Below are 72,089 nucleotides of genomic sequence, written 5' to 3' on the forward strand. Positions count from 1 at the left end.
CTTTCATCATCAAATTGTGTAACAGAAATCATATTGTACATTAAAATTAGAAATATGTCTCACCTTATTAATCTTTCAACCAAAATTATTTGTCATCTTCAATTTGATGTCCTCCATGCCTATAATATCTAGTGTCTCATCATGTGCGAGTTAAACTTTCTCACATTTTCTAATCACATAGTTTTTGTTGGGTTTTGCAACAGCAAAACTATGGATCTTCTTAGAAATCAAACCTATAATAAATCGGTTTCCAAATCGTCTATGACGACAAACAGATTACCAAGAAATGAAATAGCACAAAGCAATAACAACGCAATATACGTGGTTTGGTCAAAATCGACCTACGTCCACGGGAGGGATAAGTTTCACTAAATCAAAAAATGTCAATAGTAGAAACTTACATGCTCTGCTCTCAAATGAAAAAAGTGATTACACTAGGAATGATTGGACTACTCCGCAATCAAAAGTTCCCCCAATCTTTCTCTCTAGATCAGCCAAAGAACAAGAAGGAAACCAGAAAACCCTAGATCTGTAATTCACTCTCTCTCAACCTTACTGTGTTATGAGAAAAAATACCCAAAAAAAAGTATTTATACTCTAACCCGTTTTTATAACAGAAAACTCTAACCCGTTTACCCGGAATTTAAAAACCCGCCCGCAATGGCAAGGAACACCTCAACAATTCTCCCCCTTCCGAGCCATGGGAGAATGTTGCTATAAACATTCTTCACCGTGACGCTTCTGCTAGAACCATTCCGTCTTTGGCACAACATATCTCATGCTTGCCTCTTGGCAATCCCTTTGTCATCATATCTAACCCGTTCTCATCTATATGCACTTTCTGCAAGTATAACTCCTTCTTCTCGAGCACTTCACGGATCCAATGGTACCTTCTTAGGATGTGTTTTGAACGTGAATGGAAACTTAAATTTTTGCTCACATGTATAGCACTTTGTGAGTCACTAAACACCACAAACCTGTCTTGTGCAATGCCTATTTCTTTCAACAATTCTTTCATCCATCTCATTTTCTTACAACATTCAGTAATGGCAATATATTCAGCTTCTGTAGAAGACAAAGCAACACATTTCTATAGACAAGACTGCCATGATACAGCTTCTCCTCCAAAAGTAAACAAATACCCTGAAGTTGATCTCATTGTGTCAATATCACCACTCATATCTGAATTAGAAAACCCTTCAACACGTGGCTTTCAAGTACCATAACACAAAGTGTATTTGGAGATCCCTCGAAGATATCTCATTAGCCACTTAACTGCTTCCCAGTGTGTCTTACCAGGATTTGAAAGGAAACGACTAACTACTCCAACCACATGAGATATATCCGGTCTTGTACATACCATCGCATACATCAGACTGCCTATTGCTGAAGCATATGGAACACTGTACATTTCTTGTCTTTTCTCTTCATCCTTGGGAGACATTGTCTTGTTTATTTTCAAGTGTGTAGCCAATGGACAAACAACTGGCTTTTCCTTGTCCATACAGAATCGTTTTAGAATCTTCTCAATATATCTCTCTTGAGACAACCATAACCTTTTCTTCACCCGATCACGAATGACCTGCATTCCAAGAATTTGTCTTGCTTGACCCAAGTCTTTCATCTCAAAAGACTTAGCCAAATCCTTTTTCAACTTGGCAATCTTGAGTTTGTCTCTCCCAACAATCAACATGTCATCAACATATAGGAGAAGTATAATAAAATCATTAAAAACGAACTTTTGTACAAAGACACAGTGATCTGTAGACGTCTTTATGTACCCATGGATGATCATGAACGACTCAAACTTAAGATACCACTGCATTGGTGCTTGCTTCAAATCGTACAGACTTTTGACAAGTTTGCACACATTGCTTTCCTCATCTTTCTTATTGTAACCTTCAGGTTGCTCCATATAAACATCTTCATCCAAATCACCATGGAGAAATGCAGTCTTGACATCAAGCTGTTCAACCTCAAGATCCATACAAGAAGCTAGACTTAACATCACACGGATAGAAGTCATCTTCACTACCGGTGAGAAAATCTCATCATAATCGATTCCATGTCTTTGACCAAAACCTTTGACAACCAGCCTAGCCTTGTATCTTGTCTTCCTATCATCACCTTCTTGCTTCATCTAGTACATCCATTTATTTTGTAATACTTTTCTGTTCTTTGGTCTTTCAACTAGATCATATGTGCCATTTTCAGCAATGACTTCATCTCTTCATCCATGACAGCTAGCCATTCTTTCTTATGAGCATCCTCAAGAGCCTCCTTATAGCATATAGACTCCCCACAATCAGTTAGAAGGACATACTCTGTAGAAGGGTACTTAGAACTTGATCTTTTCTCCCCAGTAGACCTCTTAAGTACTTCTGTTTGTTGATTCTGTTGATTTCATCTTCTTGTTGAACTTCAAAATCAACCTCAACAATATCACCAAAATCAGTTTCAGTATTAGTATCATTTCCATGGCCTACAACTTGATACTAAGGAACATCATCATCACTATCTGAGTCTAAAGCTACATGTGACATTGTCTCCTCAACATCATGAGACAACTCAAGACCAGAAAGATCACGTATGTATGCATCAAGTTTTTCACCATCTTCAAAATTCTCAATAGTGTGATCTTTAAGGAATATCACATCTCGACTTCTCAAAACCTTCTTGTCAATTGGGTCATAACACCTGTATCCCCACTTTTCATCACCATACCTCAAAAATATGCATTGCCTGGTTTTTGCATCTAACTTAGACCTCTCATCTTTTGGAACATGCACAAAAGTTCTACAACCAAAAACACGTAAATAGTCATAATTAACATCTTTACCTGACCAGACGCTTTCTGCACACTTATTATTCAATGGCTTGGAGGGAGAACGATTGATCACATACACTGTAGTGCTCATGGCTTCATCCCAGAAATGCTTAGCCAACTTGGCATGGGAGAGCATACTCCTCATCTGTTCCAACATTGTTCTGTTCATCCTCTCTGCCACACCATTTTGTTGTGGAGTCTTGGACACAATCTGTTAATGTCGAATACCATGCTTTTTGTAATAATCAACAAATGAGCTTATGTACTCTCCTCCGTTATCTGACCGCACCCTCATCAGTTTTCTTCCTGTCTCTCTTTCAACCAACTTGTGAAATACCTTAAACCTTGATGCAACCTCATCCTTGAACTTTATAGCATAGGTCCAAACCTTCCTAGATGCATCGTCTATGAAGGTTACAAAATAGGAAGCACCACCTATGGATTTAATCTTCATAGGACCACAAACATCTGTATGGACCAGTTCAAGGACATTCTTTTTCAGTTCCACTTTGAACTTACTGAAGGAGACTCTGTTTTGCTTACCCTTCAAGCAATTATCACAACTTTCAAGATGAGCATTCTTGAGATTCAGCAGCTCATTCCTCTTGATCAAAACATTCAACCCTTTTTCACTAATGTGACCTAGTCTATTGTGCCACAACTCAGAGGATGACTCTATCAAAACAGAATATGCTGCATCATAGACAATTTTCAAATTTGTCTTGTATAAGGAACAACATTTCTTACCTCGTGCAACAACCAATGAACCCTTGCTTAGCTTCCATGCTCCACCACTAAAAACATTATGGTAGCCTCCATCATCGAGCTTACCTGTTGAAATCAAATTCATTCTCAAATCAGGAACATGTCTTACATCTCTCAATGTCAGGAAACAGCCCATGTTTGTCTCGATTCTAAAATCAGCAAGACCAACTATCTTGGACACACCACTGTTACCCATGCGAACCTCACCATAATCACCAGATTTGTAGGACTATAAGTAACCTTTGTGTGGAGTAATATGAAATGAGGCACCTGTGTCAACAATCCATGCTGTTTCATTTGAAGATGTACTAAGACATGAGTCTTGATAGTTAGAAGTATATGTTAGTTCATCATCTGAAGCATAAGTAGATGTATCTGCACTTTGTTCTTTCTTTTCTCTAGGCTTCACCGTACCCTTCGCTTTATCATTTTTAAATTTCCAGCACTCGTTTTTCCAGTGACCCATTTTGTCATAGTAATGGCAAGCACCATCCTTCTTTGGAGCTCTAGACTTGCTTCTAGACTTGCCCATACTCAAACCACTTCTATTATCCTTTGATCTTCCTCTATCAGTCACCAACATATCAGACTTAGAGGGTTTATCCCCCTTTCGATTCTCCTCATCAAGTAAGGAACTAGTGACAAATGCCATGTTGACTTTACCATTTGGTGCTGAGTTACTGAGAGTGATAATAAGTGTCTCACAACTTGTAGGCAAAGATCCAAGGACTAAAAGTGCTTGCACCTCATCATCAAAATTTATCTTCATACTATTCACATGATTCAAAATATTTTGAAATTCATTTAAGTGCTCAGCAATTGATTTATTATCAATATACTTCAGATTCACCAGCCTTCGTACCAGTGCTGCTTTATTCCCTGCTGACTTCCCAGCATAGAGAGCTTCAAGTTCTCTCCACACACCATACGCCGTAGTCTCGTTCTCAACATGGTGCACAACATTTACACCAACCCAGGAACGAATAAAACTGTAGGCCTTTCTATATATGTCTTTTTCCAATCAACCTCTTTTGTAGTCTCAGGTCTAACACCCTCATTTTCAATTGCTTCATTCAAATCATCTTAAACTAACAGATCACTAATCATCAGTTTCCATTGTCTGTAGTTTGTACCATTCAGACTCACCATATCATGTCTAGATTTCTCCATTATTACTGCCTTAACAACTGACAAAAACCCCAGCAAAAAACCAGTTGATCTCTTCTATGAATTTCGCCAAATAACCAGAAGAGCACTCTGCTCCAATGTTAAAACAAATAACCAATCAATATTGCTCTAATACCACTATTGGGTTTTGCAACAACAAAACTACGGATCTTCTTAGAAATCAAACCTGTAATAAATTGGTTTCCAAATCGTCTATGACGACAAACAAATGACCAAGAAATGAAATAGCACAAAGCAATAACAACACAATATACGTGGTTCGGTCAAAATCGACATACGTCCACGAGAGGGATAAGTTTCACTAAATCAAAGAAATGTCAATAATATAAACTTATATGTTCTGCTCTCAAATGAAAGAAGTGATTACACTAGGAATGATTGGACTACTCCACAATCAAAAGCTCCCCCAATCTTTCTCTCTAGATCAACCAAAGAACAAGAAGAAGAAGGAAACCAGAAAACCCTCGATCTGTAATTCACTCTCTCTCAACCTTACTGTATTATGAGAAAAAATATCCAAAAAAAAGTATTTATACTCTAACCTGTTTTCATAACAAAAAACTCCGACCCGTTTACCTGGAATTTAAAAACCCGCCCGCAATGGCAAGGAACACCTCAATAAGTTCTCTATTAATGTTTGTGACAGTGGTGTGGAAAAGACGCTCCCAAGTTCAAAACCCATGAGTCTACTAGGCTATCAACTAATAGAAACAACATTTTAGTGATAGTTTATGTAACTGCATTGATTGAATCATTTTTATCACCACTGTTCTTCTTTAATATTTTGTAGTTCATCTTCAATTGACTCTTCTTACCACAATTCCATCAATCAAATGGTCGCTCACATTTGGACTGACTCCTCATGTTCCTCGACATATAAATGCTTTACCTTAGTTGAAATTTCTATCATTACTTCTGCCCATGTTTTTAACATTAATGGTAGAATATTTGAACGTTTCCTTATAATCAATTTTACGAATCTCTTTAGCAAAAGTAAGATCTCTAACTTTAATAAATTTCAACAGAGTTAATAATGTTGCCCTCATAGGTTCCCAACTATTTTGTAGAGATGCTAACAAAATCAAGTATTAATTTCGTACACAAAATTAATCTCAACTGATAGCAAATAATTCACAACTGTATTAAATTTTTTCCAATAAGTAGTGATAGAAGTGTCATCAACCATTCTTAAAATAAGGAGTCTTTACATTAAATGTTCATTGTTTCTAGCAAATGATTTCTCATACATATTAGAGATATCTTTCATCAGACCTATGGTGATATTTTCACATGCTACGTTGTGAGCAACAATTTTGGCTAGCGTTAATCGGAAAACTCCCAAAACCTGTATTTCTATTCCGCTTCATCCATCTTTTCTAGTTTCTCACTTAAAAGAACATGAAGCTTCTTTCCGTAGAGGTAATCCTCAATCTGCATCCTCCAAAACGCATAATTTGTTCAATCGAATCTTCTAATGCCATGTCATATACTATTCTCAACTGTCATCGTTTCAAATGCTCCGATCTAGTCTAGCAGCTCTAACATCAGCTGTTAGAATTTTGATGCCCCAAATCCAACCTACTTAAACAATTTATACATAGAGCAAGAAATAAGAATATAAGAAGACACATTTATAGTGGTTTACTCAAAGAGCTACGTCAAATTCAGTCGACACCTAATTTCACTATGAAGAAGAAGGATAAATTGTTTTTTTTGTCTCACAATGTTTATCTATATAGAATTATGTTAGGATCTAGGTCGCGGCTGGAGGACCGGGGTTGGGACGGTTAACGCGTCTTACTCAAAGGGTGGTGATTAATCCGGTTAGAGATTAACACTGGGGTTTCAATACTACACAAACTGTCACAAACCCTTGAACTAGGTTCAAGCGCGGAAGAGGTTTGTTTCAGGTTGAAGCAGCACACTTGTATGATAGGCGGAACCGGTTTCGGATGATGAAGGTTTGAAAATTGATGGGTCGGTTTTTGTAACCTGGTGATCCGGTTTGAATAGAGTTAAGTAGGTTAGAGCGGTGTAGGTAAGTTAGTACAGGTCGGTTAGAAAATGGAACCGGCAGAAAGTAAATAACAAGACAGATTTTATGGATGTTCGGAGATAAAACTCCTACGTCACCCCCTTCCTCTCGAAACCGCGAGAATGATATTCACTAAGGAATACAAGTACAATCCAATCGAGACTTATTTCCTGCTCGATAATATCCTTACAATTTACACCGAAATTGTAAAATACACACTTCAACTTTAGCACTTAGGCTTTCTCTAGAGATAAAACACAATCTTATCACTTGTAAACTAAATGCTCACTTGTGTCTCACTTTATCTCACTTGTCCCGTGTTGTGTCCCACATTTACTCTTCTTCAACTGCTCCTTTTATAGGTGAAATATGCCAACGGTCATATTTCACTTCCTTGAATCTGATTGGCTGAGCAGAGATTCAGTGATTCAGACCTGGCGGTCAATTGTTCAGACCTGATGGTCAATTTCATAGACTTGCAGTCTGTTCTTCCGGTGTGTAAGACAAACCTGCTAGGTTTGTCTTTTACTCAATGTGGTAACTGTTGGTTAGACAGTTGTCTGTACTTGGAAGATTTCCTTTCTAACTTATCCCGAAGTGGAAAGATCCTATAGAATGGTTTTCTGCAGCCTGCAGACTTTCCTCAGACTTGTATGAATATGGAAGTGTTCAGTCTGTTCCTTTGGTATCATTCTCAACAGATACCCAAAGTATCTTCTTATGCTGATCGGTCATTTGATTTAACCGAATGGCTTCCGGTGTGATTGGTTTAACCGGACAGCTTCCGGTTATTCCTTTGCCTTGTGGCTGATCGGCTGTCTGGTGTTTCCGGTTTTTAATTCTGGCCGATCCTTTCTTTGTGCGGTGATGTTCCGGATGTTTCTGGTCGGTTTAATAGCTTGACCGGTTAATCTTCTTAACCGGTCCATTTGTTTGTCCGGTCCGGTTCCTTGTTCCTGCATGGAAGGTTTATGTGTTAAGTTCTGTGAACCGATCTAATTTTATCTAACAATTTCTCCCTTTTTGATTATTTTATTTAAAATTATCAAAACCCTGTAAGTTTGCAAACGTAGGCCAGTTCTTTATTTGACCGGATTTTTGAAACTGACCTGGGAGAATTTTTCGAAAAATTTTGGAAAAATTTTGAGAAATTTTTGAAAGATTGTTATCTCTTTCATCTTATCAATTTCATCTTATCAATTTCTCCCTTTTTGATTATTTTATTTAAAATTATCAAAACCATGTAGAAATGCAAGTATAGGCCGGTTTCAAAAATAGCTATATATATAGAGAGAAATAACCAAAAGAGGGAAAATATTATATAGGCACTGAAATAAACATAGTTTAAGAAAAGTGAGCCCTATTCTGAGTCGGAGAATCTGAAGCCGTCCATCATATCCTTGGTCGCTTTTTCCTTATCCGGTTGGTCCGGTCTTGAGGATGAACCTTTAGCTTGCGGTTGGCCAACCATGCTGATTGGAACCGTACCGGAGACTCGCTGTCTTGTAGAACGCTCCGTCAGATGCTCTTCATCTTCATCCTCAAATTGCGGTGGGTCTGGTGGAGTATCGACATTTGTTTCGGTGATCCTCTCCAGCAGCCCGGCTACCTGAGCCTTCTTTGATATTTTCCGTTTTCGTTTTGTTGGAACCGAAGAGGAGGAAACTGCCTTTTCTTCTTGTGAGCGGTTGCAAATTCATCAAGTCTCTGTCTTTCATTATTTAACCGCTCTGCATCTTCTCGTGCTTGAGCTGCAATAGACCTTGCAAGCGCCGGATTTTTAGCCGCTATATTTCGTTCGCGTTCGGCTATTTCCTCTTCAGAAAGTCGCGGTGCTTCCTTTGCTCTCCGCGTTTCTTCATCCAGCGCATCTTGGACTTCCTTAGCCGCTCGGGCGTTTGCTTCCTCAACCGCTATGTCAGCATTGATCTTGGCTTTTATCAGCTCATTGACCTGTTCGGTTAGTGCCTTAAGATCGGCTTCAAGCTTGTCGTTGCGGTCTTCAAGGCTTGCATTCTTCTTTTCCAGTTCTGAGACCCTGTCAAGTGTCGAGCCGACTAGGTCCTCAGTGACCTCTGTTAAGCGTTGCTCGGTTTCCCTTTCAAGCCGATCCAAGTCATCTACTATTCCTGAAGTCTTATCTTCCAAGGCCTTAGTTTGTTGATGATGTTCGTTGCGCATAATAGTGTCGTCCCGGTAGTCGGCTTCGATTTTTGTGATCCGTGCCTCTGCCTTTACTAGATTATCCCTTGTGTTTTCGGCGAGCATGAGTGTTCGGCGCAAGGCTTTCTTGACTTTCGTCTCTAATGGGTGAACCGTTGAATATGCAAACTCTTGAATAAAGGACCTGACCTTTTCTTCTGTGACGCCCGGTTCGGAAATCCCAGGTTGTTCAGTTTCAAGTTGAAAAATTTTTCGAAAAATTCTGAAAGATTGTTATCTCTTTCATCTTATCAATTTCATCTTATCAAATTATGTCTTAATTTGTAAACCTTTAACAATAATACATTATTGGGTAAACATTCAAGAAATAAATTTATAACTCTTGGTTAGACCAAAGTCCAAACTCAAACACAAAATCTAATAAACTCTAATTAACTTCTTAAAACTTATTATAAGTGTAAACTCCATAACTCAACCCTCGTCTAAAAGATATTTAATGACTCTAAAGATTAATTATAAAACAAAATTTTAGTTATTAGTCTAAGCTTGACTAGGCTTAAACTCTCCTCTCATTTATTTATCTAACTCTCTCTCTATATATATTCATAAAAAAAGTAAATTAATTTGACTCGTGTAGACTTAACTATGGGTGTTCATCTGTTTGATTTTCGGGTTATTCGAGTTTCTTGGTTCATGTTTTTCGAATTTTTATTTTTTAAAGTCAATTCGAAAATCGAACCGAATATTGAATTTCGAATTCGGTTTATTCGAAATCGATGGAATATTTGGTTCAAACCAAATATTAAGAACCAATTATTAAGCACCCCTACACAATTATTCTTTTTGTTACAACAATTGCACGTGTGCTTGCACTTTTCTTTTTACCTCAATAAATTTTAGTAATTAAATTCTTATAGATTAGGAAGGCGCAACAACTTACTTAATTTAATATATAATAAAATATATAATTATTTAATTATATATAATAAAAGATGAGGTATTCGAGTTAAAACTTCAACTCGAAAATAAATTTGAAAACCATATTTGAATTCGAATTGGTTTAAAATTCAATTCGAACCAAAAATGAAATTTGAATTCGATTTATTCAAATTCGGTGAATATAAATTCGATCAGATATTCGATTCAGACTTATAAACTCAACCTCACTCCTCGCTTTAAACTCAACCTCACCTCTCTCTGAAAGGCTTCTCATAGAGAACATGTGTATCAACCTCTTATTGTCTATATAAAGTTGTGTTTATATGAAAGGTTGAATATCAGTATTGTGCATTTAAAGTTACATTGATTTTTAATAAGCTAAACAAATGTATTTGTTTAATTATCAATCATATTATAAGCTTTATTTGGAAACTGTTAAACCCAATACAATTGCAACTTCAACCCTCGTCATATTCGTTGGAAACTGTTTGTATCATCCCAATGTTCAAACAAAATCAAATATTATTTTTTTTTATCATGTTCAATCATGTTCTTGTTCGGCTTGAATTATTTTAATAATTCAAACAAAAAGTAAACATCATTTCACTCACATCTCATTTATATCATTTAATTCATTATCTAAAATACTAAAATATTTTTTATTTTAAATTAATATTTTTTTAATATATTTATATATATCAATACAATGGATTTGATATTTTCTAAAAAAACTCTTTTAAATTTTTTACCAAAAATAATTGTTACTCTATCAAAATTATTAATTATCATTATTTTTTTCCCTATATAAGTTATTTAAATAATCAAATTCGAACAAGGTCCAAGCTAAAATGTCCTAACTCCATAATAACACTATTTTACAAGAAAATATAGAAGTTATCATGTCAATGTAACAAATTAAAAGTTTATAAAAATTTAGAGATTCAAAACTTTAATTTAAAATCATAATAGAAATATTGCATTAAAAATATTCTCCTATTATTGTGAATTTATGAGTATATTGAATAATATATAAATATATATATATATATATATATATATATATATATATATATATATATATATATATATATATATATATATATATATATATATATATATATATATTTCCAACTTGACTCAAAAGAGTTTATAAAGAGACTTGATTAATATCATGAGTAATGTTATTTGAATTATCAGTAGTACATCCTAATAATTTATGGTTTGAATAATTACACCTAGATTATATATAAAAAAAAAATTATTGTTTAAATAATTTTTATAAGTTTTCTATACTTATTATTTTTGTACCTTTTGTTTTTATTGTTGACGGCTTCCATTCAAAAATAATATAATTGGTATGCCTTGTTTTCTTCTCATTTCATTTTTATATGATTATAAGTAAATTAAGTGTAAATTTTATAATTTGATTTGCATATTATGATAATATTTTAGTTAATTTTTTTGAAGTAAAAAAAAATGTTAATAATATTTGTATAATATTGATTTATATAATAAGACTTATTTAATAAAAAAATTAATTAATTAAAAAAAGTTAAATTTTGAAGTGAGCCCAGACTCAAGGAGGATGTAATAATAATAATTTATTTATTTGTTAATTTTTCTATTAAACTATTATACATATCTATAGTATCTTACAAAGATTAAAAATAAAAATAAAAAAAATCTTGAAGAAGAGAAACCGAGATGCTGGGAAGTGCTGGGCAAGAGAAAGCTTCCCATAGCCCATTTTCTAAATGATCTCCTTATAACTAAAAGTAAAATTGATAAGCCATGAAAATAATAACCACGAGGATTCGTTTAGTAACAAACAAGACATTATAAGTCAATTTATTGCTCAACCCCAAATAAAATTATTTAAATAACCCAAAATTCAACCGGAGAATGTAATATTGGAGGGAGAAAGTGAAAACTTGAAAGATTTGCATATTCACAAGAGAATTCATGGGATGAGATGAAAGTGTGATTCAGTTTATTTATAAAAATTTTTTTTAGCATAAACTATTATAAGTTGATAACAAAATGAGATATCATCTAGAGGATGAATTTCATCTATTGAATTTCTAGGCAAAAGGTTTATGTTATTGTGGAGACTTGGAAGAAGTAGAAAATTAAATAAATATAGTGAAAATTTTAAAAGATAAAAGATTCTAAAATTTTAGATAAAAAAAAAAGAATAATCTTAGAATATGAGAAAAAAAACATTTATACTTATAGTGACAAAATTGTTTTATTAAGTAAGAAGGTCACAACGAGATCAGCCGCTTTATCATTACCAAGAACCTATGATTAGTTTTTCAAGAAATTTCCATATCTACCTTTGTAAAAGAATGAAATCGATCAATTTAAAAAAAAAAATTAAGAGTGATTTATAAAAGAATAAATGTTACGAAGTTCGATTTTTATTTAGAATTTTTTAAAGAAAAATCTTCCGATATAAAACATTTGAGATTGAAAATCACTCACGAATGATATCATTTTATGTTTTTATCTTGAAAAAAAAACAAAATAAATCAAATAAAATTGAATTTTTTAATTGCACTAGTTTCAGCTATCAATAATTATATGTTTGAGTTTTTTCAAAATTTTTTTTATATGTTTTAGTTTAAATAATTTTTTTTTATTAAATTTGTTATATATATATATATATAATTCAGATATATTTTAAATAAATTAACATTTGAATAAAATATTTAAAATTAAAATTAAAATCTTTTTATACCAACGCAGATTCATTTCTTATAAGTTTTTTTAACTTATTTATTTATTTTAAATTTAAATAGTTAACAACCCCACTATCACCCTAACTTAAACTTGTTGTGAATGAAACTTTATAACTTTTGGAAAGTACTATTTTTATGAGAAATGATATTCTCAACGAAGGGTTAGCGAAAGCAAGGCCACGAATCCTACGTGGCCTTGCCAGCTAGGAGAGAGAAAAAAATTAAAACGTTTCAGTTTCCATTTCCCTTCTTTGTTCTTCCCTCTCTTTCTTCTTTTCATTTATCACTTCCGGCGAACGAACTGGCGTCTTCTCTAGCGATTTTTCTCTCCGGCATCCCGACTTCTACTTTCTTCTTTCGATCGAAAATGGTAAGACAACTTCTCATTCTTTAATATTTCAGTTTCAGAATCGTCCGCCTTCGTGTTCATTTCGTAATATTTTCTTTTCAGGCTAGTGGTTCAGGTAAATCTCCATGCAAGACTCCAAGATCTCCCAGATCTCCAAGGACAAGGTAAATAAGACATCTTCTCTTTTAGAATCGTAGGGTTAGGGTTTTGCGGTTAGGGTTAGGGTTTTGCGGTTAGGGTTAGGGAAAACTATGATTATTGTGTATTTGCTGCATTATGGTTCTTGAAACAAAGTTTTCGTGACCCGAAAGTATGATTTAATTGTGTTTGGTTGAATTATGGGTCCCGAAAACTAAAATTATTGTTTATTTGCTGAATTTAGGGTCCCGAAAGTTTAATTTCGGGACCCGAAAGTGCTATTATATTATGTTTGGCTAGATTTAGGGTCCTAAAAGTGTGGTTTCAGGACCCGAAATAGGGTGTTATGGGTCCCGAAAGTGGGATTATATCATGTTTGGCTGAATTTAGGGTCCCGAAAGTGTGATTTCGGGACCCGAAATAGGGTGTTATGGGTCCCGAAAGTTGGATAACTTCATGTTTGGCTAAATTTAGGGTCCCGAAAGTGTGGTTTCAGGACCTGAAATGATAGGTTTCGAGACCCGAAAGTGCTATTATATTATGTTTGGCTGAATTTAGGGTCCCGAAAGTGTGGTTTCGGGACCCGAAATGATAGGTTTCGGGACCCGAAAGCTGGATAACTTAATGTTTGGCTGAACTTAGGGTTCCGAAAGTATGGTTTTGGGACACGAAATGGATGGTTTCGGAACCCGAAATGGTGTTTCGGGATCCGAAATGGGTATTTTTTTGTCCCGAAAGGGGTGGTTTCAGGACCCGAATTGTTTCATTTATGTGATTATCTGCTTCATTTTTAAATGTTTATCATTTGTTTTTGTAGGGAAAATAAACGTAAAAGGAATGTCCAAGAATCAGCTCCCAAAGCAGCTTCTAAAGCAGTTCCCAAATCCCCAGAGCAACAGCTCCCAAAGCAGCCCCCCACAACTTATTTTTAACTAGGACATCGTCTAGTGGCCTTTTCAATCTTCTTAAAATGCTGTCTAAGGAACAAAATGATGCTGTGAAGTCAATAGGCTTTGGCGCTCTACTTTCATTATCGCTTTCAAAATACCCCAGGGAGATCTCTCGTTATCTAGTCAGAAAGTTTGACTGCAATAAATGTTCATTCACCCTAGAGAATGGCGAGGAAGTGAAAATCGAAGAAGAGGACGTTCATATGGTATTGGGTCTCCCCAGAGGGGAACTGGATATTGTAGAATATCAGAATAACGAGACTGATGACAAGTTGAAGGCATTTAGGACTCGATGGGGTAACCCTGATAACGGCGCTCCTTTAGCGACTGCTATGCCGATCAAAATCATTGAGAACAAAGCTGTTGACAACAATTTCAAGATAGACTTCGTATTATTTGTTGTCAGTTGCTTTCTCTGGTGTGATCACCTAGGTAACCTATCCAAGTATATCTCATTTCTATTATTTTCAATTGCATGACAACAAATATGTATTGTTAAATAATCCTCAAATATGTTTTTTTTCATTTGCAAGTATAGAATTCTGAAATCTATTTCAGATGTTGACAATATCAAGAAGTTCAATTGGTGCAAATTTGTACTTGAAGGATTAGTTCAATCATGCGCAAAAGTGAAGGAGAATGAAAAACGACATTTCTAAGGACCATATACGTTCTTTATCGTAAGTTATCACTAATTCATTTTCATGTTTTAAAAAATATTTAGTTTTAACATATGTATGTTTTCAGCTATGCTACGTGTATAGGGTGAGCAACCCTGAACTGGGAGGAGTTAGTGAGCGACGATTTCCTATATTGTCATGTTGGAATGACACAACATTGAAGTTTAGGCTGGATACAGAGTTTGATAATGGAGGATTCAGACGTGGAAGCGTTCTGGGACGCATTCCACTACTGGGGATGTGGGAGGAGAGCGACGACGAGGATAATGATTTCGGAGAGAACGAGGAGGAGGAGAACGAGGAGGATGATATGAATGATGGGGTGTCTGAGACCCCAAAGGCGGCGGCATCAGTAGCAAAACCTAGGAATAAGTCACCACCTCTGAACACAGCTCCGGACTTGGATAGAATAACTTTTATAGAGAATTTGGTGTGCGTTACGAAATGTACAGTGATGCTTGAAAAAGTCATGAGAAAAATGGAATCTTTAAGTTTAGGCTGGGATGCAACGCCATTATATGACAACGTCATGCACATCATTTACAGAGCAATGGACATGAATAAACTTTTCAGGGATGCCATGCATAAATACTTCAAGGATCAAACACCATCTGAAGAACGGTGTGACAAAGATGCCGGTCAAAATGAGGCTGCTCAAAATGAGGGGGTGACATAGAGGCTGCTGCTCAGAACGAGGGAGGTCTTGATGAGGCCGCTGACAAGGAGTTGGGTCTTGATGAGGCCGGTGACAAGGCGGTGGGTCTTGATGAGGCCGGTGATAAGGAGGCTGCTACTCAAAATGATGAGGGGTGTCACACTGAGGACGATGGAAAAGAGGTGGCTCCAAGAAAAAGAAGGAAAATCCCGTGCGACAAATGAAAGTTCCAGCACACCTTAAATCTCCATATATGACGCAGGACAAGCCGAAGAAAGAGGGTGGTCAAGAAGTTGGACATGATTTGGTGGTACAAAAAGAGGGTGGTCAAGAAGTTCCTCTAGCGGTGTTTAAAGAAAGAAAATTTGTCAAAAAACCTAGGAAATATCCCCTCGAAGTCATGAAAATTCCACCACGCCTTCAATGTCAATATTTGATCAACAACAAGCGAAGAAATCATTTCGGGACCCGAAACCAACCGTTTCGGGTCTTGAAATACCATTTCGGGTCCCTAAACCAACCGTTTCAGGTTCCGAAACCACCTTTCGGGTCCCGAAACCACCTATTTCAGGTCCCGAAACACAACAAATTTTGTCATGGTTGGTTTTGGGACAAGAAAGGACCATTTCTTGTCCCGAAACGACTCATTTCGGGTCCTGAAACACATAATTTTTTGACCTGAAACACAACATTTTTTGTCCAGAAACCACTAGATCTGTTCAGGGTACCTTTCGGGTTCAACAGGGGTGGATCTGTTCAGGTTAAGTTCTTCATCTACTGGGTTGTTCAAGTTCGGTGCTTCGGTTTCCTAAAAATTCAAACAGTTTAAATCCATAAATACATCGGTAAAATGTAAACCCTAGATCTGTAAAATCTAAACCCTAAATCTATAAAATCTAAACCCTAGATCTATTAAAAAAAAAATAATAAAGATCCTTAAAAAGGATACCATGGAGAAGTAAATGTTGCCGTAGAAAAAAAATAAATGCAGCCGGAGAAGAGAAATAAATGCAGCCGGAGCTGGAGAAGAGAAATAAATGATGCGTTTCAGAGAGAGAAAGAAATGCAGAAATATGAAACTCTATTGGGTGAAAGAGGATATGCAGAAATGAAGAATTAATTTTTTTTATTTTATTTTTTTCTCTCTCCTAGCTGGCAAGGCCACGTAGGATTCGTGGTCTTGTTTTCGCTAACCCTTAGTTGGGTTTATCATACCTTTATTTTTATTATTATCTGCCCTAATTTGTTCTTCTACTAATCATTTTTTTAAAATTTTTTTTTGAATTATTATTTTTGTTGAAATAGTCAATATAAACTATCTAATTTTAATAAATATACAATAGATATCATTGAGAAATGATTGAGATTTAGAAATGAGAATTGTGTGAAAAAATAATAGAATTTCTTTCATTTCTTATATATATATATATTTTTCAATCAATAAGGTTATATTATGGAAAATATTAATAATAACTATGAATAATTAGAAAGATTATAGTGAGTTGCACAAGGATAAAAAAATATAAAAATTTTTAATAAAAAATGACAATTATATGTATTCAATGTTTACAATTCTTAATAAATCATAAATAATATATTAAAATAAAAAATAGAACACTCTCGTTCCATAATTTATTCACTTCGGTAAAACAATTTATCTTTTCACATATATTATCAAATATTTTTTTGAATGAACATCTAATCTCATGATCTTACACTTTCACTTTGGTCAATAAAATATTTTATTCATATTTTTTAACATTTAGCATCGTGACCTCATACTTTAGTCAATCAAATATTTAATTCATATTTTTTAATTACTTTCAATTGATACCGACCTATTATCTTTCGACAAACCACATCCCAATCACACTTGGTTAAAATGTTGTACTTGTTTAGTTAGGTTGCAAGTCCTAAATATACCTATAACATTTTTAATTTAATTTTTAACCGTTTTAAGTTTATTAGTGGGTGAACTCATAATCCGACTCAAGTATCCATTTACTCTTATATATATTTATATATATATATATATATATATATATATATATATATATATATTTATATATATATATATTCAATTTAATCACAACTCTCGATCCAGCCAACCGAATACTTTAAAATTAAGCATTATTATTATTATTATATATATATATATATTAATATTAATATTAATATTAATATTAGATAGGTATGATTTAATAATTACATTTATAATGAATTATCAAGATATTTTTTTGGAGTTGTTTATCAATTCTAAGATATAGAATTTTCATTCAATCAAAGTTTGTGACATCACTTAATTAATTTATTCTCATTTATTATTTAATTATTATGGAACTAATATGAATCCGTTTCTAGAATTGTAAGGTTGTGTTTTTTAGTTAACAATCCATATTGAAATGTTTAATAAAATAAATACATATACTTACACAATTATTGACTTTGATAGGATATTTGTTTGGGTTGGTTTACAAGTTAAGTGAATTTTAATATCACTCAAAATATTTAAAGAGATTTTTTACACAATTTGAAGAGTTTTTTTTTTCATTTACATTTCATTATGTTCATTATTCTGAAACTCAAATAAGATTTGACAGATACAATCCCATATTCCAAACTTAATACAAATTAAAACTTCAACTTATTTTCAAAGAAGACTTTCAACTTTCCAAACTTAATACAAATTAAAACTTCAATTTATTTTCAAAGAAGACTTTCAACTGTATATTATTTTTCTCTTTCGAAATATCTAATTAATGTGTGATTCGAAAGACATTTTATTAAAAAATATTAGCTTAGGAGCCCACAATAAGTTTTGGAAAAGTATTTCATAATTAGTTTAGTATTAGTTGAGTTAAATTGTGTGTTTTTTTTTATATTAATTTTGAAAAAAACTTTCATATATATAATATTAGAGGAATGATAAACTTAACGAAATATTCAACGAAAGAAGGTCCACGAATCCGACGTGTCCTGCCAGGTTGTCCGCACGTCTCGAAAGTGCTCATTTTGGGTTCCGAAATCACTCATTTCGGGTCCTGAAGCCACTCATTTCGGGTCCTGAAACCACTCATTTCGGGTCTTGAAACCACTCATTTCGGGTCCTTAAACCACTCATTTTGGGTCGCGAAACGGTTATTTCAGGACCCAAAATGACCGTTTCGGGACATTATGAAGTCGTTTCGGAACCTGAAATAAGCGTTTCGGGATATTTTGAAAAATATCTCTCTCCTACCCAAATGTCACGCCACATTGATTCGTGTACTTACTTTCTTTAAATCTTTTTTTGAATTTATCATTTTTTTAGTTTAAAAATATTAAAAAACACGTGTAAGTAATGTCATCATATCATAGCAAGATTAATTATTTAGGAAATAATATTAAATACATCTTACACAATTATTGCTAGATATTGATGCTAAGCTTTGATTTCAATAAATACAATATTCAACTATCCTTTAAGATAATATTTTTTTTTTCAGAATTGTTTATTGTCAGTTAAGAAAAAAATTATTTTTAATGCCGTTTATAGTTTATAGTATTTGATAAAGATTATTTGAATGGATGAATTGATTTGTTTATATCATTTTCATTTATCACTTATTTTAATGGAACTTAAATGAGTTAATCTTTATAGTCAACTTTAAAAATTATATGATTATTTTTTTTATATAATTTTAATTTTTATAATATGACATATTATTCAACATTTAAATTATTATCTATTTATTTTAATTTTATATATGTTATATTGAATTATATACCTATTATTTTTTTTAGATGTAATTTATTATTTAAATTAATGATAATTAACTTTATATAGAAAATAAATAATAATAAATAAATACATTTACTTACACAGTTATTGGCAACATCAGGATTTACAACATTTTTTTTTATAAATAAACATCTATTTTTTCATTAAAATAATAAATTTATTAAAAAGTCAAAGGAGAAAAAGTTCTGAGGTTCATATAAAAAAATTAAAAATATATACACAAATAAAAGAATAACACAAAAATTATAAAGACTAGGGCAAGTTCATTATGATTTTGAGTACCTCTTGGACTAATTAGTTTGATTAATTTTATTCATAATTTTTTTCTCTTTAATTTGATAATATTCAACTTTTTCGAATGGTTACGCTAATGTGTTTTTTTGATGCACTTAATTGATTTAATGTATTATTATTTTTTTTGTATGTATCAAATTATTCAATTTAATTATAATTAGTCGATTGTTTAAATATATTTAATTTTATTTATACACAATGTTTTATTCTATTCGTTACAATTATTAAAATAACTTATTACACAACCACAATTTATTCATGATTCTAAAATTAAATCAAATCCAATATTTCAACGGCAATACTAGTTGATTTTTGTCCTATTTTTTAGTTTTTATTCTTTTTTATACCATTTGAATTCTGTTATTTTGTAAATGAAAACATCCAGTTATATAATTTTAAATTCTGTTTCCCATATTTCATTGAGATCTGTTCACGAGATCTACACGGAAACCAAGAGTCAAATATTTGATAAAGATATTATTGGTAATATTATTATTATATTGATAATAATTAAGTTAGGTGAGCATTGAATATACGTACATTAATATTGTATATAATTTATATCAGTAGCTAGAATCAACGTTCATTCATTTTATAATTTTTGATCATTCACATTGCTTTAGTAAATAAGCTATCACTAATAAAAAAAAAATATATACATTAGTGTTTAGAATAAGCTAAAATAAATAATATGAATAACATAGTGTTTCTAATTAATTAACTCATTAGAGTAACAAAAATTACTCAATTAATTAAAAAGAATAAAAAGACCAAATCTTGTATATAATGGAATTAATTGAATATCTCAGATTATTATTTTAAAATTAAAATTAAAAATAAAATAAGGAGAAGTACTCCGAAACCATGTGGCTCACCTTCATCCACGTCTCCTACCCCTTGGCCGCCTCTATTTATTTTTCATTTGTTAGATGCAGTTATAGTTTGCTTTGATTAAGATTTATGCTTCAATTTTAGTGAAATGTTAAAGTTATTTATTTTTTTAGTTTTTAGTTTTATTGTAGTAATTTTAGAGATTTAGACGTTTCAAACTCTAAAATTTAGTTTGAGTGCATTAAAAAATTGCTTGATGCATGGTTGAAAAGTTTTGAAGTATGATAAATTTCTTATAAAAAAAATGCTCTCTATTAAAATGTGTTGATGTTTTGAGTCTCTTATAATACAATTCAAAGTTTAAGTCATATTTATTAAATTCGATTCAAATTCAAATTTCAAATAACAATCATAATGATAGGTGAAGTTATGAATCATAAGGATGTTGTAATAGTGCAGTTGCAAATTTGCAAAATAGGTGATGTTGATAATAGGTTTAAGACTATTTTTTTTTTTTTTTGGAAAACGGTTAAAACCATTTTATTAAAATCCCAAAAGTGGGAGGGTCAATGATCAAAACTAGACAAACCTTAGCTATAATTTAAGAATGACAATCAAACGACCCTAAATAAAATTATTAGTAGCAATAAAACGTACAAACAAAGATTACTAACAAAAAATTATAAACTGTATCAAATCATAATTATCTCAATCAGGATTTTTATTTCCATACCAACCTGTTGTATCAACATATTGGCATCCTCTTCCCCTTCAATTTGCAATGAAAGAGGAATGAACTGAAGAGTTTGATGAATACTGCATATTCTCATTTTGATTTATTTTTTTATATGAACCCATTCTGATTTGATAGAAAAAATTATTTTTCAGGATTTTCAGACTCTTCACCTTATTGTTCTCAACTTAAATTTCTAGATCAGTCTCATGATTCTTATAGTTGTTTCCTTCAGCTTCATCTATGGTATCCTCTGCAACAGCCTTAGTAACATCTACTTCAGCTTTATTATTCTGAGTATCCTCCTCTATGTTTCCTGTATTATAGCTTGACTTGTTTGGGAATCAACTTCTTTATCTTCTTCATTCTCTGTTTCATTGCTACCTTTATTCTCTTCTTCAACAAAAACTTCCTTAATATATTTTCTTCAATTTTATTGCTTTCTTCATTTTCAGAGTCCTCATTGGTTTCTGCTTCTTTTTCTTCCTCCACATTTTGCTTTTTGTTTTTAGACTCTTCTACTGTTTATTTTTCCTGATTTTTTTGCTTCTTGGCCTTTCAGTATCTTCTGCTCATCTTCCATAGCTTGAGCACATTTTGTGCTTGCATGCTAGAAAGTATTGCAGAATGCACATCTGTCCGGTCTCCATTCATATGTGATTCCCATGACATTAGATTTTCCTTTTCTGTCGACCACTGTCATATTATTCGACAATGTGCTACGAGGATTCACCTCTATGCTAATTCTAGTAAAAGGATAAATGTTCTCATCCTTCTGTTATTGGGTCCATGTATAACGGTTTTCCTAAGAACCCTGCAAAATGACTAATAACTTCTGATTTGTACATGTGTGCATGGATATTCCAAAGCTTGAACCATATTTGTCATGTCTCCTTAGGTTTACTTAACAGGTTGAAACCTTCAGATCATCTTTCCAACTTTATACAACTGGATTCAATATATGTATGCTCATTATTCAGAATGTCATCCAGATTCGACCCATTCTTGAATTGAAGAAAGTAGAGATCGTGAATATTTGCAGATATCTTCTCCAGCCCATTTTCCTTCCACTGTTTCATTAAAACTTCTTTAGTGATTGAGAATGATACTCTATTTTTTCCAATATAATTCCCTACCACCACATTTCCCATTCTTTTAAGCACTTTTCTTCTACTTCATTGGGAAGTTTAAATTCAAAAAGAGAACTAAGTACCTCCACTTTTGTTTTAACATCCCCCAAGAAGATTTTCCCTTTGTAGGCATGGTCTTCAGCTTTTTTTCCTGCATTTTTATTCCATACCTCATTACTTTCCAAGTAGAGTTGCTCCTGATAGTATGATTTAGGGGCCTTCATCAACTCTCTCATTATAGCCACTGACTAGATTACTATCTCTTCATATTCTTCAATCTTCAGCAAATTTCAGTCATGAAGATAATGAATATTGAGTTGAATTGTTATATGATGGACTTTCTCCTTATTAAGAACAATCTATTTTTTAGAATGTATCAGAAACTTAGTGATTTGGTTTTTGAGGCAAAACAGTTTGGCTCTTTCATTGTAACCAACCTTTCAGACTCTTTCATTATTTCCTTGCTTTCCTACATTAATTTCTTCAGAAGTCTTATTCCCCTGCTTTCTGCATTATTTTCTTCAGAATTTTCCAAAACATTTTATTTTTCTTTGCTTTTGTTATGTTTTTCTTGAATGACTTCTTCAGCAATCTCCTTGAGACTTTCCATAACAAACTCTTTGACTTCCTTAACTTTATTACTCTTCTTTTTCCCCATTGCAAGAAGAGAACAAATAATAAAGTAGAATAAATGTAGAAATAGGGCAATTCAGAAACCCTAAATATTTAGCGACAAAACCGTTTCAAAAGGCAACCTCCGAGAACACCAAAGATTAGAGAACACACTGACGCTCGCAATCAGGAAATAAGCATCCAGAAAAAGCTACCAACGAAATTCTGAGAGATTTAGGGTTATCGACACTTACTTTGTGAATCGTGTCATTCGTGACGTTCGTGCCGTTCGTGTCGATCGTGCCGTCGATTGTGTTGTGCCAACTGTGCTGATCGTGTTGTCGATTGTGATGTGTCAACCGTGCCGATCATATCTCCAAAACTTTTCCAGTTTAAGACTATTTTCAAATGGCTGTTCAAAGGTCAATTATTAAATGTATTTTTGGTGTGCTCCCTAGTACATATCAAATAAATGCAGTTAGAATACCTAATCGATGAAATTTACTTAATTAGTTAACTCGATTCAATTGAATTTTCAAAAACCCACATTAAACAAATATCAATAAAAAATTTATATAGAGATAAGATAAAATAAATTTCATGAATATATTTATTTAAATAAGTAATTTTTAATTTATATAAATTCTATCAAATTAAATAATATATAAACTTGTCCTTAAGAATATAAATGGCCAATCGATCTTAGTCATAAATAAGTAATGATCAGATTTATGTGGCTATAAATTGCCATAACATGTCTTATTTGGTTTTATTATACACTAAGGGTTCAATTGAGATCGATAGGGAGAAAGTGCCAAAACCATGGAATTATTCAAAATGTTTTTCTATTTCCTTCTCCCTTTGATACTTCTCCGACTTCTTTTCCAAGTCCGGCGAAGCCGACATCTTCCACCAGGTCCTGTCTCCTTGCCGATCATCGGAAACCTCCTCAAGCTAGGTGATAAGCCTCACCAGTCACTGACTCGGTTAGCCAAAACATATGGTCCAATAATGTCGTTAAAGTTAGGTCAAATGACTACCATAGTAATTTCATCTCCATCCATGGCCCAAGAAGTCCTCCAAAAACAAGACATTTCCTTTTCCAATAGGTTCATTCCCGACGCTGTTCGTGCTTGCGACGAACACAAACTCTCTGTTATATGGATTCCCATAAACGACCGTTGGAGGACCCTACGTAAGCTCGCTCACACCCATGTATTCTCCGCTAAAGTGCTCGATTCCAATCAGCATGTCCGGCGGAGAAAAGTGGAGGAGCTTATTACCTACGTCAGAAAATGCTGCCACGAAGGTGTGGCAGTTGACGTAGGTCAGGCAGGTTTTCAGACGGCACTGAATGTGTTGTCAAACACTCTTTTCTCTGTTGATTTGGCCGAGTCTGAAACAAATGTGGCCAAGGATTTCAAAGACACAGTTTGGAACATTATGTTGGAGGCCGGGAAACCGAATTTGGTTGACTATTTCCCGGCTTTACGATCCATCGATCCACAGAGGATACGAGGACGTATGACATTATATTTCTCGAAGATGTTGGGTTTGTTCGGTGAAATGATTGACAAGAAGACGGTGATGTCGAGGGATGTTTTCGAAGGTGACTTTATTGATGTTCTTTTGAAGATTTCTCGGGAGAACAACGATGAAATTGATAGAGAACACATAGAGCACATGTGTTTGGTTAGTATTCTTTCTCTCTTTTGTTTATTTTTATTTGAAGTTAATATCATGTCACAATTACAAATTATGTTTAAAAATTAATAAAATAAAAAGTAAAAATAATTTAACAAGAAAGTAAATAAAATAATTTATTAAGTAATTTAATGTTTAAATAAATTAATATATAAGTTAATATTATTATATTATAAATTTAATACAAGTCATTGTCATGACTTGTTTTGTTTGGATGTGAGGTTATTTTTTTTTTGTTATAATGTTTAAGTTATAATGTGAACATTATAGAAAATATAAAAACAGCATAAATTATGTTGATATGTTTTCACCTCTTATATATTTTTATTTTTATAAGTAGTTTGTTTTTAATTTACCACTTATGGGTTTTAATTTTTGTCTTAGAAAGTGAAACAAAATATAAATTAGAATATGTTTTGATTGTATTTTTATTTTTATTTATTAAGGTAATTTAAGTGATAAAAAAAATCTTTAAGAAACTAAATATCTTAATTTTATTTGTTAGTTGAGAAACACCTTAAATTAGATTGTGGGTTATTAATATAGGGATAGTACTATCTTTCTAAAATAAAATAAAACTAAAAAAATAGTCTTTAAAATTTACTTCTCATCTTGTCTCTTCTATTTTGTTTTTCTACAAAATAATAATGTATGCAAAAATTTAAAATTAACTATCAAAACTTAAAAAATATGATCTTATAATTAAGAAACAAGTAACTTATAATTATATCAAACAAGATTATTTTAAAACCATGCATGCATAATTTATATAAATAAAATTGGATTACAAACAGCTTTAATATATAATATCAAAAAATATTTTGTTTATGTAAAAATGATTCGAAAACAACTCAACATTAAATACATTATCTTATAAATCTGTATACACCTAATAGTCAAACATTAAAATAATATTAAAGAAAGGCTAGCATGCCATCACCCATTCATCATCTCATTTCACAACCATAAAAGTAGATCTCATATATATATATATATATATCTATATATAGTTCAATTATGATAAACAAATAAAATATTAATAACCGGTACTAAAGGTCAACATCGTCGGAAGCCCTTAATGGGTGTTTAATAAAAACAAATTAGAGCTTGCTTAATGTAAGGTTGATTGTAAATAATCATGATTTGATGTTGAGGTTATTTGTAAATAAGTAGATTATTAGAAAATAATATTTTATTAAGAATGTATTAATTCATAACTGAAAATTTAGGGCATGTAATGAATTTTAAAATTGAAAACTAAATGTTGAGTCCCATTACTGTTTTCAATTGCAACATACATTAAGCATGACAAATCTGTTAAATAATTAAGTTTATGTGAGCTCTTTTGCAATGTCATAGGATTTTTTTGCGGCTGGGACAGATACAACCTCGAGCACATTGGAGTGGGCGATGACCGAATTATTGCGACATCCAGTAGTTATGGAACAAGCAAAAGAAGAACTTAAACAAGTTCTTGGTGTTGGAAAGCAAGTGGAAGACTCGGATATTTCTAGATTGCCATATTTACAAGCAGTTATTAAGGAAACTTTAAGAATGCATCCACCTGTCCCGTTTCTGATTCCTCGCCAAGTTTATACCAAAGTTGATTTGTGTGGCTACACCATCCCAAAGGGAGCACAAGTGTTGGTGAATGTGTGGGCGATAGGTCGAGATCCTGATCATTGGCAGAGTCCCACTGAATTTAAACCCGAAAGATTTATTGATTCCAAGATTGATGTTCGTGGTCAAGACTTTGAATTGATTCCTTTTGGAGGTGGACGAAGGATTTGCCTTGGATTATCTTTAGCGATGAGAATCCTTACAACAATGTTGGGCTCGTTGATTAATTCGTTTGATTGGAAGATTGATGGAGAGATTAAACCCGAGAACTTGGACATTGATGAGAAATTTGGTATCACTTTGCAAAAGGCTAATCCCCTCCGAGCTGTTCCAATTCCTATATAAAAATATTGTACATTCTTTTGATTTCTATGTGTGAAATAAATAGTTTTTTTAATAATTAAAATGCTTAATTATTAAAGTGGTATTATATATGTTATTACAATACAAGCTTTTATTTTATACACACCTAATCCAAATTATGAAAAAGTTTATTATATTAGCTTACTAATTTGTTTACAAATGATTAAAGAAAAAGTTTTCCATTTAAAAAAAAAATATTGCTTTCATATGAATTTGTTAAAATAATATACACCACTTAAAAAATGATTAGTGTTTTATTTGTGCCGGTTTTGATAAGGTGTTTTTTTTGAAAAAAATAGAGTTATTTAAAAATTAATGATTAAAAATATATAATACTTATCGTAAAACAACGGATTATTAGCTAATGAAAACACAAAACAAGTAAATAGATGGAGAATAATATTCAAACACAAACACAAAGTAAAAAGATTGAAAGAGAAAGTTGATAGAGATATCTCTTTTTTGGGAAAACGGTTAAAATCATTTTATTAAAATCCCAAAAGTGGGAGGGTCAAAGATCAAAACTAGACAAACCTTAGCTATGATTTAAGGATGACAATCAAACGACCCTAAAGAAAATGATTAGTAGCAATCAAACATACAAACAAAGATTATAAACTGTATCAAATCTTAATTATCCCAATTAGGATTTTTATTTCCATACCAACCTGTTGTATCAACATATTGTCTTCCTCTTCCCCTTCCTCTTGCAATGAAAGGGGATGAACTGAAGAGTTTGATGAATACTGCATATTATTATTTTGATTTCTTTTTTTATATGAACTCGTTCTGATTTGATAGAAAAAATTATTTTCCAGGATTTTCGGACTCTTTACCTTGTTGTTCTCAACTTGAATTTCTAGACCAGTCTCAGGATTCTTGTATTTGCTTCATTCAGCTTTATCTATGGTATCCTTTGTAACAACCTTGGTAACGTGATAACATCTACTTCAGCTTGATTATTCTGAGTATCATCCTCTATAGTTTCTTGTATTACAACTTGACTTGTTTGAGAATCAACTTCCTTTATCTTCTTCATTCTCTGTTTCATTGCTACCTTTATTCTCTTCTTCAACAAACCCTCCCTTAATATCATCTCTTCAATTTCATTGCTTTCTTCATTTTCAGAGTCCTCATTGGTTTTTGTTTCTTTCTCTTCCTCCACATTTTGCTCTTTGCTTTCAGACTCCGTGTTTCTTTTTCATGATTTTTTTGCTTATTGGCCTTTCAGTATCTTCTGCTCATCTTCCATAGCTTGAGCACATTTCGTGCTCGCATGTTGGAAAGTATTACAAAATCAACACCTGTCCGGTCTCCATTCATAAGTGATTCCTATGACATTAAATTTTTCTTTTCTGTCGACCACTTTCATATTATTCGGAAATGTACTATGAGGATTCACCTCTATGCTAATTCTAGAAAATGATACATATTCTCCTCCTTCTGTTATTGGGTCCATATATAATGGTTTTCCCAATAACCCTGCAAAATAACTAACGACTTCTGCTTTGTACATGTGTGCATGGATATTCCAAAGCTTGAACCATATTTGTTCTGTTTCCTTAGGTTTACTTAACAAGTTAAATCTTCAGACCATCTTTCCAACTTCATACAATTGGATCCAATATATGTATGCCCATTATTGAGAATGTCATCCAGATTCGATCTATTCTTGAATTGAAAAAAGTAGAGATTATGAATATTTGCAGAGATCTTCTCCAGCCCATTTTCCTTCCACTATTTCATTAAAGATTCTTTAGTTATTGAGAATGATATTCTATTTTTTTCCAATATAATTCCCTACTACCACATTTCCCATTCCTCGACTTTTGTTTTAACATCCATCCCCAAGAAGATTATCCCTTTGTAGGCATGGTCTTTAGCTTTCTTTCCTGCATTTTTATTCCATACCTCATTTACTTTCCAGGTAGAGTTGCTCCTGATAGTATAGGTCTTCGATTTAGGGGCCTTCATCAACTCCCTCATTATAGCCACTAACCAGTTTACTATCTCTTTATATTCTTCCTTCTTTAGCAAAATCCAGTCCTGAAAATAATGAATATTGAGTTGAATTGTTATATGCTGGACTTTCTCCTAATTAAGAACAATCTCTCCTTTTTTAGAATGCATCAGAATCTTGGTGATTTGGATTTTGAGGCCAAACAGATTGGCTCTTTCATTGTAACCAACCTTCCAGACTCCTTCATTCTTTCCTTGCTTTCCTACATTAATTTCTTCAGAAGTCTTCTTCCCCTGCTTTCCTACATTATATTCTTCATAATTTTCCACAACATTTGATTTTCCTTTGCTTTTGTCATGTTTTTCTTGAATGACTTCTTCAACAATCTCCTTGAGACCTTCCATAACAAACTCTTTGACTCCCTTATTTTTATTACTCTTCTTTTTCCCCATTGTTGAAGAAGAGAACAAATAATAAAGTAGAATAAATGCAGAAATAGGGCAATTCAGAAACCTTAAAGATTTAGCGACAAAACCGTTTCAAAAGGCAATCTCCGAGAACACAAAAGATTAGAGAACACACAGACGCTCGCAATCAGGAAATAAGCATCTAGAAAAAGCTACTAACAAAATTCTGAGAGATTTAGGGTTATCGACACTTACTTTGCGAGTCGTTTCGCTCGTGACTATCGTGTCGTTCGTGTCGATCGTGCCGTCAATTGTGTTGTGCCAACCGTGTTGTTCGTGCTGTCAATTGTGATGTGCCAACCGTGTCGATCGTGCCGATCGTATCTCCAGAGCTTTTCTCTCTCTAATGTGTTTTATTTTTCGTATGCATGTATAAAGATATCTCTTTTATTCATTATAAAAAGTTTATTTATAAGGATGAAGGGTGACATGCATATTTCCACATATATGTCTATGTGTTGAGAATAATTAACATCCACTTATTTGTTGTTTCATATTGCCACATATATATCCATGTGTTAAGAAAAAATTAACATCCACTTGTTTGTTCTTTTATAAACCCCTTTGGATATTAACTTATACAAAGAATACGCCTCATTAAAACCTTACTAGAAAAAAACCCTGTGGGAAAAACATAAATTTAGTGAAGGAAAAAGAGTACAATATTTTTTTGTTTATATCTCCTCCTGATTTGGGTATTGCTTCAAATTTCGAAGTCGACGCATCTCTATTTTTTTATTAGCTTTTCAAATGTAGAAATTAGCAATGCTTTGATTAATAAATCTGCTAAGTTTTCATCTGATCTAATTTGTTGCACATCAATTTCACCATTCTTTTGAAGATCATGAGTGAAGAATTTTTTTGGTGAAATGTATTTCTTCATATTTCCTTTAATATAACCTCCTTTCAATTGATCTATTCAAGTTGAATTATCTTCAAACAAAACTGTTGGGAGAATTTTCTCTTTAGTCGTTAAACCATACTTCTTTAGAATGTGATGTAACATTGACCTCAACCAAACACATTCTCGGCTAGCCTCATGTATTTATAATATTTTAGCATGATTTGATGAAGTGGCTATTAAAGTTTGCTTCATAGATTTCCATGAGATTATTATTCCACCACACATAAAAACATATTCAGTCTGAGATTTAGCTTTGTGTGGATAATATAAATATCTGGCATCAATATAGCCAATTTAATCTAGCCGAGAGTGTTTTGAATAAAATAACCCGAGATCAATTGTCCCTGGAGATAATGAAAAATTTGCTTTATGTCATTCCAATATCGTCGAGTATGGAAAGAACTAAATCTTGCTAATAAATTTACAGCGAACGCGATATCTAGTCACGTGTTATTTGCAAGATATATTAGTGCACCAATATTACTTAAATAAGGCACTTTAGGGCCAAGTTCTTCTTCATCTTCTTATTTTGGCTTCAATGGAGTTTTTTCACGATCAAGTGCTTGGACGACTATTGGTGTACTTAACGGGTGAGCAAAATTCATCCGAAAATGCTCCAATACTTTTTGAGTATAAGTTGATTGATGGATGAATATGCCATTTTCTGAATGCTCAATTTGTAATCCAAGGCAAAATTTAGTTTTTCCAAAATCTTGATTTCAAATTCCCTTTTCAAATATTCAACAACTGTTTGCAGCTCTTCAAGAGTTCGAATCAAATTTAAATCATCAACATATACTACAATGATTATAAATTCAGATCCATTTTTCTTTATGAAAATACATGGAAAAATTGGGTCATTCACATAACATTCTTTCATCAAAATTTCACTAAGGCGATTATACCACATTCGGCTAGATTTCTTAAGCCCATACTATGATTTTTACAATTAATAGAGTAAACCTATTTGGAATTTGACTTGCATAAATCGTACATCTTAAATTCTTCTAGAATTTTCATATATATATATATATATCGTTTTCTAAAGATCCATAAAGATAAGAAGTTATAACATCCATTAATCTCATTTTGAGCTTTTCTCGTACTGCTAGGCTCACAAGATACCTGAATGTTATCCAATCCATGACCGGGGAATATGTTTTCTCAAAATTAATTCTCGATCTCTAGGAAAAACCTTGGGGCTACAAGCCTTGCTTTGTATATGAGAATTTCAGTATTTTCATTTGTTTTTCTCACAAACACCCATCTGTAGCCTTTACATTTTCCGATGTTTGGACTATGGACCGAATACTTTTCTTTTATTCAGTGAATTTAATTCAGACTAAATTGCTTCTTTCCATTTTGGCCAATCATTTCTTTTCCAACATTCATCGACTAATTTTGGTTCAGGATCCTCATCATTTTTTATTACATCGAGTGCAACATTATATGCAAATATATTATCAACTACAATCTTCTTTTGGTTTCAAGATTTTCCAGAAGTTATATATTGAAAGATGTTTCAATACATTCATTATCTTCTAGGTGAATATTTTTAATATCACCGTCTTTATGGGATATATCCTTTTTTAAGAACGTCTTCAGGGTTTTGATCATTTATTTGCACATTTCTTTTCTTTCTTGGATTTCTTTTTGGAACCTAAAAGTCTACCGCGCTTTTGGAGTTCAGTAGTTTCATTAGCAGTTAGAATTTTTCCTTCAGAGACATTCATTTTAGTTGGTGCATTTACCGCTGCAATATAAGATTTTGTAATTTTTGCAGCATCATTGAAAATATTAGGCAATTGATTTGTAATTCTTTGTAAATGTACAATTCTCTGAACTTCTAGTTCACATTGCTTTGTACAAGGATCATTATTATCAATTGGAATTTTCCACAAAATTTCTTTTTTTAGTTGATTACTATCTCCCCTATTGTCGGGAAGTGTGATTCGTCGAAATGTCAAACTGCAAATCTTGTAGTGAATAAATCATCCGTAGTTGGTTCAAGATATTTAATAATTGATAGTGATTCATATTCGACATATAGATGTCCAACCTTCTTTGAGGTCCCATTTTTTTTCTATGAGGTGACATAATTGGTACATAAGTTGCACACCAAAAATTCGCAAATAGGAAATATTTGGTTCATTTCTAATTATAATTTGCATAGTGGAGTAACTATGATAGCTTGTAGGTCTTATTTTCATAAGTGTTGTAGCATGCAACATGGCATGTCCCCAAGTAAAAACGGGGAGTTTTGATCTCATTAACATAGGTCTTTCAATTAATTGTAATCTTTTAATGAGTGATTCAGCCAGACCATTTTGAGTATGTAAATGAGGAACATCTCTACTGTAATTCCAATGGATTTATACTAATCATCAAATGCATGTGATGTAAATTCGCCAGCATTATCAAGACGTATTTGCTTTATTGGATAATCTAAAAATTGTGCTTGCAATTTAATAATTTGTGCAATTAGTCTAGCAAAAGCTAGATTGCGAGTTGACAATAAATAAACATGAAATAAACGCGTTGATGCGTCAATTAGTACTATAAAGTACTTAAAAGGTCCACAAGGTGGATCAATAAATTCACATATATCGCTTTGAGTTCTTTCTAAAAATGTTGGAGATTCAATTCCTACTTTGAATAAAGATGGCATGATAATTAATTTTCCTTGAGAACAAGAAGCACATGTGAATTCATTTGAATTCAATATTGTTTGGTTTATTAGTGTATGTCCATTTGAATTTTCAATTATTCGTCTTAACATTACGCTGCCAGGATGTCCAAGTCTGTCTTGCCAAGTAATAAATTCATTAATAGCCTTCATGCTTACTATATTATGTATTTCAACGACATATATATATATATTTGTATAATATAGGATGGATGAGAAAGTACGCAGTTTTCAAATACCATTTTCTGGCCATCTATTATTTGAGTAATTAAGATATATTCATTTTCTTCTTCATTTGGCGTTTAAGTATGATATCCATTTTTTTTTCAAATATCATTAAAATTTAGCAGATTTCTTCGAACTTTGCTCGAGAATAAAGCATTCTCAATCGCAATTTTGATCCATTTAGGGAGAAATATAATTTCTTTTCCTAAACCTTCAATGCATTTAATATTACCGCTTATGTTTTTTACCGCGGTCTTTTCCATCTTAAGGTGGGAGAAAAAGATTTTTCTTTTCAAAATACCGTGTGTTGTCTCACAATCAGTAAGGCAGATGTCCTCTCCATTTTTGGCATCCATGTCTTAAGAAACTATATAGTCGTGCTGATAACGTGTTGTAAAACAACAGACTATTAACTAATGAAAACACAAAATAAGTAAATAGATGGAGAATAATATTCAAACACAAACACAAAATAGAAAGATTGAAAGAGAAAGTTGAGAGAAATATCTATTTTATTCATTATAGAAAATCTATTTATAAGGATGAAAGGTGACATGCATATTGCCACATATATGTCCATGTGTTGAGAATAATTAACATTCACTTGTTTGTTGTTTCATATTGCCACATATATGTCCATATGTTGAGAATAACTAACATCCACTTGTTTGTTGTTTTATATTGCCACATATATATGTCTATGTGTTAAGAAGAATTAACATCCACTTGTTTGTTGTTTCATAACAGTATTTTAATATTTTAGTTAATGAATTAAGTGATACGATAAAATAAGAAAAAGTGAACACATATTTTTTAGAATTGAGGTATTCAAATAACCTAAACCTAACCAGATTTCAGTTTATTTTTTATTTATTTAATCATTGGTATAAGTTTTGTTTGAATATTCTCTCACAACTAAAATATTTTAAGTCATTATTTGATTAATTTAAATTTTATACTAAGAAAAGAACGTTTTTAACCCTTTATTCTGATTGATAAGGTTATGCTTGTGCTTTATAAACTATAATTCTCACCTAAAACCTCGTCACAAAAGAATGTCTCCTTTTTTTGGAATGAAAAATGCTTTTAGATGGAGTCGAATCCATGATATTTTGATCTCTTAAACCGACTCTTATCATTGCACTACCTTGGTCTTGATAGGGTGAATGTCTTACGTGTCTTAAATCACTTTTAATATATTATTTATTCAAATATTGATCGGTGAATGACTAATTTATTTATAATTTTTATTATTATAAGTTGTAATGTGAGAGAACATTATTGAAAAATATAAACCATACATATTGATGTTGATGTTTTTTTTGCTCAAATTTTTATTTTTATTAAATAAAATTTGACCTTTGAATTTTGAATTGGGTTAGATGAAGCTCTAATTATCAACGTCCGTTATTTTTTTAATTTTAACATATAAATTTGTAAAAATAAAATAACAAATCTATTTTTTGATTTTTTTAATTATTCCTACACATAATTTTTTAAGGCATTTAAACCGAATTATTCTATTTTAAACGTGTATATCTCAAAAAATACTCAATTTGAAACACAATTACGTAAAAATTAGTAAACCTTACACAAAATTACGTCGTTATAAAGTTAATTGAAGAACAATAAAAAATTATCTTTATTCAAATTTTCTCAAATTTTTTTCGAACATATTAAACATTTTTTAGTCCCTCTAACCAAAATATACTTAATTTTAAAAGCGAAGATCTGAAAATAATACTTAATTTTATAAGATTTAAAATCAATTGATAGGATCGACTTTATCGATAGAGACGGGGTCTGGCTATTGATGAAGGCTTACGAAAAACGGTTTGAAAGAAATCCTGTTAGGGATTTAATTCACTTTCTATTCTACGCAAACACTTGTAAACACTTGAAACAGATTCAAGGCGGAATTGTTTACTTGGGTTTGAAGCTTTAGATGAAAGATGAAAAGATGACAGAAATGAAAGAACACAGTAATTTGTTTATGGATGTTCATAGAAACTCTCCTACGTCACCCCTTCTTCAAACCACTAGAAAGATTCACTATAATATGATTAGAATCAAATATAGTTTACACACACTTAGCTTACTATTGAACAGAACACACTCTATTCAATTTACAAGATGAAGAATATCACTTAGCTAAAGGTGTTTTTGATTCTAGCTCTCTCTTGATTCACACACAGTACAATCAGGAAAGCAACTTCATAGTATGAATATTCAAAGGCTGGATTTCTCTCTGAAATATCAACATGCAAGATTGTTTGTTCGTTCAGTTAGGCAGATTGTGAAAAGACCAGTCGTTCGTCCGTTGTCCTTAGGATATGATAAATACTGGGCAGAGACTAACGGCCGAATCTTTTAGAATGATACGTGGCACTCTTCCATTGGAAAGTCTCCATTATACATTAGGTTCTGAGCACAAGGATCATGGCCGTACACCACTGGTAGTGCGCCGAATATTCCATCAGAGATGTACCTGCAAATCAAGTAAAATGAGGAAAATTCTTTTACGTGGCATTCGTTGGTTGGTTGCATATAACTGTTGTACTAATCTTCACTAGAAAGTGGAGCAGGAGTAGGGTACAACTATAACACGTAGGTAGGCGGGTGCTAGCTTCAAGCATACTGCTTAAGCTGAGCATTATACGTATTTCAATTAGACGCCCTTGTCTAACGAAATCAAACATCCCCGTTTAATAACAGAGATCATTAGTCCGCCTGGTCTAATGGGATTAGACTTGCGTCTAATTACAATCACTTTAGACTAATCTGAAGGAGTTAGACTTACGTCTAACCTTCACCGATTAGACTACACGTCTAATTTTCCAATAACCATTAGACTGCACGTCTAACTCCACTAAGTTAGACTGCAAGTCTAATTCTGGTTCTACTTCAGACTTGTCTGAAGGAGTTAGACTTACATCTAACCTTCACTAATTAGAGTACACGTCTAATTATCCAATAATCATTAGACTGCACGTCTAACTCCACTGAGTTAGACTGCACGTCTAATTCTGGTTCTACTTCAGACTTGACTGAAGGAGTTAGACTCGCGTCTAACCTTCACATTCCAATAGACTGCACGTTTAACTCCGCTGAGTTAGACTGCACGTCTAATTCCGTATACATTAGACTACACGTCTAATTCCGTATATATTAGACTACACGTCTAATTCCAAATATATTAGACTGTACGTCTAACTCCGAGATCTATTAGACTGCACATCTAACTCCATGAGTTAGACTGCACGTCTAATTCTGTGCATTCATTAGACTGCACGTCTAATTCTGTGCATTCATTAGACTGCACGTCTAACTCCGCTGAGTTAGACTGCACGTCTAATTTTATGCATCTAATGCCAAAATCGGTCTAATGACCCTCATTAGAGAAAAGTCTTATGAAATATGATTTAGATACACCTGCATCAAAACGCATAAGTAATTTCATTATCAAAATCTCAATGTTTAATTATTTCAACACTTAGTCAAAATAATTTGACCCAACATAAAATATGTCCAAAATTGAATATAATATTATTTAATTTAAAAACGTGATAAATTAATTAGAAAAAAAAAACCAAATATACATTAAAATAAAATAAGAAGACATACTTTTGTCCATTTCAAATGACTAAAATTTTAATAATTCAAACCTCAACTGACACAATTCAGAGCTCAAACTCGTTGGATAAAACTACCTGAGTTTGAACTTTCAAATAACAACTGGATTGCTTATTTGTATAAAATTTTATTTTTATAAACCAAACCACATATAGTTCCATTTTCTAACTATAAAGTGAAACAAAATATAAATAATTGATTCTTATTGTCTTTTCATTTCCGTTTTACTTCTCATTTTGTCTTTTAAATTATATTATTTTTTCTAAGATAATTTAAATTAATTAACTAACAAAACTTAAAATTATCTTAAATAAAATTATATTATATATTAAGAAGACCATAACTTAAAAGGAATAATGATAAATTTAAGATTATGGTTGGAGCGATTTTTCAAATTTAGAACTCTCCTAATATTTTATCATTTATAGAACTCTCATTTCCTTTTTTAATTATATTTGAAACTGTCACTAACATCGTTAACTATTTAACATTAATTTGATTTTTTATTTATTTTTTTATTATTATATAACTTAAATATTTTATTTCTTTCTTTTCTTTTCTTTTTCTTTCATAAGACGCGTCCCAAATCAGCCTCTGTCGGAGCGAATGAGACCTCAAGTGATCGATGAAGTTGTGGGACAAGATCATCTTCTCTCCGAAAAATCATTTATTCGATCATCTGTAGACTGCAATCGTCTACCTTTTATCATCCTCTTGGGTCCTCCCGGTACTGGTAAGACCTCCATCACCAGAGCCATAGTTAATTCATCCTCCTCATCCTACAGATTCGTTTCTTTACACTACAAGAGAATGAGCTATTTGTCACGTTTATTTCCTACAGAATTTCTGACGAATTTATAATTAGTGACATATTTTCCATTTGTATTATAAATGTCGGTATATCGCTCGTCAGTAAATCTTCCAACGAATAAATAATTCGTCAGAAATATTTGTGACAGTTTTTTCTCCATGCCATATTGTGATGACATTTCTTACATAATATATTTCGTTACTTTTACTACAGAATTTATGACGAATATTTCGACAATGTTTATGACATATATTTTCACTGGAAATTTTCCATTGTATTACTACAGAATTTACGACAATATTTTTGACAAATTATTTCATTGGAAACTATTTCGTAAAAATATCCATCAGAATATTTCCCTGTTTTCATAGGAATATTTGTCAGAAATTAATATATTTATTTCTCCACTTATTTCCTATAATACATTACATATTTAAAAACTTTAATAATAATATTCAAAATAAATAATTAACTATTTTAAAGTATTAAGTCAAAAATAATATTCACAAAATGTATCTTTAATAGTTACTGACATAAAAAAAACATTAACAAAATGTATCAATATAACAAATTTTCAAAAAGTGAAAGTTAGTCAATACTCTCATTTTAACTCACACTTCCTCCAACTGCTGCTTTGTTGTAACCATTTTGCTCTAACAGCTTTATCGAAGATCTAATCAATATCCTTGCACACATAAATGCATCAGAGGTACTCGTAGACGTTGCACTAATAATGAACAACAAAACTATACATGCCTGCATACAAAAAATTGAATATAAACGTAATAAAATAAAATCAAGACCGCTAAAATAAATATAATATATAATGTTATCCGGTAACATCGAACTAATTAATTATTTTCTTCCTATTTACAAATATCATTCTCTTGCCATGCCTAAATTAGAACTATCATTCTCTTGCCATGCCTAAATCAGTTAACAGGAATATCAGTAACAAAAAAATAAATGACTAAGTTACCAGTAGGGATGGCAATGAGGCGGGGAATGCAATTACCATGCCCGCCCCGTTTTAATTTCAGGGATTTTTTTAATACCATCTTCGCCCAGTTCGGTTTTTTTCGGTTTCAGAGAATTCTGCGAGGCACCGTTAATAATTTTTATTTAAAAAAAATAAATAAAAATTATACAATAAAATTATATAAACGAATTTTTTAATATAATATATATTATAATGTATTAAAATTTTATATTATTATAAAGAAATAATTTTAATACTCTTATAAAATATAATAAATAAATAAATATATTGGTGATTTAATATATTTAATTATATTTATGGTATTCGGGGCAAAATCGGGGTGAAAACGGGGTGAAATCGGGGCGGGTCGGGGCGGGGGACACAAATACCATCCCCGCCCCATCCTTATTCGGTTTCGGGGAAAAACCGTCCCAAACGGGACAATTCGGTTCGGTTTTTGCGGGGCGGTTTCAAATTGCCATCCTTAGTTACCAGTTCATGTACCCCTGAAAATACCCTCCTCTAGGGGTGAGCAAACGGGTAAACCCAACCCGTATTACCCAACCCATATTCAACCCAAATTAAATTTACCCAACCCATAATTCAACCCATATTATTTATTAATATGGGTTGGGTATGGGTTGGGTTGAGTATGGGTTGGGTAACCCAAATTATTTTATTTTTATTTTTTTATTTAACATGTATTTGACTAATTTAACACATTTTTATTTGTTTTTCACGTTTTTGACATTTTTAATACGTTTTTCACACGTTTAACACGTTTTTGACACGTTTAACACGTTTTTGGCACGATTAACACATTTTTGACACGTTGAACACGTTTTTCATGTTTTTGGCATGTTTAACACGTTTAACACGTTTTTGACACGTTTGACACGTTTGACACATTTTTGACACGTTTTTGACACGTTTTGACACATTTTTTCACGTTTTCGACACATTTAACACATTTTGACACATTTTTGGCACGTTTAACACGTTTTAACACGTTTTGACACGTTTAACATATTTTTCATATTTTTGACACGTTTCACACGCTTTTCATGTTTTTGGCACGTTTTGACACGTTTAACACGTTTTTGACACGTTTTGACACGTTTAACACGTTTTCGACACGTTTAATACGTTTTTCATATTATTGACACGTTTCACACGTTTTTCACATTTTTGGCACGTTTAACACGTTTTGACACGTTTAACACGTTTTTCACGTTTTGAGATGTTTAACATATTTTGACATGTTTTTCACGTTTTCGACACGTTTAATACGTTTTCGACACATTAAATACGTTTTTCACACATTCAACACGTTTAACACATTTGACACGTTGAACACTATTTTCATGTTTTGACATGTTTAACACGTTTTTAACACGTTTGACACATTTTTCACGATTACGACAGATTAAACACATTTTGACACATTTTTCACGTTTTTGGCACGTTGAACACGTTTTGACATGTTTAACACGTTTTTCACGTTTTTGGCACTTTTAACACGTTTTGACAAATATTCCACGTTTGTGGCACGTTTAACACGTTTTCCTCGTTATTGGCACATTTTAATACGTTTAACACGTTTAACATGTTTTTCACAGTTTTGACACGTTTAATAAGTTTTCACACGTTTAATGTCAAACGTGTGAAAAACATATTAAACGTGTCAAAAATGCCAAAAACGTGTTAAACGTGACAAGAACGTGTTAAAACTTATCAAAACGTGTTAACGTGCAAAAACATATGTTAAACATGTGAAAAATATATTAAATGTGTAAAACGTGTTAAAATGTCAAAAACGTGTTAAACGTGCCAAAAACGTGAAAAACGTGCCAAAAACGTAAAAAACGTGTTAAACGTGCCAAAAACGTAAAAAGCGTGTTAAATTTGTAAAAAACGCGTTAAACATATTAAACATGTCAAAACGTGTTAAACGTGACAAAAACGTGTTAAACATGTCAAAAACTTGTTAAACGTGCCAAAAACGTAAAAACGTGTGAAAAACATGTTTTAAGTGTGAAAACGTGATAAAAAATATTAAAAACGTGTTAAACGTGTGGAAACGTGTTAAACATATCAAAAACGTGTTGAAATGTCAAAAACGTGTTAAACGTGCCAAAAACGTAAAAATCGTGTTAAACTTATCAAAAACGTGTTAAATATGTTTAAAACGTGTTAAACGTGCCAAAAACGTAAAAAACGTGTTAAACTTGTCAAAAACGTGTTCAACGTGACAAAAACGTGAAAAATGTGTTATTAGTGTGAAAATGTGTTAAACATGTCAAAAACGTGTTAAACGTGTCAAAAACGTGAAAACTTGTTAAACGTGTGAAAAACGTAAAAACGTGTCAAAATGTGAAAACGTGTGAAAAACAAGTTAAACGTATAAAAACGTGTTAAACGTGTGAAAAACGTGTTAAACGTGTGAAAAACATGTTATAAGTGAAACGTGTTAAAAATATTAAAAACGTGTTAGATGTGTGCAAAACGTGTTAAACGTATGGAAAATATGTTAAACATGTTAAAAACGTGTTCGACTTAAAGTTGGAAGATGATTAATTTATATTGGATTAATAATAGAGAATTAAACTAAATTTATATAATTTGGGTAATTTGGGTAACCCTAATCCAACCCAAATTAAATTCAACCCATACTAAACCCAACCCATACTCAACCCAACCCATATTAACCAACCCAAATTAATATTTTGGGTTTGGGTTAGGGTTGGGTTTGGGTAAACCCATATTATGCTCACATATACCCTCCTCCAATTTTCATCTTTCAAGAATGAAAGACTAGAAGGCTAATTCCCTTCCCTACCAATAACAAAAGAAACAATAATATCACATAACAGACTTCAAAATAGTTGTAACATGTCAAAAGACCAACTATCAACACTCGTTAACATGAAAGAGATGCAAAATTACCTTTGGTTCGTTATTGCTATGATGAGAGATCCCGTCGCGGATTTCACTCCGGACAGGGCGAGGAAGGTCTTTCACCTGTTAATAATAATAATTGAGTTAACTGACTGCAACAATCAATCTTCTATTTGGAATTTTGACAGATCGCTACTAATGGTAACAGACGTGTATGACGTGTATGTTGATAATTACAAGCCTATAAACGGAGATAATATGGAATTACCTTGGAGACGGAGCTCAATGGTTGAATACAAGCACATCTGGGACGAGTATTTCCATTTGCAGCACAGGTTTGGCAGCGTAATCCGGCATCGCATTGATTATTATTGGATGAACAGGTCTCGCCAATCTATTTAGTCAGGGAAACGCAGGAATAAGAGTCATTCAACATCAATTACTAGATTTAAAAACATTTTAGAAGAACAGAAAACGAAAACCTGGAGAGATGAACAATAGCGTAGTAGAGAAGCAGTTATGAGTAGAAGAAATCCGATTGTGACGAAGTTTTGCCTCATTTTCGGCAGTCCGTTTGTTGCCTATAGAGACGAATAGATCTCTCTTTCTCTCTCTTGTGTGCGTGTGAGTTTTGAGAAATAATAGATTTTCATAAATAAATGAAAAAACAACTACATAGATAAACATAACTTAATAAACAAGGATGCTACAAAATTATAGACAATATTAGACACTAAGTGTCCTATTTTCTTCTTTTTATCTACTTTTGTTAGGACACACTTAAATACTTTTACCGATAATAGTTCTAACTGCTTTGTTCTGCAAATCTTCACAACTACACGTAATACCGAGTAAGATAACATAAAACTAGAGTAGTTTGAAGTGCGAGACTTACAATAAGACAATTGTTGTCTTAGGTTCGCAGTTGGCTTCTTTGACTTCCTCAAAGGCAATAGCATCAGAAATTTTACCGCGTAAAGCCAAAGCAGACACAATCACACTTTTAAGCTCATTAAGGCTCTTTACGGGTATGTCTTTGGATAGTACTACCTGAACTAGTTAAATGTTAAAAGTCTGGACCAAATTGACTATGCAGGACAAACAGGGACTAAACTCAAAAAGTTAATTATTTTCTGTATAGAACTCAAGGATAGGAAAATAAAATATTAAATAATTGAGTGTTGGTTGAGGAGAGGACTGAATTTCTATTGGTAAGTAAGAGTGGAAAAGATGTGCACAGACATTATCATCTATAGAAAAAGAACTAGGACCTTTGTGAAAGTCAAGATAACTTTTAAACTCATTCCATAAGGCTGTTATGAAAAGAAAATAAAAAAACTGGAAATGAATAAGATGCCCATGCAAGTTTTCCTGTGGATTAGCCAGACATTGTAAGAACTTGATAGTCATGGAACAACATAGAACATTTATGAAAAGAGGTGATTGGTTACATATATTTTGATATAACTCTGCACAATAAAATATGGGTTTTTTTGGTATGACCAGTAGCATTTTCATTAAATAGAAAATTAAGGGAGAACTCATTAAAGATAGTGTTATACATTAGAAATTATTGCAACCAATAAATTATTGACATCAGAATGTTAAGTAAGATCCAGAAAAAAAGAGGTAAAGGAAAACAAAGAGGCAATAACATTTTCATTAATACAAAACAGAATACTTGCGCAAAACTAGTATCACCAAAAGATTGTATAATTCAGTGAAATATCACAGCCAATACTCAAAACTAGTACTACTTGGCAGTATTTTTATAATTAATCCACATATATTTACAAATTTAAGAAATATGGAAAGCTTTGCACCTAGCTATATAACTGATGATGATTTATTTTTATTTTTTTATTGATGTTTGGAATCATCTAGAGATCTATCATATAAATATATATTTTTTAAACCCTTCCACCATAAAGAAAATCTAAATCATTTGTATGCATTCATATATCCATAACTTCAGCTTCTGATACACCATATTTATCATTCCTTAACTTTGGTACACTCAATGTTACATATGTCATGGTAAAAGCAATTTAACAATTACTGATAGCACTTAGCAGGTCCTTCGTGTGTCTGATAAAAGAAGCTCAGGCTTCACCAGTATGCAAGCTTAGGGAAAGGAAAAATAGAAGAATTGAGTGAGAAAGAATTGCAAGACAAGTGGAACACACACCTGTTTTGCCTTATCGAACTGTCCACAAGCAGCATACGCATATATAAGAGACATCAGCACATGCTTTGTTACTTGAATTCCGGATCTCTTAAGTTCTTCGTGATACTACCAAATCACCCAACACAATCTCTAAGAACAATATATAGTATTCTGCCTTTTGGCGATAAATAATTGGCAGAGAAGAGAAATCATCAATATCCCCAAAGCAATTAATGGAAAAGTCATAAGGAATCCAATAGAAGGTTAAGCCCATGGAATCCTGCATAAGGAATGGAATTCTCACCAACCCCATTCATAAACCTACTACATATAAGTAAACTATTTACTACAAAAGCTAATACAGCTGAATCAAAGATCATATTCTAGACAAAGAAAAGGTGATGATTATAGATTTTTGACAAATGAACCATAATCACATACCTTAACAATGTCTTCTTCACAGTCACAATTTGCTATGAGAGCAAGAAGTTAAATTATTGGAGAGAGATACCTTCTTCTTCCTGTAAACCCTAGTTCGGCAGGAATTTTCAGCACGACGATCCAGTTCTGAATTTCAAGTATGGATTACGAAATATATAAGTTCATCCTACAACTTTTATAAGATGTTTAAAACAATACAAAAATTTTTATTTTGAGGAAACATTCATTCAAATTCCGTCAAAACATCTATCATTAATCAACCGGAAATTTTGACATAAACTATCGTAGCTTATTTCGTCAAAAAATCTATCAAAAAAACATGTCATTAATTAATATTTCTAATATTTTTGACGAAATTTAAATTCAACTAAAAATATATCGAAAATACCTCAGGAATGCTCTATGTATTTTGTGTCTTTTGTTTATTATCCACAAAAGCGATGGAAATAGTTGGTGATAAATTTCCTAAATTATTTTCTACATTTTTTCCTATTTTTATTAATTTTTATGACGTTCATTATTTTTGTCACAAATGACGTAGGTAAAATTGTCGGAACATTCTGACGACCTATAACCATCAGTAAATTTTCGTCACAAACATCTTTTTTTTTTGTAGTGTTATCTACCGTAACCGCTGGAGTTAAGGACGTTAGGGACGTTGTAGAAGAAGACAGAAAATTGAGAAAGATGAAGATAACCAAAAGAACTGTTTTGTTCATAGACGAAGTCCACAGGTTTAACAAATCTCAACAAGATTCCTTCTTACCAGTAATCGAAGATGGAACTATAGTTTTCATGGGAGCAACAACCGAAAACCCTTCCTTCCACTTGATAACTCCATTGTTATCTCGATGCAGGGTCTTCACGCTTAATCCGTTGAAACCTAATCACATCTCATCGCTCATAAAGCGAGCTATAGCTGACAAAGATAAAGGCTTTCTCACCGGCCTAGTCAAAGGATTAACATCAATTGAAGTAGATGAAGACGCAATAGAGTTTCTGTCATTAAACTGCGACGGAGATGCCAGAGTCGCACTGAATGCCTTGAAGATTTCAACAACAATGGCATCTTCTCGTGATACCGAATGCAGTTCAATATGCAGAATCGTTGTTGAAGATGCAAAAGAAGCGATGCAGAGTAAGCATCTAGCTTACGACAAATCTGGCGAAGAACACTACAATCTGATCATTTTCCTTCTGTAGACTGCATAACTCTTAATTTTCCTTCATGGATCATAAAATAAAGAAAGAAATAAAATATTTAGGTTAGATAATAATAAATAAATAAATAAATAATTAAATTAATGTTAAATAGTTAACGACGTTAGTGGCAGTTTCAAATATAATTAAATAAGGAAAGGAGAGTTCTATAAATGATAAAATATTAGCCATTTATTTAAAAAATCGCTCCTAACTTAAAATTATCTCAAAAGATTGATGTTTTAAAAAAAAGTAAATATGAATAGTTAAATAAAATAAATGGCTATTTACAAAACTTAAAAATAATAGTTCCAAATAGTTTGTAAAATCATTGTGTTAGATTGGTTTGTCTATGACAACCGTGTAGTCATGAAAGGGAGGTATGCAGTCTCATCTGAATTGCTTAAAGAGATCACTGGTATAGTAATAAGTGATTCATTCACGACTCATGAGCATGATTATGGGTTGCTCATTCATCAGATAGAAATTTTTTTAATACCGTACCATGGAAGAAGCTCACGAATGGAATCAGTGTCATTGACGGGTATTTCGGCTTGGCACTCCTCATGCATCGATAGTGGAGGGCAGCATTCATCTCATTGCCGAGAAGTGGATGAGGTATATGTTCCATCTTTTCTAGAAGCCATATATAGAGGATGATTGGAGCTCCTCTTTTGTTGAGAGAGTAGGAGAAATAGGATTCATTTAGACCTAACAATGTTTAAGTTGCGAAGATTCTAGTAGGATCCTTATTTGCTCCTCTTAGAGGATAAGCCACTTCCAGTATTTTGGAGGATGACGGGAGGTTGCTTACCGGGGCAAGCAGAAAGTGAGGCAACATGATTGTCATGGTAAGAAAGGAGGTGCCAAATCTTAGTGGAATTTCTCCATTTGGAGTGGCCAATTTTACCCAATGTGGCAAATCCACGTATGTTCTTGCTATGATTTTATCTTTCGTGGTCTTGGTATACACCAGTTCTTCTTGGATTAGGCATTGGAAGAACATGGATTCCGTGTAAGGCTTGAGTCATATGATGTTCTTGTTATCGATCATCATAATGGCCTTGAAGTCTTCAATGGTAGGGAAAATTTGGCAATCTCCTAACATGAAGGCCTTTGTATCGGGTCCCATTTTCAAAGCATCTCCATCAAAAAGTTATGATGGATTCGAAAGTGAGTTTATTTGAGAGCGGTATTTAAACCGTAGCCTCGGTAGAACCATCCATTTTCGTAGAAATGGTGGCTCTAGAGGAACATATCTTCGTTCTCTAAGAGAGACATTCTACGAGTGCATAATATACTTGACAAACATGTCGTTTGATTTTGATAAAGAAAATATTCTTAGAGATATTTATTATATCTATTATAAATGTATGCATTTATAATAAATAAGAACATACAGGTTGACTTGTCGAGGCTTTGTTGTTTGGGTACGTCAAACAACGGTTGAGTAAAATAACTAGGTTTTTTGTGCTAAGGTTTTGTCGAGGTTTATGTTTGAATCTCTCCCCACCATCGCGAAGGTCGCATCATAACGGATATATCAAAACCGACATGGGGATCCACTCTAGGTTCTTAGTTTTTCCTCACACAATATCTCTCGGTCACAGACGGGTATTATCAGTCTTCACGTAATTTGTAGTACATAATTCTGATATAGTACTTCTTCATAAAATCCCGGGTGATATAGCCGTTTTGGGGATTTTTGGCAATTATTAGGGAAGAACCTATGTACTTTTGGGGGGGTGATAGTCCATATAAGGTGGACTATTGTGAAGGTTATGTAAATGTTATAATTAAAACTTTATATAACCAGAGTTTTGTTTATTTTATTTTATTTTAAAATTAAAATATGATTCTCGAGTAACCCCCAAGGAATCTGTTAAGCTTTAAACTATAACCGAGCCTTTCAAGTTCTTTAATTCAAGAAACGGGTTCTTGATGTTCGGGGCCGATGGTGGAATTCAACACTCAAGCGCAGCGGACATAGAATGAGAAGAGAATTCGAGGTTAAAGAGAGAAGAGCCGAAGGTGAGAAGAGAAATACCATTAGATTACACCTAGTAGTCCAATATTGGGGATGAGGACCGAGAGATAACTTAGAGCACCAAGTTCCAAAATATTCAATTCATAGCCCCAAAAAGTGGGGTGGGCATCAACATTTAAAGAGGCTAGTTTACCCAAAAGTATTCGGTTACAACAAACTTCCAAGATAACAGAATTCAGTTCAAGAAATAAGAGAGAAAAGAAACAAAACAGAATTATTCCATAAAAAAACATAAACTGACCCATATGCACACTTGGGCCGAGAGATGGGTGCATAAAATATTTTAGGACCGAGGTTTTTGATGAGCAGACCGTAACATAATCTCCCTCTTCGAGGTTCGTCGCCCTCGACGAAAAGAACGTGGGTCAGCCTCTAATACGCATCTTCAACTTTAAAACTATTGCTTCGTTCGGGCTTCAAAATATTCAGCAAGCTTCGCCGCATAGGACCGGTCATCTTAAAAATCTTTCGGCAGAATCGTTTCAGTAGTGGAGCTGGTCGGGTCCTCGCCATTCCGCCCATGTCTGGAATTTCTGTGCACCCAAGGTCGAGTTTTTCATTGTTTAGAGCTGACCTTTGTTGCTGCAATGTCTCCAGCGTCCGATGCAAAAATAATTTCTTCCAACTTCGATGAAACTCCATACTTGGCTTAAAACTCCAGGCCAAGTCTTTTTCCCGAACCAGCGTAACAGCAGCATCGAAGGAGCCATAACTTCTAATTAGATCGTTAGGAATATCTTCCAAGGTCATTGCCGCGAGTGAAACAGTTTGGCCTTCGGGCTTACTCTTTTTTTGCATTTTGGCAGCAACACTATATTCATCTAAGGTCTTTTCCAGTTGGTTTCCATGCATCAAACTGGCCTGCGACCGAGGAATCCCCTTTAGGACCGTGGTTCTGTCTATCTTCTCATAGGATAGGGTCATCTTTTCAAAGTCCCAAGAAGACGGGCCTAGAGTAATCAGCCACTCAATTCCCAACACAATATCATATCCGTCCATGGAAATTACCTTCATTTCTGTTTGGCATTCATTGCCTTCCATCGACCATTTCAAGTCCTTGCAAACACTAGAGCATAACACATTAGACCCATCGACCACTCTAACCGATTGCACCCTGGTTGGTATACTTTTGTGGTCTATTTTCTCCAAAATCCTGCTATTGATAAAATTGTGGGTGCTGCCTGTATCAATCAGGATCACCACTGGCATGTTCCCAACTTTTCCAAGAATCTGGAGCGTTTGGAAAGCTTTAGACCCGGTCAAGGCATGTAAAGATATGGCTGGTTCATCCCTTGGGCCGAGCAATGAAGGTAGATCATCCAAAACAAGTTCTTGGTCGGGTTTTGGTCTTCTTGATTGGCCGAGACTATGAATAACTTTGATTTACACTTATGGTTTGGTTGCCATTTTTCATTGCAAGAGTATCATAGGCTCTTCTTTCACTTTTCATCCATTGAGGCTGGGTCTAATTGCTTAACATGTTCCTGGTTTGTTTTTGAAGAGGACCCATATGATGAATTCTTGAAGTCGTTATTGGTGCTCGACCTGGCTGTGTTGATATTGGATGGCGTGGGCAGCAACGGTGCTTCAGCGCTGTACAAGTTACCACTGCTCATTAAGGACCGATATGTTGTTTCTTGGACTTTAGCCATGGCCATTGCTTCGTTTAAAGAATCTGGGAATCGCAACCTGATGCACTTCGCAATCTCTTCCCTTAGACCGGACAAGTAACAATCTATGACGTATTCCCTTGGCATGCTGTAGAGTTTTTGAGAGATCGACATGTATCGCAGATTATATTCTTGAACTGACCCAACCTGTTTTAAATTCATCAGTTGTCTCATTGGTGTGTCATGTATAGAGGGCCCGAATTGAGTCATAAGGTCTCTCTTGAACACGTCCCAAGATAAGGCCTCCATATGATTTCGGTTTTGAAGATATGACCCGTACCACATTCTTGCTTCGCTAGAAAAGTGAATGGGGGCGATTTTTAATTTAGTGGCATCCTTAGTTTTGTCCACCCTGAAAAATTGCTCGGAAGATATTAGCCAGCCCTCGACATCCGACCCATCAAACCGAGGAAAATCGACATTGGTTAGCCGAGTGGGAGGAGCATAGTGTTGGTCGCGGTTCTGGCCAGGGTGCGGGGACCTAAATGGTGAAGGACCGTGGCAAGAATTATCATCATAAGGTCTTTGGCGAGGTTCTTGCACATTTCCAGATGCCCGCTCTCAAAGTCTGCCATTCTTTCTTCAGCCGCATCAAATCTTCGGTCTATGGCAGCTTGCATCGCAGATGTTTGTTGGGACACGTTTATAATAAGGGCCTTGGGCGCATCCATTTCTGATTGCTGGTGAGTTTCTACCATGTTGAGAATCGGTCAGCTCTGATACCAATTGTTAAGCTTTAAACTATAACCGAGCCTTTCAAGTTCTTTAATTCAAGAAACGGGTTCTTGATGATCGGGGCCGACAGTGAATTCAACACTCAAGCGCATCGGACATAGAATGAGAAGAGAATTCTAGGTTAAGGAGAGAAGAGCCGAGGGTGAGAAGAGAAATACCACTAGATTACACCTAGTAGTCCAAGAAGGGGGATTAGGGCCGAGAGATAACTTAGAGCACCAAGTTCCAAAATATTCAATTCATAGCCCCAAAAAGTGGGGTGGGCATCAGCATTTAAAGATGCTAGTTTACCCAAAAGTATTCGGTTACAAAAAACTTCCAAGATAACATAATTCAGTTCAAGAGAAATAAGAGAGAAAGGAAACAAAACAGAATTATTCCATAAAAAACATAAATTGGCCCATATGCACACTTGGGCCGAGGGACGGGTGCATAAAATATTTTAGGACCGAGGTTTTTGATGAGCAGACCGTAATAGAATCACTCCCACCGCAACTTAACATGTGTCGTGGACACGTGGTAGTATATGGTATATCAACGGATGGCTCGAGGTTTGATGCATTTTAACCTTAGTTTGCGTGTCAAACAATTTTTAAAATGAAACATTTAATATTTAAAAGATTTTTGAAAATACATGTAGCTTTAAAAATTAATCATGAGAAAATAATTTATTTTTGTTCAAATTTTATTAATTTGGGGGCCAAATAACAATTTAACCAAAAACTCGGTTTAAATTAACCTAACATGACTAATTTAAAAGATTATTTATTTAAAATTAGATTCGCCAAATAATTTTAGAAAAATAATTAAAATGAAACGTGTATAAACGTATTTATACTAGAGTTTCTGTAAGGGGTTCGTATTTTGGTTACGCTTGGAAAAGAGGGCTTCACGCTATGTTCTCCGCGTCTGTCAAATGACGGTCTTAAATTTAAAATAAACAAAGTCTTGCTATTATAATATTTATTTATAACATTTATTTTCTTTGATTAGTAGTCTGATGTCCTAAACAAGAATATGTTTAAATTATGTAAATAATCGTACAAAATTATGTAAAAGGGCGTATATGCAATTGCGTTGATATAATACTTAGTAAGAACCCTAAAAATTATCAAAAAAATGTTAGAATTTAAAAATAAATTCTGAGTGGAGACTTAGCCGAAATATTTTCTCAGGAAATATCCTGAAATATTTAAATATTACTTTCTGACCTTTCGGAATTATTGAAAATGGATTTGGGTTCTAAAATCATAAAAATAATTTTAAAATTTGAAAAGTGAAACCAAACAAGCCTTAGGACAACAGTCCTAGGGTTTGAGTTCGATTTTGGTTATCTGGACTCGGACTAGACCTGGGTGGTCTGGACGAGGGATAGGGACTTTTTAATATTGAACTAATATAAAAAAATGTTTAAAATTAAATTATCTCATACTTAATAAAAATATTTTATTTTGAACTAATTTGTTATAAAAAAATAATTAATCAAATAAAAACACATTTATAAAAATTATTTATCCTTTTTAAATATGAAAACACAAGTCTTTTATAGAATTATTTTTTAAAATTGAAATATATAATATGAAATAAAATATTTTATTAAAAAAATAATTTGTTAAAAAAATTATAAATAAAATAAATTATTAAACATTTTTAAAAATAAAAACATAAGATTTTTATATAAACATATTTCTAAATTAAAATATAAGATATTGACTAAATATTTTATAAAATAACTAATTTATTAAAAGAAACAAATTATAAAAAAATTTATTTAAACTATTTAAAAGTTTTACAAATGTAAACTATTTTTTATAACAAAAGTTTTAAAATTGAAATAATTGATATTGAATAAAACAATTAAAAAATATATTTTAATATTAATTGAATTTTTAACTACATAATTTATAAAAAAAAAACATAATTATTTATGTATGATAATATTTAAAATTTTATATTAAATCAATTATCGACTGATTTATTTAAATTATTATAATAACACTAAAAATAATTAATATTAAATAAATATTTTTATATAAACAATACATAAATAATTATGTTTTTTTTTTATAAATTATGTAGTTAAAAATTCAATTAATATTAAAATTTTGTTTAAAAATATATATTTACCTAAAGATTATTTCATTATAAATTTAAATGTTGGAATAAATAATAATAATAATATATATATATAAACTATTTAGTGTTTTTAAAAATTAAACTATTTTAAAAATATATAACTACATTGTTTAAAAAAAAATCTTGTAAATCAAATAATAAACAAAAACTATATGATATTTAATAAAATTATTATTTTAAATTATTTAACCATTTTAAAAACAAAAACAAAAACTATATAACATTGAATAAATAATTTATAAAAAAAAAACTAACATTTTAAACTATTTAACTTAAAAAAAAATGAAACACAAATTCTTTATATATAATTTTCAGAAAAACTAATTTTTTAAACATACATGTTAAATCAAATAAAAACAACGTATACAAAAATTATTTTATATTAATTAACTTTAAAAAAAAAATAAAAACAAAAGTTTTTTTAATAAAATATTTTAAAATTGAATATAAAATATTGAAAATTTATTTATAAAGAACTAGTGTTTTAAAATAATTGTAAATAAAAAATAAAAATAATACAAAAACATTTTTATTTTAAGCTATTTAAATTTATTAAAAATGAAAACATAGTTTTTTTTATTTAAAATTCTTTCAATTTGAAACATATAATATTGTAACATATAAAAAAAATGTTTATAAAATAACTAATTTCTACCAATAAAAGTTGCAAATAAAATAAGAAACAATTTAAGTTTTTATTTTATTTTAAATCATCTAATTTTGGTAAAGTGAGAAAAATATATTTCAAATAAAAATATTTTTAAATTGAAATATATAATATTAAATTAAAAAAATAGAAAATCTATTTTTAAATCAAATAAAAAAGTTTTATAAATAAAATTATTTTAAACTATTTAAAATGTTTTAAAATGAAAACAAAATATATTTATTTAAAATATTGTTTAAATTAAAATATAAGATATAAGATATTAAATAAAACCATTTTTCAAAAGAAGAAAATTTTTAAAAAAAATTGTAAATCAAATAAAAACAATATAAAATTGAAATATACGATATTAAATAAAGTTTTTATAAAGAACATTTTTTTTTTATCAAAATTATAAATAAAAAAATATTAATTTAAATATTTGTTTTAAAATTAATTAACCTTTTGAAAAATGAAAACAAAAACTTTTTATCCAAATCAAATATAATATAAAAGAGTTTAAAATCAAAATTTATGATATTGAATAAAATAAATAATTTTGTATCTCCGGAAAATCCTTTCCTGATAAAGTTTCCATTCCCAATATCTTTTGCCCTTCCAAACCACTGTACAAGAGGATGAGTTTGAGAATTTCATTGAAAGTACACATGAGGGGTTAGTAGAGCAGGAGACTGAACATGAACATGAGCAGCACGAGGATACGCATGACCGATCTACTAATTTACTAATATTTATTGTTTATATTAATTTTGACCTCATAATATTAATTTGCTACTTTTGTAGTTTCTTCTTCCACGTGGAGACGAGGTCGCAACAAGAATATCGAGGTTGTGAGAAGGCCTTAGGGATCAAGGGTGCCACTAAGCATTAGAGATGTGGATGGGAAGCCAGATGGTGATGATAGGCGTGTGTGGTCTAGGTATGTAGAGTCGATGGTGCGGGACCCCGCACTCATCTCGCATCGCCAACTAAAGTGGAGGGTTTTGAGTACTGGTCAACTGGATTCACTATGGCATGTCATGATAGTGAGAAATTAAACCTACATTTAATTAACATTCAAATGAAGTTTTATAACATTTACTGGTTTTTATTTTACAGGATTCATTCGTGAGCACATATATTACCTATAGACATGTACAAACATACCGGGATGGCACACGCCAAACAAATATGGGATAAGTGACCCTCCAATTTGAGTCAGGACTACGTCCTGATTTATAACGGAGATGATGCGGTTGTACTTGCGCGTCCCCCACCATGCTATGATTCGGTAGATTGGGAGTTCCTCTATAAACACCATTACTTCACTGAGAACTTCAAGGTACGTACAATTTCAGAATAGAAATATGTATCGACGACATCAGTTCTAACTTCATTTTTATTTTAAATGCCAAAAAAAAACTTTATCAATATTGGCAACCGAAAGAAAGTGAGGTTTCCCCACCTTACGGTTAATAAACCATTTTTACGAGTGGAAGAAGAATTGATATGTACATTATTCAATTAAACCTACTATAAATAATGTAACTAATTTAATGATGAACAATTTATTTGAACATGAGCCTGAACTCGGACATCCACTAACTATTATAGAGAGGTTCAAAAGGACTTAAACCCCGAGAGTCACCAAAGACAAACCAACCCCAACGTCGGACCAAATGTAATAAGAGAAGATCGTATTGTATTTCTTTTGGTTTGGCTGATAACAGGTTATGGTTGTGTAAAAAACTAATCGACTATTAAATTTTTATTTTGGGGAAATACAGAAAGATTTGATAAAAAGTATCGGCATTCCCCTAGTTACACTTTGCGAGAGATTTAAACAAATCTTTAGGTAAAGGCTTTGTCGAAAGATTTTTTAAATCTCTCGACATTCCCCTAGTTACACTTTGCTGAAATATTTCAACAACTTTTTCGGTACAGACTTTGTCGAAAGATTTGTTGAAATATTTCGGTACAGGTTTTGTCGAAAGATTTCAACAAATCTTTCGGTATTTACCCTGAATAAAGATTAAATACTCTATTCAATTTTACATATCCAAACTGTTATCAGTCAAATTAGAAGAAATACTATTTATGCTAAAATGTCATTAAATAATTTATGCCGATAGATCTAATCATATCTATCGGAAAAGGATTTGTCGAAAGATATGTATAAATCTTTCGATAAAACCTATACCGAAAGTTTATAAATTTGTCGGTAAAACTCTCGACAGATTTACGGTCTTTTACCGACATAATAAACTTTCTATAAAATCTCCCGATAATTTTGAGTGTTTCTATATTGAAAGGTGTCTTCATCAACCCAACACCCAAAAATTTAAATTTATTTTTAAAACTTTAATATTTCTCAACTCAAAATTATGTAAATTCTTTAGAGAAAACTAAGGAACATGTAAAAATAACAAATCATATTTTATATAGTTATTATCATTAAATAACTAAAAAAAAGTATTTATATTTATACGAATAATATGAACACATTTTATTTACTTTCATAAAAAAATATCATTTATAATTCATTGTGCAATTTTAATTCTATTCAATTAAAATGCACATTTAATTTCATAAAAAAAATCAATAAATTAAAGATTATAATAGAGAATTTAACCTACAAGAGACGTACTAATTTATTAAATTAAGAAACGAGATAATGTCAACATAAATAAGGGTTTACATTAGTTAGGCGCAAATTAATGCAACTAGTAACTAACACCAAACTATACTAATTAATTGTTTGTTTAATTGAACTATTTCACTACAAGATTTAAAGCTAATAAAATATAGCACACTTTTAATTTTTTTTTTTTTTTTTGTGAATAAGTGATAATCCCATTTATAATTTTTATATAAATAAAACATATGTACTTCTACTTAATTTAAAAATATATATATATATATATATATATATATATATATATATATATTAATAATAAATTATTATAACAAACAACAAAAATAATGTATAAAAACAAAAATCAAATCAAGATAATCACAATAAAAATATAAAAGAAATTTAATATTTAAATATTTATAATAAATTGTGTAATATGTTTTTTAATCTATGTATTATTTATCATATTTATTTTTCAATTATTGGAATTATAATAAATAGAAAATTAAAATAAATTAAATAAATTAAAAAATTAACATGAAATATAACTACACAAATTTAAAAAAAGAATAATACTAATAAAATTATTATATATTTATAATTATTATTAATCTATTTCAATCGACAATATTAAAATGATACTATAAAAATAGAAGGTTACTTAACTATATGACACTTAAAAAGATCAATTTTAGTTTCTAAGTTTTACTATTGTTAAATAAGTTAAGTTAATGGGATATCCTACTAAAATAGTTCAAATGATAAGTCTAAATAGAAGTGGATGTAATGATTGTAACATGTGGGATGTTACATTAATTTATATATTAAAAAAACAAAAAAAAATCTTATTTAAAAAGATTCATGCTACAAATCCTACTATGGATTAGTTATGCTAGCCACCCTGAATAATCTAGGATAAAAAAAAGAGGGGTCGTTTGTTACTATGTGGTATGTTAATTTCGTTTTGTTTTCTTATTTCAAAACTAAATAGATGAAGATTTGTTTTTATTATATGTGATGATTATTTATCCTTAAGTTTGAAGCAATAGTAACAAAAATGTTATTTTTGTCACTTTCATTACATATTTGGTGTAATAACAGGGTATTGTTTTGCATTATCATTGGTTTTTAAATTTTAAAGGTTTGATGGGTGATATGTATCATTTAGTGGAAAATGCACTATTAGAGACTAAGTAAACCGTCGCTAAAAGACATAACGTCGTTGCTAATAAATATTAGCATCGGCGAAAAACTATCGTCAGTCATCGCTAAAAAGTTTGTTGTTAAAAGATAATGACTTTTATTGACGGAGATAGGCCGACGTTGATAATTAAAATATCAGTGACGACGAATGGGAAATTCTGTCATTGATAATTAACAATTATAGCGACGACATCGTGCCTACATTGCCGTTTATATTTTAATTAATAGCGACGTCATCGTGCCTACATCGTTGTTTATATTTTAATTAATAGCGACGACATTCCCCTAACATCGTCACTAATATTTTAATTATCAACGTCGGCATTCCTCTAACGTCGTCATTGATAGTCCTTGCTCTCGTGTTTTTGACACATTTTTTATTAACGCCGACATTCCCCTAACACTGTAGTTAATATTGTTAATTATCAACGTCGACATTCCCTTAACACCGTCGTTGATAGTCCTTGCTCTCGGGTTTATGGAACATTTTTTATTCTCTTATCAATGTCGGGATTCCCCTAACGCTGTCGCTGATTTAATTATCAACGTCGGCGTTCCCCTAACGCCATCGCTGATAATCCTTGCTCTTAGGTTTTTGACATTTTTTTTATTCTTATTAAACCTATTTCATATTTTGTTCTACTACTATTAGCAAAAAAAAAGATCATTCATATATAAAAAAATCAATTCTAGTTTATAAAAATCTCAAATCATATTAATACAAAAATCTCAAATCGTATGTCATTCAATACTAATCAAGGAGGAGGGGGCATCTTAGACATAAGCGCATATATAGCCTATTGTTGTGCGCACATTAGCGCCTTTAGAGTGTTCTGATGTGCGCGCATCTGCGCTATCTCGTCTGGTAGAGTCCTATTCTCCTCGCGTAGCGTTTCCATCTCTTGACATTGTAACACCCATGCGTTATTGACGCTCGAGGAAGAACTTCTCCGTTAATCCACACTAATGTGCGTTGGACGTACTCCTGGTCACCCTCCTATGTCCATATGGTCCCAAAGTAGCCTCAAACTCTTCAAACAATGACATATCAGGGATGGCTTCTAGTCGTTCGCGAGTCTCATTATACAATCATTTACAGCACTGTTATTAATTTTAAACTTAGACATACAAACTAAAACGATAGAAATGATTAGAACTTACGATGGCCTGGTGAACATATAGAGAAGGAACGAGAGTCGGATTCTCGGTGATCGCTCTCCTAGTATGAGTATGTAGGAAGAATTCTACTTAATTAGGGGAGTGTCCAATATCCCTCTCCTGTACAAATAACATACATACAATCTGTCAGATATTATGAAAATTTAATACTCTTACTAAACTTACCATTTGTCACTCCACTTGCGAAAATGGTTTACTGCCGATGTGGTGGGTGTATACAACTTTCACTTTATTGTCGCCGTTGGTCGTACTTTTTTTCTGCAATTATAATATATTTATAGTTGTTAGTCAATAGTCGATTAAACATATAATAAATTAAAAATGACTATCATACCTGAAATTCAGTCGTGAAGTAGTGATGGTAAATGAGACAATTCCAATCATAGTAGTTGAATTCAGGAGGAGTGTTTAATTTGATTATCTCCTTGTCTTCATTATGTGGTTGGATGTAATTCCTTTTGTTAACATATATCCACACATTTCATGTTTTCTTTAAATGTATCATCGCCCTATCTTTGTAGGTGTCGATGTGATAGGGTGAAGACTCGAAAGGATCCTGAAAAATAACAACAGATTTTAGGATTATGAAAGCTTTAAATTATAAGATAACACGTTAAAAAATATCAAACTCACGAAGATGGACCATCATATATGGTCTAACTATGAATGTGACAAATCAAACCAATTTCTTAGACGATGTGGCACCACCGTGGGATTCCGAACAATGGTGCCAATATGCCTCAACTAGTAGCTGACGTTATCAAAAGTGGGCTTTCCATCCACCTCTCTGAATTCTAAACGCATCTTCTGCCCAATTTCTAGTTTCCCGAGAACTATGTTTTTCCCCGTCCTCTCATCTTCAATGAAGACCCTACAAAATAATAGTGAAACGATATTTTTTAAAATTTATATAATCATTTAAATATCAAGTATAAGTTGTAATTAACTACATGTAGTCTCGGGAATGGAGGAATCCTCCTCTGGGATGATAGACACCTCGGGAATTATGGAATATGGATCATCTAGTCCCTCAATGTCCGGAAGTGATCCTATAAAGCTCATAGGATCATCGGATTGTACGTCATTTGTATGAGCTCAGAGCTCATCTAAATATCTCGACATGGCTCATTTTGTAGCCCGTTTAGGTGTCATGATATCTACAAGAAAAAATAAAGTTAAAATTTTAAAGAGGTCATCCTATTTGACAGAAATAAAACATGTCTAGATGTTCGAATAACGGGAATTTATCTTTGTGATAATTTTCCATCTATGTATAGATGCCATATCTGTAGTGTAAAAACTTGTTGTGCTTGTCTTGCCATTACAAACAGATCATGAATCTGAGTTCTCAATGTCTTGTTCATATTAACACTTACAAACTCATATTTATCTACTTTTATATCACGATTCTTTGAATTTATATATCAAACCATCTACACTTGAAAAGAATTACTCCGTTACCACCAAAATACTTAACTTTTATGATATTTGTGAGTACTCCGTAGTATTTTATCGTTTCAGCCCCATTGTTGTAAATTACTAAGACACCACTAATTTGTGTGATTAAATCTTCATCATGCTTCTCGGTGTTGAATTTGTACCTGCTTATTTTATATGAGTTATACTTCTTAGCATAAATTGTCGGGCTACTCTCAAGAATCTTTAGACTCAAAGTTCGATCTGATTCATCATTCAACTGCTCCAATTTCGTCTTGAAAAAACTTATGTAAAGTTTATTGCGTTCAAGATTAGAAAGATTGAGTCACCGGTATCGGTCAACTCTTGCGTGAATTCACTTCATATAATTAAATTTAATTGTAATTAGTCAATTACAAAATTCACACTTAGTCACTAATCAACTTATGAACACTTACTTCTAATATTGTTCAACTTCGAGACAATTTTTCAAAATATATACTTGAGCACGCTCCCAATCACCCAGTTCGTATGTGTAAAGTGTTGCAATTGGTTAAAATTGGTTGTATCGATGTCTTTGTTGACTCGTGATCTTCTAAATATCGAGCACATAAACTCATATTCTCGTGTAAATGGTAACTCTCACTAATTGACCCTTCAGGAAAGTTTTTGTTCTGAATGTACTTTTTCAAGGTACCAATATATTGTTCAATTGGTTACATCCATCGATACTGGATAGGCCCCCCTAACAAAGCATTAGAGGTCAAGTGTACAGACAAATGTACCATTATATCAAAGAATGAAGGTGAAAATATTTTTTCCAATTTACAAAGGGTCAAAACAATGTCATCTTGCAACTCTTCCAATTCATCTCGATTTAAGGATTTTGACACAACAATCGGAAGCCTAGACAAGTGCACTATAGCATCGTACACATCATCCGGAAGTAAAGTACGTGTGGTAAGTGAAATTAATTACTATAATAGGATGTGACAATTATGACTTTTCAATTTGGAAATTTTCTTATCAATTACGTTTACACACCCTCCAATATTCGAGTAGAACCCTTTTAGCATTTTTACATCTTTAAGAAACATACATAATCGTTTCTTCTGATTCAAGGAAAATGCGTGTGTGGATGTCGGATATTGAAGAACACCATCGAACTCAATGGGATGCAATGCATGCTTTATGTTCAATAATTCTAAATCTTTAAGAGCTTTGAGTCCATCCTTCATTTTTTCTTTAAAATCCATTATAGTTCCTAACACACTATCACAAATATTTTTCTCAATATGTATCACATTCAAATTATGCCTTAATAACAACGTTTTCTAGTATGGTAGTTCGAAAAATATGTTGAGTTTATTCTAATTATCACACGAGATTCATGAAAAACATTTCTCCTTTTGGGATGATATTTATTCAAACAAATCTCTTTCAAATCTCTTACCAACATTAATAATTCAATTCTAGACAAAAGATCAGATGTCGCTCTTAACTCTGTATAACCATCAAAAGAATCTATTTCTCTACGCCAACGATGAGTAGGTGAAAGAAATCTTTGATCACTCATGTAAAACTCTTTATAGTAGTGTCCCAATCTCAATGAAGTTGTATTCTTATTACAACACGAAAATGTAAGTTTTCCCTTCGTACTACATCCAGATAAATTTGAATATGCCGGAAAATAATTAATCTTTCATAACATAGCTACCGCATATTGATATATTCTTTACGGCTCACGTCGTAAGCCATCACACTGATATGCCACAACTCTTTTAACTCGTCAATCAATGGCTGAAGAAACACATCAGTCGAATCTCTAGGACTTTTTAGCTCGGGGATTAACATGGAAAGAATGAAGTTATTTTATCCATACAAATTGCAGAAGAGACGTTGTAATAGATAATAATAATAGGCCAAATTCTATAAGAAGTCTTTCCATTTGTAAAGGGTTGGAACTCGTCACTTACGAGAAAAAGTTTTATATTCTGAGGCTCGAAAGAGAAATCTTTAAACTTTTCATCGAAGGACGTCCATGTCATTGAATTAGCCGGATGCCTTAAGACTTCATCATCAACATTAATATTATCTTTATGCCAAGACATTTAAGGAGCGGTTTTGGAGCACATGTACAACATTTGTAACCTCGGTGCAAATGAGAAATATCACAAAATTTTATTCGGTATTAACTTCCCATTCACTTTTTTCCGAAGCGTACCGTTTGATTGGTTGATCTTCCATCTAGACACACCACAAACCTTACACTCATCCAAATCTTTATCTTTTTTACGGAAGAGCATATAATCATTCTTACAAACATCAATTTTGTCATACGTTAAATCGATGTCAGTAATAAATTTCTTACACTCATAGTATGAACTTGGAAACTAAGAATTAACTGGTAATATTTACTCTTTGAGCAATTTTAATAAAAAATCAAATGACATGTTGGTTCATTGAACAACATGTAAAGAAATTTAAGTAAGGCGGAGGCTTATGAAATTCAGGATCCTTCGTACAAGGGAAGTATGGAATAATCCAACAACCGGTAGAATGTCTTAGCATCATCAACAATGTATTCATTATTTGAGGCTTTAGTGGTTGGATACAAATTGGTGATAATGTCTTCCATAAATTGATCATCTTGATCAATTTTTTCGTTCATTTCATCATCAACATCATTCTCTCCTATACCACCCTAGTTTTCATTTATAAAGTCATCTAATTCAACATCGATATCGTCCTCGTCATCCCTTTCATCTGAAGATCTCTTTTCTCAATGAAAGTACCAAAAATTATTATTTTGACGGATCCAAAATGCAATTAGATGATCTCTGACCACTGTTGTCAAACGAAACGAGAAAGAGAGAATCACGGAGAAGAAAGAAAAAGAATTGTATAACATTTTATTTAATCATCAGCAATGACATAATCATGTGCCGACACTAATATTCATTTAGTGATTATTAGCATCGTCTTTAGGGTAAAGTCGATGCTAAAAATATGACATATTAGCGTCGGCGTTAGGCTAAAGTCGACGCCTCGTTTCCAAAAAAATGTTTTAAATTTAGCAGAAACTCCCATTTATTAGCGTCGACTTTGGGGTAAAGTCGATGCTAATAATATAACATATTAGCGTCGGCGTTAGGTTAAAGCAGACGCTAATACTCTTTTCCAAAAACATTTCAAATTCGGTAGAAACTTCCCTTTATAAGCGTCGGATTTAGGGTAAAGTCGACACTAAGAATATATCATATTTGCGTCGACATTAGTTAAATTCGACGCCAATACTCTTTTCCAAAAATGTTTCAAATTCGGCACAAACACCTTAGCGTCGGCGCTAGGTTTCTCATTGTCTTCTTCTTCAATAAATGTGTTTCTAACCAATTTTCATCTTCTAGGAAATATTCATCTTCAATTTTCTTCTAACAAATAGACAACAACTACCTGTTAAGTACAATTTTAATTGTCTATTGCAATCACAATTACACTCAATGTGTTGTTGTTGTTTGTAGGACTTGACTTCTTCTTATTTTCTTCTCGAGTTTAGAGATTGATGATCATTGAGAAGAGTCTGATTGTCTATTGGTTGGAAGGAAATCAGTATTTTCAGTTTTCACCACTAAAGAAAAACTCAAATTCCTAAAGAAAAATCTAGAGAGGAGCGTGCTATTTAACAGGCCATGAAACTTATTTGGCAAAGAATATTATCAACGACATTTTTTGGTACCGTCGTTGGTAGTATAGATTATCAGCGACGACGATAGCATAATGTCGTGGCTGATAGTCTTTATAATATCAGCTTCGATATTATGTTATCGTTGTTCCTAATAGTCTTTAGAATATATAATAACGACGGTAATAGCATAATGTTGTGGCTAATAATCTATAATATCAGCCAAGGCATTATGATATCGTCGTGGCTGATACTCTTTTTAAAAATGACGAGAAAACTTGAATTTTAGTGACGGTGTTGACAACGAAAACCGTCGCTGATTATAATGACGGGAAAATCTTTATTTTAGCGACAACATTGACAACGAAAATTTTCACTAATAATTATTATTAGCGACTATGTAACTTCGTCGTCGCTAATGTTTTTTATTAACCACGGTTCTATAATCGTCGTCGTTATAAATAATTTTTAGCCACGACGTAACTTCGCCGTCGCCAAATTCCATCGCTAATAACTAGGGGTGTAAACGAGCCGAGCCGAGCTCGAACTAGCCCTAGCTAAAGTTCGAGTCGACTCATTTTTTATTGACTCGGCTCGAGCTCGATCGAGCTTTTAATATTAAGTTCGAACTCGGCTAGATCATATAATCATAGGCTCGAGTTCGGCTCGAAAGGCTCAAGAGACTCGAATTTATTATATTTATATATTAATTTCTTATATTAAAAAAAATAACTAAACAAGATTTATGTTTTACCGTAGCGACATTTAGGGTTTCGAAATGAGATATAAGTTTGTTGAAGAAGTATCAATTGGCAGTCAATTGAGTCTTCTTGCAAAATGGGTTTGAAAGTCGTGTATTATAATTGAGATAAACTTAAAAACATATTATAATCCATTAGGTTTATTTTGAAAAATAAAATACTTTATAATGAAATAAAAATAATTTTATATCTTATAAAATATAATATATTGAGATTGGATACATTAAATAATATTACAATATAATTATATTTTTTTATTTAATTTTCAAAAATTATGTTTCTGTAATTAAATTAATATTAAATCTATTTATTTTCTTATAATTATTATATAATATATATTTTTTAAATTATAAATATTATTCTAGTATATCTTGATATACCAAAATATTGAAAATCTCATACCTTTTACGTATCAATAATTTTGGTATCGGTATCCTAATTAATAAGTCCATAAATAGTCTTAGGGGTGTTTCAAATTTTGATTAAAAAATAAAATATAATAAAAAAAATTATATGATTAGGCTCGAAAAACTCGACGAGCCACCAATCGAGTCTTACCTAAGCTCGAATTCGGCTTGAATCTTAAACGAACTAGTTCGAGCTCGGCATGAATTCAATTTTTACCGAACTCGAATCGAGCTTTGACCGAGTGGCTCACGAGCGGCTCGTGAGCGGCTCGGCTCATTTACACCCTACTAATAACCCTAATTCTACTAGAGTAGAGTTTTCTTATAAATTATTTGAATATATCGAACTCTATCCCTATAATCAAATAATTCAAATTTGATAAGTTTATTAAAATTATCAATTAAATAAAATGAAATATAAAATCTCATACGTAATTAATAAATAATATTTTTTATACATACAAACACATAAAAATCAAGTATTAAATAACCTTAATAAATAATAATTATTTGAAATAAAATTTCCTAATTTAAAAAATGAAATATTGAAATTGAATAAATACAATATTACTTAAAAAAAAAAGATAACAATGAATAATATTTAAAATAAATATAAAATATAATACATACTTCTTTTCAAAATAATAATAATAACAAATTAATATTAAATAAGTCAAGTTTTATTAATGTTAAATAAGTTTTTATATAAATTTCAAAATTTTGTTTATATTTTCAATTTTTTCATTCGTCACAATATTAATATATTTTGAGTATGATCAAATTGATTCAATTGTAATTATAAGAAAATAAATTTAATTAAATATATAATGATTAAATTAGATAAATGAACTGATATTTGGGCAGCATTAATTAAACCTAACATAACATGTAATTCAAGAAGGATGCCCAACTCTAAACGTAACAGCGGACCCACATTCATTGATGTGATTCTTGTATTAAGTATATTAATATTTACAAACACCACGAGCACCCTATGCTTATAAATGGCCTTCCATCTTTTTTAGATGTATTATTATACAAAATAGATGTTCAATTGAGAGAGATATCATGGAATTATTGAAAGTGTTTTTCTATTTGGTACTCCCTTTGATTCTTCTCCAACTCCTCGTCCAAGTCCGGCAAAGCCGCCGTCTCCCACCAGGCCCCATCTCGTTGCCGATCATCGGAAATCTCCTCAATCTAGGTGATAAACCTCACCGGTCCCTGACTAGGTTGGCCCAAACATATGGCCCAATTATGTCATTAAAATTAGGTCAATTGACTACCATAGTAATTTCATCTCCATCCATGGCTCAAGAAGTTCTACAAAAACAAGACATTTCATTTTCCAATAGGTTCGTTCCGGACGCTATTCGTGCATGCGATGAATACAAGCTCTCTATTATTTGGTTGCCGACAAACGATCGATGGCGGAGCCTAAGGAAGCTCGCACACACCCACGTATTCTCCGGCCGAGTACTTGATTCCAATCAACATGTCCGCCGGAGGAAAGTGGAGGAGCTTATGACCCACGTTCGAAAATGCTGCCACCAAGGCGTGGCAGTTAATATTGGAAAGGAGACCTTTCAGACATCGCTCAATGTGCTTTCCAACATTCTTTTCTCGGTTGACTTGGCCAATTTCGAAAGCAACGAGGCCCAAGTCTTCAAGGACTTGGTTTGGAACATTACATTAGAGTCCGGGAAACCAAACTTAGTTGACTATTTTCCGGCACTGCGCGCTATCGATCCGCAAAGAATTCGCAAACGTATGTCATTATACTTTTCGAAGTTGTTGAGTTTGTTCGGTGAAATTATTGATAAGAAGATGGAAGTGATGAAAACCTTGTCGAGGGATATTTCTGAAGGCGATGTGATCGACATGCTTATTAAAATTTCTCAAGATAACCCGAAAGACCTAGACATACAACACATAAAACACATGTGTTTGGTTCGTACTCTCCCCCCTTTTTGTTGTTTCTTATATAGTTAATTATTGGTTTAATTAACCACATAAAATGGTGATTTAAGAATTCTTAAAAAACAAAAACAAAATACTTTATTTATGTTTTTATCACATTTTAAAGTGTATTAATCTAAGCCATCAATGTATTGCTTTCCTACTTAACCAATAAAATGATCACACTTTAGATGGAATTTTTATTAAAAAGAAATTATATTAGAAAGAAATGATGATTTACAAAATAAATTAATCAATAAATTTTTTTTTTTGTAAACAAGACATGGGATTTTATATGTTGAAAATATTTTGGTAATTAACATCATAAATATATTATTATGCATTTTAGCAATGAATCCTAAAATTGAAAATTAAAATTTTAGGTTGAGTCCCCATTAATGTGTTCATTAGAAGCGAATTCTTCGGATGTACTGTCCCAATAGACTATCACATAGAGAGAAAATAGTGGAGAGATGAAAAAGAAAAGAGAAAATTGAATATTAAAATAAAATTTCTTATATATAATTTTTTAAGATTTTGGGTTTAGGGTTTATGTCATATATATATTATTTTTATTTGTCTCATTTGTCAAAACGACATCATTTTGATATCTGAGACAGCCATTGAGATAGTCTCTTGGGACAACAGATCCTCCCTCGTTAGAAGCACCATAAATTCATTAGACTCAATAACTCTTAAATGATTAAATTGTTTTTTTTTTTTTAATATCAGGATTTTTTTGTCGCTGGGACAGAAACAACCTCGAACACATTAGAGTGGGCAATGACGGAATTATTGCGACACCCGGAGTCCATGGAGAAAGCAAAAAATGAACTTAAGCGAGTTGTTGGTGTTGGGAAGCAAGTGGAAGAGTCAGATATTTCTGTATTGCCATTTTTGCAAGCTGTTATAAAGGAAACTTTAAGAATTCACCCACCAGTCCCATTTTATGTCCGCCAAGTTTTTACAGAAGTTGATTTGTGTGGCTATATCGTCCCAAAGGGAGTAAACGTGTTGGTGAATGTATGGGCGATTGGTCGAGACCGTGATCACTGGGAAAATCCCATGGAATTTAAACCGGAGAGGTTTCTTGATTCCAAGATTGATGTTCGTGGTCATGACTTTGAATTGATTCCTTTTGGAGGTGGACGAAGAATTTGTGTTGGATTATCCCTAGCGATGAGAATCCTTCCGACGGTGTTGGGCTCGTTGATTAATTTGTTTGATTGGAAGATTGAGGGCAAGGTTAATCCGGAGAATCTGGACATTGAAGAAAAATTTGGTTTCACTTTGCAAAGGGCTAACCCACTCCTAGCAGTTCCCATTCCTATATAAAAATATTGGACTTTTTTTTTTTATTTTAGATGTGAAATAAATGTGTTTTTGACCATTGAAATTCATATATATATATATATATATATATATATATATATATATATATATATATATATATATATATATATATATATATATATATATATATACTAAGTATTATGTTCTTGTGATGTAAGTTTTTGTTAAAGATTTCCTGACGTTATTCCAAAAGGATCGATGATATCATATATAAATTTATCACAAAATATTAGCTTAGTAATTTCCCTAGAATGAATTAATGAAAATATTCCATTACAAGAATTTCCAATATCTTATAAATTTGTAGTTAATTAATACTTTTAACAATAAAATCTTGCGACTACATATTTAATCTGTTGTACCATTTTTATCTCCTCTTCTAGCCTAGCGATAATAAGATGTGAATATTAATCATAAGTTTCTGGGTTCGATCCCGTTAGACGGCAAGTTCTGTGCCTGATTAAATGATTAAGTGTGTTTGCGGGCTACATACTTAATACGTTGTGCCATTTCAGAACTTGATGAATGAACAAAAAATTTAGAGATTTTAGGTTTTCGGCGAAAATTCCAGCAGCAAATTCTCTCATCATGAATGCACGATCGACATAAACAGAACAATCGACACGATTCGCACGGTATCAAGATTGTGGTTCACTTATTGTGATCACGCTGTTAGTTGCTCAATGTCATTTGTCAAACGTGCGCACGAACGAGACGGTATCGACACTAATTGTTAGGTCGGTCATTCATTCATCTACAAAGTTTGGTTGGAATAGGGATGGCAATGGGTACCCGTATACCCGATACCCGTGGGTACCCAATGATCGGGTTCGGGTATTTTAAATCGGGTTCGGGGTCGGGGTCGGGGATGGGGAGTGAAAAATGGTACCCGATCGGGTTCGGTGTCGGGGATGGGGAGTGTTGGAAACCCAAACCCGATACCCGATACCCGAATATATTAAATATTAATATATATATATATATTAATAAAATTTAAGTGACTTATCAAATTCCAACTACTAACTAATTAACTAGCATTAAATACATATATTAATTATTTTATCATTATTCTTAACATCCTTTCCTACATACATGATGACATGATGCATGCTTAACATATTTTTAATTTATAATAAATGTTTCCCTCTCATATATCTTCATTCAACCTTATTTCAAGAGTTCAAGTTTTCAACTTCTATCTTCTTCAACTTCTTCTTCAACATAAGTTACATAGCTATGCAACTAAATAACGTTTTTTTCTTCAACTTTTACCATCTTATATTTATTTATTACTTAATCTTCAATATTTATTTTGTAGCTTCTTCTTACATTTTAAAAGTTTTAACAGCAATAAAGTTGATTTTTTCTGTAAGATCTATATGACTACAAGTCTTCAACACAAGTAAGTAAATAATACTTTCATTATTTATAGACTTTTTATTTAATATGTGGAATCTCTTCAATACTAGACATAACTGATATATACACAAGAGATTTAGGCATACTTTCATTATATATAATATGTCTATCAGTTATTTTACTCAGATTAAATAAACCGCATCAAACATTATATAAATTTATCCAAGTGTTATATGGATTTTCAAAACTAACAAACTATGGTTCTAATTTATAATAAAATATTAATATTATTAAATATTTTTTATAAAATAATTTATAATTTAATAAAGTAATACAATAAATAAATTTATTTTTTATAAAAGCAAAAATAAAGGGTAAAAAGAGTTTTTTTTAAGGAATATTAAAAGTTCTTTATATTTAGTTCAATATATTAGTTTAAAAATAAAAGAGATTTTTTTTTTAAATATTATGTTTAACTATATTTAGAGAATAATAGTTCAACATATTAGTTATTTATTTTTATAAATATTTTTGGAAAAATATTAATATATAAGACCAGGTAAAAGAATCATATTAATTCTTATTTTTTAAGTAATTAATTGTTTGTCAAAGATTTGAGGTATGTTATTAGTCTATTTTGTATTTGTTAATGTCGATTATTTTTTATTGATTTGGTAGGTTATAATTAAATGTGTTGAAGAAGTGTATTTAAGAAGGATATTTTTTGTGAGAACTAATTTGATGATTTTTGAAGTTTTTGTGTTTAATTAAGAATTATGTTCTATCAGTTTATTTGTATTTTTGTAGTATGATTGAATTTATATTATATAGTAGAAATGAATTTATATTATGTAGTATGAATGAATTTATATTTATAGTGTGGATGATTTTCCGTTTAAGGATATAATATTTATTAATAGTTTTAGGTTAATTATATTTTGTAGTAACATATTATATTTAAGAGTAATGATAGGGAACGCGGGGGGCCGCGAATGTCCGCGAAAATAGAATATTCCTTTAAACACCGAATATTCTTTCTCTTTTTACTAATTATTTTTTTCTATTCTACTGATTAATTTATCCTATTATCATGATTAATTATTTCACTAATTTTTTTTATATTTATTATCTCTCATTTAACTGGTAAAATAACACTTTACTTGTATTTATTAATTAATTTCTTTTTTCACTAAACTCTAAACCCTAAATTTTAAACCCTAAATCCTAAACCATAAATTCTAAACCCTAAATCCTAAATCATAAACCCTAATTAATATTATTGTTTAGTTGAATTATGAATTTATCTCTTTTATTTTTTTTATATTTTTATGACTTTTTAATTTCTTTATTTATCAAATATATTTTATTTATTGTTTATGCTCTCTTTTTTCTTTTTCTCATTATTTTTTTAATCACTTATTAATATTTTTTTTAGTTTTATTATTTATAAATGTTTATCTAATATTTCTATTCTCATGTTAATTATTTTCTCTCCACAATTGGTGGTGACTAATTATTAATAAATTAACTTAATAGAGATATTAATTAGGATTTAGGATTTAGAGTTTAGGGTTTATAGTTTAGGGTTTACAATTTAGGGTTTACAGTTTAGGGTTTAAATAAATTAATTAGTGAGATAAATTAATTGATTATTGAGAGAGAGAAAAAGATAAATTAATTAATTCGTAGAAGAGGTAGAGAAAGAAATTAATTAATATAAAGAGAGAGAATATTCCGTTTTTAAATGGAATATTCTATTTTCTCGGACATTCACAGCCCCAGATTCGCGTTCCCTATCATTACTCTTATATTTAATTTATATAATTTTAGTTAATTAAAATATATTTTTTTAATATTTAATATTGGGTAATGGGGTACCCATCGGGGATCGGGTACCCGAAGAATCGGGGATGGGGATATAAATAGAGATACCCGTCGGGTTCGGGTTCGGAGTCGGGTAGTAATTTGAAAATCGGGTTCGGGGATGGGTACTTCACTACCCGGCGGGTAGGGTACCCGTTGCCATCCCTAGGTTGGAAGGTTAGGGTTTCTGGTTTATCCTATTCTATAATAGCTAAGGTTTATAATGTACCATATTCTATAATTGCTTTTCTATGTTGTTTTGTTCTGTTTTTCATTAAAATGGGAAGAAAGAAAAGTAATAAGTATAAGGAAGTCAAAGAATTTTTGATTGAAGGTTTAAGGGTGCTAACTGAAAAGAAAATTGATAAAATTGCTGAAAAAATATTTAAGAAAAATAGGAATGCAACAAAGGTAATGAACCAATTGCTGATAAAAATACTGAAGAAAATGTAACAGGAAAACAGGGGAAGAAAGAAGGAAATTGAAAGTTGATTATAATGAAAGAGCCATAATGTTTGGTCTTAAAAACTAGATTACCAAACTCCCAATGCATGCTAAAAATGGAGAAATCACAATCAATAAAGAGAAATCTCAACAAATAATAGTCCAACTCAATATGCATTATCTCTAGGACTGTAATTTACTGAAAAAAATAGGATATGAGGAGATAGTTAAATGGTCAGTTGAAGTAATGAAGGAGGTGATGAAGGCTCCCAAAACCAAGACCTACACTATCATGAGTAATTCAAAATGTAAAGTCAACGAGGTATGGAAGAATAAAGCAAAAAAAAAAAAATCTGAAGCTAATGCATACAAAGAAAAGTCTACTTGGGGAATATCCAAATAAATGTAAAGGTACTAAACTCTCCATTTGAATTCAAATTGCCTTCTTAATTAGAGGAGAAATGTATTGAACACTAGAAGTTTGTGGTGGTTAGAAACTTCATTGGGAAAAACAAAGTATCATTCCCAACTACCAAATAGGCTTTAATTAAATAGTGGGGAGAAAAGGGGCTTGAAAAAGTTTATGCAAACATACATGATCTCTACTTCCTGCAATTCAAAAAGGGCTCAAATCTAAAAAAAATCTTAGAAAAATGACATACTTATATAGGATAAAATTGCATGAAATTGGAAAAGTGGTCAGAAGAGATGAATCTATAGGGCAGGCCAAAGGAAACTACCCAGATTTGGTTCAAACTCTAGAACATTTTAGCCCACATGTAAAATGTTGAAGCAATTAACTAGTCATTTTGCAGATACAATTGGGAAACCATTATATTTGGACCCAATAACTGATGGAGGAAAGTACTTGTCCTTTGCTAGAATTAGCATTGAAGTGTAGCCTAGGAGTGTCTTGCCAATGAAAATGGTAGTTGTTGACAGAAAAGAAAATCACAATGTCATAGAGATCTCTTATAAATGTAAACCAAAAAGATGTGCTTTCTGTAACACTTTCCTGCACAATAAATGTGATAAAGATTAAGAAGAAGAGAAGAAAAGCCAAGAAGCAGAAAAGAAAAAGAATGAAGCAGAAGAGGCTAAACTCAAAGATAAAACATTTGTATAAAAAAGCAAGAAGGATTCTGGGAAAAAGGGAAGCAACGAAGGAAAGAAAATAAAGGAAATCAAGGTGAAGAGGAAAAAAAATTCTGTAATGCAAAGGATTATGATGAAAATGGAAGATGAACCTCAAGTTGTTGTTGGGAAACTCAAGAAGAAAACACCCAAAATTTCAAAGTTGAAACAAAGAATTCTGAAGCCGATAAAAGAAGATTCCAAAACCGATGTGGAGTCTGAAGCTGAAGATAAGGAAGACAAGAATACAAAAATTCAAGTTCATGATAACAAAGGTAAAAGCACTGAAATTCTCAGAAATAATTATTTCTAAAATCAAAACGGGTTCGTACAAAGAAAGAATTCAAAATGAGAAACAACAATACTCATCATCCTCTTTAATAAAATTTCCTTTCATCGTTAGAGGAAGAGGAAGAGGAAGAGGAAGAGGAAGAGGAAGAGGAAGAGGAAGAGGAAGAGGAAGGGGAAGAAGGTCTCTCAATGAAAATACATTACATGCAAAAATCCCAAGCTGGGATGATTAAGTTTGAATGTATTCTTTTCTGTTTGTAATCTTTATTTTTTAGATTGTATGAATGCTACTAATAAATT

The 72,089-nt window shown here is 31.9% G+C and overlaps 4 protein-coding genes across 5 annotated transcripts; 3 read left to right on the top strand and 1 right to left on the bottom strand.

Annotated features, from left to right (window-relative positions):
* The first annotated feature begins 23,614 nt into the window (after positions 1 to 23,614).
* Positions 23,615 to 26,535, top strand: LOC124919352 (geraniol 8-hydroxylase-like). The gene is made up of 2 exons (XM_047459576.1): positions 23,615 to 24,503; positions 25,875 to 26,535. Exons 1-2 carry the CDS (start codon positions 23,634 to 23,636, stop codon positions 26,478 to 26,480), a joined length of 1,476 nt encoding a protein of 491 aa, XP_047315532.1. The 5' UTR covers positions 23,615 to 23,633; the 3' UTR covers positions 26,481 to 26,535.
* Positions 26,536 to 37,638: 11,103 nt separating this feature from the next.
* LOC124919353 lies at positions 37,639 to 43,810 on the bottom strand. 2 transcript variants are annotated; one of them, XM_047459578.1, is made up of 7 exons: positions 43,670 to 43,810; positions 43,250 to 43,354; positions 41,957 to 42,111; positions 41,544 to 41,674; positions 41,330 to 41,455; positions 41,110 to 41,184; positions 37,639 to 37,940 (listed from the first exon to the last, which is right to left on the bottom strand). In XM_047459578.1, exons 4-7 carry the CDS (start codon positions 41,619 to 41,621, stop codon positions 37,791 to 37,793), a joined length of 429 nt encoding a protein of 142 aa, XP_047315534.1. In that variant the 5' UTR covers positions 41,622 to 41,674; positions 41,957 to 42,111; positions 43,250 to 43,354; positions 43,670 to 43,810; the 3' UTR covers positions 37,639 to 37,790. The 2 variants fall into 2 exon arrangements, 1 of the variants encoding a protein (XP_047315534.1); XR_007097569.1 differs by lacking the exon at positions 41,544 to 41,674.
* A 299-nt stretch (positions 43,811 to 44,109) lies between these two features.
* Positions 44,110 to 44,872, top strand: LOC124937073 (replication-associated recombination protein A-like). Its single transcript, XM_047477589.1, has 2 exons — positions 44,110 to 44,122; positions 44,286 to 44,872. Exons 1-2 carry the CDS (start codon positions 44,110 to 44,112, stop codon positions 44,870 to 44,872), a joined length of 600 nt encoding a protein of 199 aa, XP_047333545.1.
* A 19,582-nt stretch (positions 44,873 to 64,454) lies between these two features.
* On the top strand, positions 64,455 to 66,692 carry LOC124937083 (geraniol 8-hydroxylase-like). The gene is made up of 2 exons (XM_047477599.1): positions 64,455 to 65,336; positions 66,078 to 66,692. Exons 1-2 carry the CDS (start codon positions 64,455 to 64,457, stop codon positions 66,678 to 66,680), a joined length of 1,485 nt encoding a protein of 494 aa, XP_047333555.1. The 3' UTR covers positions 66,681 to 66,692.
* The last annotated feature ends 5,397 nt before the right edge of the window (positions 66,693 to 72,089 follow it).

The sequence above is a fragment of the Impatiens glandulifera genome, chromosome 1 (genome assembly GCF_907164915.1).
Source record: "Impatiens glandulifera chromosome 1, dImpGla2.1, whole genome shotgun sequence".
NCBI classification, from domain to species: domain Eukaryota; kingdom Viridiplantae; phylum Streptophyta; class Magnoliopsida; order Ericales; family Balsaminaceae; genus Impatiens; species Impatiens glandulifera.

Excerpts from the sequence above, each read along its gene's own strand:
- LOC124919352 (XM_047459576.1), top strand. The coding sequence starts at position 23,634 with ATGGAATTATTCAAAATGTTTTTCTATTTCCTTCTCCCTTTGATACTT. Across the intron at positions 24,504-25,874 it reads ACATAGAGCACATGTGTTTG|GATTTTTTTGCGGCTGGGAC; the intron begins GTTAGTATTCTT and ends GCAATGTCATAG.
- LOC124919353 (XM_047459578.1), bottom strand. The coding sequence starts at position 41,621 with ATGAGGCAAAACTTCGTCACAATCGGATTTCTTCTACTCATAACTGCT. Across the intron at positions 41,185-41,329 it reads CATTGAGCTCCGTCTCCAAG|GTGAAAGACCTTCCTCGCCC; the intron begins GTAATTCCATAT and ends TATTATTAACAG. Across the intron at positions 37,941-41,109 it reads ATAGCAATAACGAACCAAAG|GCATGTATAGTTTTGTTGTT; the intron begins GTAATTTTGCAT and ends TTTTGTATGCAG.
- LOC124937083 (XM_047477599.1), top strand. The coding sequence starts at position 64,455 with ATGGAATTATTGAAAGTGTTTTTCTATTTGGTACTCCCTTTGATTCTT. Across the intron at positions 65,337-66,077 it reads ACATAAAACACATGTGTTTG|GATTTTTTTGTCGCTGGGAC; the intron begins GTTCGTACTCTC and ends TTTTAATATCAG.